Source organism: Coffea eugenioides, unplaced genomic scaffold, assembly GCF_003713205.1.
Source record: "Coffea eugenioides isolate CCC68of unplaced genomic scaffold, Ceug_1.0 ScVebR1_2024;HRSCAF=2977, whole genome shotgun sequence".
NCBI lineage: Eukaryota > Viridiplantae > Streptophyta > Magnoliopsida > Gentianales > Rubiaceae > Coffea > Coffea eugenioides.
Window position 1 is genome coordinate 1 of NW_020862474.1, and position 71,191 is coordinate 71,191.

The 71,191-nt window shown below is 37.5% G+C and overlaps 1 protein-coding gene across 1 annotated transcript; it reads left to right on the forward strand.

The window, feature by feature from the left end:
- The first annotated feature begins 1,007 nt into the window (after window positions 1-1,007).
- LOC113756162 (receptor kinase-like protein Xa21) lies at window positions 1,008-5,069 on the forward strand. The gene is made up of 4 exons (XM_027299931.1): window positions 1,008-1,599; window positions 2,429-2,500; window positions 2,606-4,597; window positions 4,723-5,069. Exons 1-4 carry the CDS (start codon window positions 1,008-1,010, stop codon window positions 5,067-5,069), a joined length of 3,003 nt encoding a protein of 1,000 aa, XP_027155732.1.
- Window positions 5,070-71,191: the final 66,122 nt, after the last annotated feature.

The following is a 71,191-nucleotide window of genomic DNA, read 5'->3' on the forward strand; positions in this document are numbered from 1 at the left end:
ATCTTATGTGAAGAGGCTTATCGTCTTAAAATTGTTGGTCCTAGACCAAATTAATCATATAAGTAACAGTAATTTCTCTAGTAGAATTTAACAAAGAAATTAACAAAATCTCATACCTCAATATTGCATTAATAAATGCAAATAATTTGTACCATCAAAAGTTATTTTGGTATGGGTTGATGTGCGAACTAGATCTTAAAATTATTGGATGAACAACTTCTGATCTTCAATCCGACCACCTTGGAATTGACAGCTACTAAAAAGTTCAGTAGGGTTGAGGCGCGTAGAACGCTCTCTTTAAGACGATACGCGCCCCTACGGTATTTTTTAAACTGATGCAGAAGGTCTAGCGCGCCGCCTCCAGGATACAACAGCCCAACTCTATAGTTGTTGCTTCCCTTTGATCTGCACAACCAAAAGAAGCATAAGCTTCCCAATATCTTACTTTGCCCAAAGAAAATAGAATGAGGGAGAAAGAAATGAGTGTGAGGAAAATAGTATTTAGAATGATCTTTTGTTAAGAGAAGTGCGTGTCACAAATTCTCCAAAGAATTTCACTATTTATAGGCTACAAAACCTTAAGAAAAAGGGGTTGAAAATGTGTAACGGTTTTTCCATATTAAATTGTAGTTAATTGGTAGAATTTGTAACCTAAAAAATTAATCACATTTGAATGGGTTATAAAGACTCAATTAATTCCTCATTTGAAACAAATAATTCATTTGTAACTCTAATTCAAATAATTGTATAATAACTCCATTCAAAATGCATTGTAACTCCCACAATTATAATTCCCATAACTCCCAAATAAATTATTATAACTCCTTGTAATGAAACTCCCACAATTATAATTCAAATAACTTCCAAATAAATTATTATAACTCCTTGTAATGATTTGGTCAAGGAAAAACTTAAGATTTTATTAAAATACACCAACAGTTTGTGACTGGATTGGAGTTACCTGTGGCTTTCATCATCGTAGAGTCACTGCCTTAGACATTTCGAACATGGGGCTTACCGGCATCTTACCGTCACAGTTGGGAAACCTGTCATTTCTCATTTCTCTTAACATGAGCATGAACAATTTCCATGGAGAATTGCCGAATGAACTTGCTTGGTTGCACCGATTAAAAGTACTTGATTTGGGTTTGAACGATCTTACCGGAGAAATTCCTGAGTGGAGTAGTTCATTTCCCAAACTTCAATACTTGTCCCTCAGAAACAACAGTTTCACTGGCCTAATCCCGCCTTCCATTTCTAACATGTCAGATCTGAGAAGTTTATACCTTTCAAACAACTCTCTTGAAGGTAACATTCCGGAAGAGATCTTCAACATTTCTTCACTGGAAATGATTTCGTTGGGAGGTAATCGCTTATCTGGAAGTCTTCCAATTTATATGTGTGGCAATCTTCCGAGACTAAGAGTCATTCGCCTATCAAAGAATGAATTGAGTGGTCCAATACCATCAAGCTTAGTCCAGTGTTCAGAACTTCAGGCTGTATCCTTTTCGTTCAACAAGTTTAGTGGAACCATACCAAAAGAAATTGGGAAGCTGAAGAAACTTGAGGTGATATACTTCTCCATGAACAAATTAGTAGGTAAGATATTAATTTATGGGTCTATGGAGCAAGTAGAGTTAGATGACTTGTCATCCTTCTACTTCTTCAAAATTTAGATGGTTAATTGCACCTCAGTTGCTAGGAGAGTTAGATGGTTGATTCCATGTCTTGTTCATGCATAGTCGTTATAGCTTTCACTGGTTGCATCTATTACCATAATAAGAAGGACAAAATACACTTTACCCTTGTGGTGTAGCTTATTTTCACATAATTTCTCTATAGCCCTCATAGTTTGGAGTAAAGTATCAAAATAACAAAAATAATTTAATTTTCCTAATGAAATCTAGGAAAATGTCGAAATTATCTTTTGTTTAAAAACTAAAATGGGTGAAGTGACTAAAATATATAAACATAATATGTATGATACTCTAACCCCATATGGTTTTATGTTTTATCATATAAGCCTTTATGGTTTAGTGCTTTATAACCATATAACCCCCTTATATTTTCAAAATATATGTATAACCCCTCTATGATTAATCAATAATTTTCAACTTTATATAGGGGTATTTTTGATATTTTAGTTGATTCCGTTATGGAATGCAAATTCCGTTACTATGATACTTTAATTTAAACCAAGAGGAGGTTATCTATAGCTTTTGAAACTATAGGGGTTATGCAAAACAACACTAAACCATAGGGGTAAAGTGTAATTTGCCCTAATATAAAACTAAAATTTTGAACTCCTGACCAGACCATTGACACCATTTTATTTTTTTTTTGGTCTCTCAATAAAGATATATCCCTTTCCAACTACCATCAAAGATGTAACGTGGATCTTCAAGTTTATAATTTTTACATTTTGCAGGTGAAATTCCAAAAGAGCTTGGAAATTCAACCATGCTCAAATTCTTGGACTTAGCTGATAACCACCTAACAGGTACAACAATAGCTAATTACACATAGATTACTGACTAAGACGATCTTGCCGTCTAATTCGAAGAACAAGGGTCATTCATGCATATGCTTATTACATTATTGGCAGGCGTAATACCGCGAGAGATCGGCAATTTATACAATCTGGAAACACTCAGCTTAGGGTGGAATAACTTGACTGGTTCCATACCAGTAGAGATCTTCAACCTCTCCAGGGTAACATTGATGTCACTCGCAGGAAATCAGCTTTCAGGAAATCTTCCATCAACAGTGTTTTATGGGCTTCCAAATTTAGAACAACTTTATCTCAACTCTAACCACATTGTTGGAGACCTACCCGAGTCAATTACAAATTCTTCTAAACTTCTTGTTGTAACCGTGTCTGACAACTTCTTCACAGGCCATATTCCCATTTCCCTCGGTAACCTAAGACTCCTCCAAGTGCTGGATCTAGGAAGCAATAAGTTAGTCACTGACTTTTCGCATCCAGAGACTAGCTTCATCTCTTCCTTGGCAAATTCCAAGAATCTGAGAACATTAGCTGTGAATGACAATCCACTGAATGGCATTCTTCCGGAGTCAGTTGGGAACCTTTCTAGCTCCCTTGAAAGACTTTATGCATACAGGTGCAATCTCCAGGGAAAAGTTCCTGATGGAATTGGAAATTTGAGCAGTTTGTTTATCTTAAGCCTGTACGGTAATCAGTTGACTGGACCGTTGCCCATTACAATACAACGTCTGCAAAATCTTCAAGCGATAGTTCTTTACATGAACAAACTAAACCAAGTCAGCCTGGATTACTTCTGTACTTTCACAAAGTTGGGTGCAATAATTCTGGGCCAAAATCAAATTTCAGGAGCAGTCCCAGGTTGCTTAGAAAATGTTACTTCTCTGAGATATCTTTACCTAAATTCCAACAGATTGAAGTCTAGTATTCCTAGAACTTTGTGGAACCTTACAGACCTCTTGTTGCTCGATCTTTCCTCAAATTCACTAACTGGCTCTCTACCTCTAGAAATGCAGAACTTGAAGGCTGCAACAGGCTTGATTTTATCACTGAATAACTTATCAGGTGGCATACCAAGCACAATAGGAGATATGCAGAGCCTGGATCATCTTTCTTTGGCACACAACCAACTGGAAGGTTCAATACCGAAGTCAATTGGTAGTATCTTAAGTTTGGAAACTGTGGATCTATCACATAACTTTTTCTCTGGTTCCATTCCAAAATCACTTGAGAATCTTAAGTATCTTACAAGCTTCAATGTCTCTTTTAACAATTTAAGTGGCGAAATTCCTCCGAATGGCCCTTTTGCAAACTTCACTAGTGAATCCTTTATTTCAAATAAAGCACTTTGTGGAGCTCCAAGGTTACACGTCCCACCATGTGTAAGTTTTTCAGCTAAAACATCGGGAAACAAAAAGAAGTTTGTAATCATTTTTAGTACAGCAGGGGTGATAACAGTTTTAGGTGCCATGTCCCTGGGATTTGTTTACCTAAGATATCGAAGGAAAGGTAAAAGTCCCATAGAAGCAGATATGTTTACACAAGAAAGAATTTCCTTCTACAAACTTTCACAGGCAACCGATAATTACGATGAAAGGAACTTTTTGGGAAAAGGAAGTTTTGGATCTGTTTACAAAGGTACCCTTGATGATGGGAGGGTTGTGGCTGTTAAGGTGTTTGATTTACAATCAGAAGGAGCATTGATGAGTTTTGGAGCAGAAAGTGAAGCATTGCGCAATCTTCGCCATCGAAACCTCACAAAAGTCATTAGCAGCTGCTCTAATCCTGACTTCAAAGCATTGGTTCTTGAATTCATGCCTAATGGAAATCTTGAGAAGTGGTTGTATTCCAGTGACTCATCTCTAGATATTATCAAGAGATTGGACATCTTGGTGGATGTTGCTTCTGCACTGCAGTATCTCCACTACGAGTGTGCAACACCAGTAGTGCACTGTGATTTGAAGCCTAGTAATGTCCTGCTAGATGAAGATATGGTTGCCCATGTAAGTGATTTCGGCCTTACAAAGCTGTTGGCTCCAGAGGAAAGCATTGTATACACCAAAACACTAGCCACATTTTGCTATCTTGCACCAGGTATGATTTCTGTTCTGGTTTCCCCCCCCCCCCCCCCCCACAACACAATTTTTTGAAATTCCAGAATTTCAAAAGCTCATTTACTTTAAATAACATATGGTGAAAAGTACTTGCCATTCTTGTAGAGTATGGATCCGAAGGAATAGTATCCCCCAAATGCGATGTTTATAGTTTTGGAATCATGGTGATGGAAGTGTTTACAAGAATGAACCCCAACAATGAGATGTTTGGTGAGACTTTGAGCCTCAGGAGTTGGGTTGTGGATTCTATGGCTAATACATTAGCTCGTATTGTAGATGCCAATTTGGTAAGCACAACTGATCATCACTATCTTGAGAGGCTGGAGTGCATTTCTTCCATCATGAAATTGGCTCTAAATTGCACGAAGAAGTCTCCGGCTGAGAGAAGCAATATTCGAGATGCTCTTGTGGCACTGAAAAAGATCAAAATTCAGCTTGTGCAATATGTGTAATATTTAAGCTTCAGTTTAGGTTGTACGCTACTGATTTTTTTGGTGATATTTATGGCTTTGGGAGTAAAATCATATATGGTTTGCTGCAACTAGGATCAAATCGTACCAACTTTAAGGGCTGGCCATCATAAATGCAGCATGTTCTTCCTATCTTGACACCAGAGTCTTTCAAGAAAATTTTCAGACTTATTAAATTACTGACAACGAGGTATAAACAACATTTTGTTCAATAAGTAGTTCATCTAGTCCTCTATCAGTTTGGACATGTTAGTATAGATAATGCATTTCATGAAATATTAGACTTGTATCAAGCCATAGTCAGAATTCAAAATATGTGGTCAACAAATCAAATCATGCATCAAAGTCTCATTTAGATTGATAAAAAAAAAAAAAAAAAGAAGCCATATTTAGATTTATCAAACGTTCATATCATTCATAAGTTTTAGTCTTTCTTAACTTTTTATTCACAACCTGAATATCTAATTGTGACTGTTCATCAAGTAAAGTAGGCCAAACGTTCCTAACTAATCCCCCGCTAGGCATAGAGATCATATCATAATAAGTTGGGAATCAAGAGCTTACATAAGTGTACAATTGCAATTGCATTTCAGAAACTTTCATATACGACCAACATTATCTTCATATAGCTAAGAAACACAAAGTACACCTATTAATGATGGATTTTCAAAAAGCTTTTGAAGCAACAAATCTAATAAAATGCATTTTTTAAACATAGAGGGCACATTAAGCAACTTACCTCGAAGGATGTGAGCTAACATCCATGTCAACTCCATTATCTCATAAATATATTAAAACGGATTAATCCTTCCTACACTGATAGTGTATATACTGTCAGTTTTGAATGAATGACAACTATATAAAATTTGAATTTGAAATCTAATTTTTATATATGTGTCATGAATCTAACAGTGATAATATATACATCATTAGTATATATAAAATTTACCCTATTAAAACATGCTTACTTATCATAGTTTTATGCGTGGACTAAATTACTAGTTTAATGAGGTCCAATAAAGCCAAACAAAAAAATCAGTAGTAAATCTTAAACGCGCGTGCCTAATAACACAAGAAAAAGGAAAACAGCAGCATCAGTTTTAAGGTTTTGTCAAAACATCATATCTTTGTAACTGAACACTATGATTCAATGAACAAAACATTCTGGAAAATGGAAGGCAATTTATGATTCTCTTCAAAAATTTGAAGCTATAATTGAGGAAAGGAGAAGTAATTCACAAATGTGCCCTGTACTTTGAGCAGAAATCCTTGAATTTGTACCCTTATATTGGATTGGACTTGTGTGTCCTGGTATAACCTAGATCCATGTACATATGACTCTTACAGCAAGCAAGAGTTTTGGAAAATGTCCATTAATATTAGGAAAGAAGTAGCAAAAACATGGGAGAAAAGCGCCTTAACAATTGTGAAAGATGCTACGTCTGACTTTAGAAATGGAAAATGCTTGGAATGTGAAAATTATATCATTAGACTTTAGCTACTTGTTTTCCCACATTTTCGTCATTCGTGTTACTTATCAACTTCCAATTGGAGTTTTGGAGTTCGCAGGGTGCATTATTATTCGTTAAAGAAGAACACAAAAAATAATGCAAAGAAATGAATGAAATTATCGCTTACGAGGCTATAACTCGATAATTGATGCAGCTAATTTTATGGCTGAAATGAATGTCCTGCCAAAAATAGAAACTGAAAATTGACATCAATTATTTCACTTTCTAGATAGAGAAAATTTAAGGGATTTCCTTGGAGCGACAAAAAAATAAAGAAATAAGCTTAAAAGTCATCAGAAACTCTGAACATTTTAAAGTTCTTTTTCCTTTTTGTAATTGTAATTTTCAGTTTTGCAAATAAATAGCTTTTAGGAAATGTCATGGTATATCCTTATTTATGGGTGCCGTTTGCTAGTCCTGAAAATCACTCAGCATTAACCAAAGTATGAAAGAGAATAATGCACCAGAAAGGAATTTATCTATTACTTCAAAAGAAGGGTAAATGACTCCAGTACCCTTAGAATTATCGATGATCCAATTTGGTCTCTTAATTAACCTTTAGAATTGTCTGTTAAGATAAATTTCTGAATTTGGTTTTAATTGATCTTTGGCCAATTTCATTTTTCCCAAATACATTTAGTTTGATCCAATTTATAAAGTAGTCAAATTTCTCCAATTTAGTGGTGTGGATACAATTGCTTACTAGTTTATTAACAAAAAAATGATAAAATATCTCTTTTAGAAAATTCTTTTTAAGCATATTGTGTTGTAATATATTGTTATGAATATTTTCATTTTATTTTGGCTTAGTCAATATATTTAATTCTAGTGACGAATTAATTGCAAAAGATTACCTCATGCAGAATTTACATAACTAAAAAAAATAAACAAAGAAGAAAAAAACACAAACCAGAGTATGGAAGTGCCTATTTATTTGTTATTTGGGTTATCTTTATTGTGGAAATTTATCATCATCTCAGTACTAATTTAACTTTAAGAAATTATTTTCCTATTATGTACCTGACTCCCCAAATTTTAGAATATGAAATTCAGGAGCCATTATTTTCATACATTTTACATTTTTCTCCTGAAAATTACAAAAATTTTATTTACAAATATAAAATTTTTACCAAAAAATTTGTTTTGGTATTTCATTTTTACCCTCGCTCTCTCTCCTCCCACCTGCCCACGCCAATCACACCAAATTGAATATCCTAGTTAAGAAATGATATTTATCTGTTAATAATATACTATATTTGTTATATACCAACTAATTAATGCACTCTATACTAAACTACTTACAAATAGTGTAATAACTTTTAACTTAGAAAAAGAAAATTAATAACTTATAACTTATCCTGCTATAAATTTAAATCCATCAAAGATGGATTTTATGTAGAATGGTATCCCATTCATGTATCATAAAAAATAGTATTAGAATATTAGATAATTTCTTGTATGGCAAATGGTTCGTAATCTTATTAATTAAAGATTAAGAATATATAACCTTGGAAACACATTATTAGGATATCAACCACTTCTATGATTATACATCACACCATACTTCACTAATCTACACTCGAAAACCCTATCTAAAACTCTGGATATTGCCAAATATCTTATTGAAATAAAATAAATAATTCCAAATTACCAAAATAAAGCATGGATGGCATTTGAATATAGGCTTCGTAGAAAAAAAAAAGTTTCTAGCAAATTTATGGCCCTGTTTGGAAGGTGAGTTTTTTGGGAGTTTGTTTAAAAATTTACTGTAGCTTATTGTAGAAGTTTTTTAAAATTTTTTTTAAATATATAGATTTTTGAATATTTTGGAGTGTATAATTTAAAAACTTTAAGAAATTTTTTGAGGTTACTGTAGTTAAAATTTTTAAAAAACTTGTAGCAGACAAACTTAGCAAAAAACTTGAGTTCCAGATTACGGGTCGATGCTCTAATATTTTTACCACCTATTTGGTTCTTACTCGGGAATGATAATGATAATCACTATCAAAAGCCTCCTCAATGACAATGGGTTTTTGGTATTCCTTTTCACTTGTTTGATTTGTCTCTTCAATGAGAATTTATTTTGGTTTTTCTTCTTTTTTCCCACTAATATTTCTTTTCTTTTCTTTTTCCTTTCACCACATTTTCTTCTTTCTCAATGTCTCAGCATCCCATCTGCAAATAATCTATGAAGAACCCAACACACCCAAAATCCCAATTTAAATTTCAACACATATTAGAAAACCCAACCTCCAATAAAAAAATCCAAGCCAAAATAAAGGACAATAGAATTATATCAAAACAACAAAAGGCAAAGAAAAACACATAACCCTAAACCCAAAAGAAACAAATTATTGACAAGCTTAGATAATTCTGAGAACTATAGGCTTACCACTGCAGTCGTGTGCTTGGAAGTCCATAAACAGTTAAAGAAAAACGAAGAGAAATTGAAAGTTTCAGTTTTCAAAGCAATTTTTTGCTCAACATGTTCCTGGCTATTGAATTTTTAATATAAGGAGTAAACTAGTCTTCTGGAGAATTTGACAAGAGGAGCTTTGGACTATGAGATTGGGTTTGAAAGTTTTGCAAGAAAGATGGAGGAACAAGAGAGAGACAACTGATGAGAGGTGAGAGAGAAGAGAGGTGGGAGAATGGAGAGACAAGAGAGAAAAGAAAAAGAAAAGATATTATTTTGGTTTTTTTTTTTTTTTTTTTTTTGGTGATAGTGAAGCAAAAGTGTCCAATTTGATCAGGAATGGGGAATACACACTATTAAGTCTTCCATTATCATAGATTGGTTGTCATAGTAGTGTATCAAACACTGATAATAACTATCATTAATGAGCATTCCCATTGAGAACCCCCTATTTTCCCCGCCAAAAGACTGATTATACTAGTTAAATCTTTTCAAGGCAAGTTACTTTGCACATTCAAAAGTAAAGCAATTATATACAAACTGCCAACACTCACATCAATCTGGTCATAGAAAGTTATATTAAATGATACACATCGTACATTAGCCCAAGATCATTAGAAAAACTTAACAATTTTGCACTTCTACACTCAGCAAGGAAACTGATATCCTTAAGATCTCAAAGTAGATTCAACATCATTTGTTCTGTACTGACTTTTCATATCAACTTTTAGTTTCACTGATCCACTTAATCGCTGCAGCTTGGTAATTGTTTTTGCGCCAGCTTTGCTTGTTTTTCTGCCAGGTTATCAAGTGCCATTTGTATCTCACGGCATCCAACAGAGCAGAACCCGCAGAAGTCTCTACACCACATTATCAACATTATATTCAAGATAACAAAAATACAAATTATCCTTATATAAACAACCTCAAATTTATTATTACATTATTAATAGTCTAAATTGTGAATGTATTATAGGTTGGCAAAAATAAAAACTTCCGCCTCTCCTATCCCATACCTCTTCCCGAAGAAGACAATAGGAAAAGAAAGAAACAATTTCAAGTTTTTGAACCTTTTCCTATAAATGCTTCACTCATTAGTTTTTAAACATCCCGAGAATATATTAGAAAACATTGGTCAATATCGTAGCAAACATCAATCAAACAAAAGCCCTGAAAATAATAGATCAGGAGTGAAGGGTTGAAATAATTTTAATTGGATGGAGAGAGAGAGAGAGAGACATACAACTAAGAGAGAAGAAATCATATTTTACTAGAAATCAACTCTGAAACAAGAATAACAAATCTATTAATGCAATTAAGAAAATATGAAATTAAGGTTATCAGCCAATGAAACTGCTCTATAAAAGTGAAATCACATATTACTGCAGAAAAAAGAAATTATATGTTGAACATCAAACAGCAGACTTGACACATTATTACTATAACCAGTCATGAGTAAAACATGCATTCTGAAATTCAATAACAAATGTTATGCCAATTAACATGAAAGTTATTAGATGTTTAAGATGATTAACAAGAAAGTACTGGTAATGGTAGTCAAGATTACCTATACATGTGGACTTTAACACCCACTGGCATATGCTTCTTGCAATAGTGGCAGTTGTCCAAAAAATGACCAAGTTTTGGTGGATCACTCTCCTTGGCTTTCACCTAAACATAATAATTTAACAAAAAAGAAAAGAAACAATAGAAAGCTAAATGATTGATTCTACAATGTTTGGCAAATGAGGTTTTTAAGTGTTTGTCTAAAACTTTACTGTAATTTACCGTAGAAATTGTAGAAAAAAATTTTTAAATGGAAAACTTTTTTTCTTTTCTTTTTCCCTTCCTCTTTCTTTTTCTTTTTATTTCTTTCTTTTTTTCTTTTCTTTCCTGTCTTCTTCTTCTCCCTTCCCCCTCCCCCTCGTCCTCTCCTGCCACCCCTCCCTCTGACGCCAGAAGAACTAGTAGCAAACATGGAAATTTTTTCTTTTTTTGCTTTTTCTCTCCCCCTCTTCTCCCTCTCCCTTTCCCCTCCCCCTGTCTCGCGCCTGCAAGACCAAATTAGGCAGAGAGGGAGGGGGAGGGTGGCGGCGGAGGGAGAGTGGGAAGAGGGGAGGAGGGGGAGAGAGAGAAGAAAAAGAAAAGAAAAAAAAAGAGATGGCCGGTGCCGGAAGAGGTTGCCGGTGCCGGAACCGACGGTGGCCGGTCTTGACTGGCATCGTAGGTGGTGGTGGGTTGAGGTGGAAAAAAAAAAGAGGAAGAGAAATTTTTTTGTGTGTTTCGGGTCTTTTAAAGTGTGTAGGTTAAAATTTTTGAAATTACTGTAGTTAAAGTTATTAAAAAATTGATATGAGACAAATTTGGGCAAAACTTATTTGCCAAATAGGCCGAAGAGATAAAAAATCTCATTACCCTAGCTTGATCCTCTGTTGGCTGTTTCTGTTGCTGTTGCTTGGTTGCAAACGATGCTGTCAACTCTTCTGTGGTGTCAACTCGGTTGCGCTTCATTGCCATTACAGAAAGAATAGCTGCAGGGAAAAAAAAAAGGAATGAAATGAGATAACAATTTATGGGGACACAAGTGGCTTAGTACTAGAAAAATTTTGAGGGGAGTGATTTTTGAGTCCGTACAATAGATGATTGAGTAGGTAGAATAAGAGCAGAAGAGAAAGGAGAGCAGAAATTGTAGAAGATTTACGAGTGAATGCAAACTCGCAGTTGGGGAGCGAATGTGCTAGACGGCAAGTATTTGACGGCTACAGTGACGCTATTGATCACTTTTCAACTAACTAATAGTAGTGGTCCTTTCCTTTTTTTGTTTTTCTTTTTTGATTCGGATAGTAATTTGGTGTGATCTATCACATTCAAGTTTCTTAAATTAAATCAATGACGCATAATAATTTCATTAGAAGTTACCATACCACTAATACTTTACTTGAAGTTAAATAAGGCATTATTTGCCTCAGGAATGATTTGAGGCAAAATTTTTATGGTAAGATAATTTTGAAAGAAAATTGTAAGATAAGGTAGAGCTATTTCCTGTTGTATTCCTTTTTTTTTTTTTTTCCTCTGAGCAAAGTGATTACTTTGAGATTAGTGTGAGTACTGTTGTAAGATAAGTAATAGAAAATTTTAATTGTTTATTTTCTTCAATTAGACGAAAATCATAGTGAAAAATAACGTCTTATGCAATTAAATTTGTATGACGTGTGAAATTACAACACCACCGACACTCGAAGTCAAAAGTTTGTGTACATGACGTTCGCAATTTTGTTTAATCCATTGTGTGCAAGTGAAACAGATGACTTGTGAAACTTTAATACTTCGAACGCATCAAAAATATTTTCTTCAATTAGATGAAAATCATAGTGAAAAATATAGTTTTTCATAATTCTAACATCTTATGCAATTAAGTTTGTATGACGTGTGAAATTACAACACCACCGATGCTCGAAGTCAAAAGTTTGTCCGCATGACATTCACACTTAAGTTTAATCCACTGTATGCAAGTGAAATAGATGACTTGTCAAACTTTAAGGATTAATCTTTCTTACAAGCGTTGGATGAATGACAAATATGTAAAATTTGAATTTAAAATTCAAATTTTGTAGATATGTCATAGATCCAACGATGATAGTGTATATAAAGTCAGTGTATATAAGATTTACTCAAACTTTAATACTTCTAACACACTAAAAAATGGAAAAGAGAATTAAATATGAAAAGAAGATCGATATGGATGTTGTTAAGAAAATATTAGTAGATTTATAATACTATTGAAAAACAATTTTTGCTTTTAAAATTCCCTAATTGAGGTATTGTTTTACTTAGAAAATTTTTTTTTTTAAAAAAAGTGCGATATTGGTATTGAATCTCCAGTTCAATAAGAGCTGAGATATGTTTTTTATCTGGCCAATTGCGACCAAGTAGTTGATGATACTTGCAATTCACTCTATACGTGCCAACTCATTAACAGACAGACATTAGTGTAATGGGATATTGTATGCAAAAAAAGTTTTGATACGCAAAGGCGAAGTTGCAATTTAGGAGCAAAAAAAATAGCTCATTAGATATTCAACCAAAATCTTGAAAAGTGTTATTTGGTTAGTCATTCTAATATCTAATGTTAAGGATCATAACTCATTGAAAGGAAATAGATTTAATGCAATAATCATCGTAATTTATCACCACCAATTAAAGATGTTCTCCAGCTTTGGAAAAATATAGAAATAAATACATAAATAGAAGAAGAAAACAAATGTAAAGATCTCATGTAAAACAAAAAAGCATTAGTATTATCATTTTTTTCTGCTTAGTTGAGAAGTGTTACACTCATATGCCAAAGCACTGTCACACCATTTTTTTTTTTTTTGTGCCCTCCTAAGACTTTCCAAAGTTTTATATATTATGAATTTTTACTCCAAGAACTTTTTTAATAAGTTTTTACCCCACCAAATTTGATATTCGGTCCTTACCTTCTCCCAAACTTGAGAATTAATGACTTCATTAGTTATATTTTTTTATCATTTTTACAAGTTAAAATTCTTTTTCTTGCAAGATTCCTATTGACTAATTTAGGCCTTCCTGTTCCCTCTTGTAATTTGGATTGTATGTAGAAAAAAAAATCACATAAAAACTTAATGACATCTACTTTGTGTTGCTTTGGAGCTTGTGACCCTTACACATAAATAGGATGGGAAAGTTCAGTGCTCTGAAGCAGTTTAAATAAATACTTCCCATATATTATACGCTTTTAATTTGTTTATTAGTAGCTATTATAAACTATGAAAGTTCAATCTTGTTAAGTAAGAAATGATTATTTAGGCATACTTTCCCATGCTTTTACTAAAATGGTTTAAAATATGAGAAAAAAAAAAAAAGCTTAAGTCATGCTCATATTTTTTCTGCTGGGCAAAGAACAACAGAATAATTTTTTTCTTTTCTTTTCTTTTGGAGCAGAGAATTACAGAATCTAAATAATGCAAGAACTAAAATTTCTAAGGAGAAATCCCTCCACAATTACTTGTAAAGCTAATTAATGTCTTGCTTGTGAGTTTGCAGCTGCAGAAAAGATACTAATACTCCTGTAATATGTTGTCTCTCGTAAATGCATCTTCTTCTGTTTCTTAAGAACAGCTTCAAAATGAGAACTATCTAAAAAAGACAATAATTTTTTCACGTCTGAAAAATGACCAGAAGTTGCATGATTACCACATGTAGCTGTCAATAAATGCAAAATCATGTATTCATGGATTCTTTTCTTGATTTTGTCAATCACTGTAAGTAGTATATAATTACTAACATTATTGTTTTTAGGGCAAATTACACTTTACCCCCTATGGTTTAGTTTTTTTATATAACCTCTCTATCGTTTCAAAAGCTATACATAACCCCTTCATGGTTTGGATTAAAGTGTCATAGTGACGGAAATGAGGTTGACTGATTTCTTCTTATACTTGTTGTAGGCATGCGTATACTGATGTAATATAGGCTTGTAGAAGGGTTGTGGTGGATTGGAATCAAGAAAATGAAGAGATTGCCCTTGAAATCCCAAAATTTCAGATTTCTGGAATTGTATGCTTCAGTTCTGTCCGGTTTCAGTGCCCTATGTTAGAGGCCGAATTAGGCTTGGAACGAACATAAAAGTTGTATAGAATGATATTTTATAGATTCCTGTAAAATTTCAGCTCAATCGGAGCAACGTAGCCTGTGAAAAGACCGAAATACCCCTGCTGCCCTGTTTCCATCCGAACATGCTAATCAGCTTTTGTAATTGGTTGTTTTGACCAGGAATACTACTGATTTGGTTGTCGATATCTTTTTAAGACTTATAGCCTTGTATCTTAGCTTTCAAATGGCTTTGGAATCACTTGAATTGGAGTTGTATGTGCTGAGATATGATTGAATGAATCAGTACTGCTAGTTGAACTGTGAACTGGAAAATCTGGGGATATTTTAGTAAATTTGACCTAGATACATTGCAAACTGGACTGAGTCGCCTTCTTCAACATTGTATCCCTTTCTCTTAGCTTCGAAACGGTGTACATTGCTCCTCAATATGACTAGTGTAGCTTCAATTGTGTTAGTTCCGCTAAGCAACAGCAAATTTGCCTTTTGTTTTCCAACCTAAACGTCATTTCCGCACATGTCCTAGCTTGATTTGGTAATTATATGACATTGAGCCTATTGAGTGGCTATTTATATTGTGTGTAATTGTGGATTGATTGAGGAAAATAATGAAGCCATAAATGGCTGGGAAATAGGTAAATACAAAGGGCGTGCTGCCCAAATTTTCGCTCGAGGGCTAAGTTTCTACTTGAACTTGTATATTTTCGTTTGGCACATACTATGACCGTTTTTCCATCTTAAAACATGATCCTTCTTCAATTGGAAACTCCAAATGTTTACTTACTCTTACCCAAATAAAAAGGAGTGGTTTAGGATTTTCTTGGGTATTTTGTCCTTCCTTTTACATGAATTTCATTAAGACATTTAGTCTATAATATCTACTTGAATATGAGATGATTTTGAACCACATAAACAATCCCGAAAACAATATTTCTTAGTCTATATAGTTGGATTCCGACATATCTTTGGTTCAAGTGTTTTCCGTTGGAAATTTTATACTCCTTGTGTTAAGACTCCAGAATAAGAATAAGTGACACAGTATTTTGAAGTATTGTCCCACTTGTGTTCCACTTTCTCGTCTATCTCATTTGAGAATAGCTAAGTTTAATTCCTCATGGGGGGATTGGAAATGAATGAACTTAAAAGTTATATGACTAGAGCTTCCATGAAGCCAGTCGTAATTAGAGTTGCCTGCCAAGCTATCATTGAGTAACTGAGCACTGGGATGGACGAAGGAAATAAGAATACTTGGAGAAAATTGAACTACGACACCGGAACATAGAATTGAAAAAGAAATATGAAAGGATTCCAGAAGGGGTACGCAATATGTTTGAATTAGTGCATCTGCCTAGTCGAATAGCATCTCAAGACATCCCTTGTCAAATTAGCCATTAGTGAGTGGTTGGGCAGTATTGGATCCTTGCCCATGAGTCTATTGCTATAATTTAGTCTTTAAATTAAGTGAAGATTTTCGTTTGTCATTCCAAAGGAATAAACTATTTAATGTATGGTGTATGGGTTTGAGAGCTAGCAAGAATAGTAGCCAAGTTTTAACTTTTTTTTATCAAGATTAAAGTTTGTGTCACATTCTTCACCTTGACTAAATCAAAAAGTTGACCAAATTGTTTTCATTTTCCTCTTGCTTGGCCGAACAAATGGAGAAGAAAAACCAAAGAGAGACCTTCAACTCTAACCTCAAATTTGTACTTGAATCTTGAGTTTCAACCAACTAATTTGCAAACTACACTGTAGAAATGATAACTAAGGTAGATTTCAAGCTGTTGGTGGGGTGATTTTGGAGGAAGAAGCTCTAAGTTTTCATCTTTCTTGAGGTTACAAGGTAACTTTGGCAATAAACTTTCCTCCACTTTAAATATATGCAAACTGGTGGTTTAGGGTTTCAATTTCGGTTGTTTTATGAGAAAATATCATGGTTTGAAGTTGTGTTGTGAAATTTTCAGTTTTATGGTACTTTTCTGTCCATACATGATACTTAAGTATTGGCCATGGTTTGGTAGCTTTGCTATGTGAAATATCTAGCTTTTATATGCTAGTTTGACTTGCCTAAAGAAACTTCCAGCTTGTGATTAGGAATTTCAGCTTAGGGTTTCATTTTCTAACTTGAATAGGTGACAATTATATGCTTGATGTAGTGAGTTGTTGGCTTGATATTTATATGCTTGAGTTGAAGCTATTTCATGGGAAGAATGAAACCTTGAATGGGCTGGAAAAAGTTAGTAAACACAAAGGAAGTGCCGCTGAAAATTTTTCCGCAGGGAACCTTGGAAAGTTTTACGAAATCTGTTATATCTTGATGTAGAAAAGTCAAAACTGAGTTTCGTTTATTATATTTGAAACTAGGTTCAGAGTATCAGTATTGTTCTCAATTCCCATGAATATCTACGATTTTTCACAGTTGACTGAAATTGTATACCTGTTCTGTCTGTTACTGGGTGAAGCAGCAATTTTAGGTTGGAATTTGACTGACTTGTGGATTGGATCTTACAATGGTACCTTCTAGAAAGTTGTAACAATTTGAATCTATATTCCGACGGTATAAAGTTTATAAATTTTGGACATAAGAATCTCGAGATATGATTTTCAAATGAGATCACGCAAAACTGAAAAATTTCTATTTTCCTAGGAATATTCCTCCTTACATTTCCAACTTTAGGATTGGAGTTAGTAAACTATTTTGAGGTTGGTTTATGAGTGGATTGAGGCTTAAATAAAAGGAAAATGAGTTCTTCAAATCATTTTAGGTCAGACAGTTTACAACTTTGCATTTTGAAGGTCTTTTCTACTTTCTCCAAACGTTTGGCTAAGTAATACTTTTCTGCTCTAAATGACTTTTCCAACATTGATTAGTAAGGACATGAGGATTATTCCTCGATTGGAACAAGCTAGTATTATATTTTGATAGGTTATACGAGTATGAAACTTGTAAATTGATACATGTTCTAAATAAAGATTTGGAGCCTCAATTCCTACATAATATGGCTTTGTATTGCTGGTCTTTTACTAAATCATGTGCTCACAGGACTCGAGAGAGTTAAAAAGGATATTCACCGAAAATATTTTGAACTACTCAGTAATCAAGCTGAGAATTTCGAGGGCGAAATTCTTTAAGGGGGAGAGAGTGTGAGAACCCTCATTTTTAAAATACAATTTCCCAAACTACATGCCTTGCACCAAGATTTAAACCACCTCTTATATGCCCTAGCATTATATTTTACAATGTGTTACAACAAATCCCTTGTAATTGACCCTCACCTTAAAGCACAATTTTCTTATTTACATATCTTATTATAAGATCTAGACCATTTAATATATGCCCTTACAATATATTTTCTATGTATTATAATAATTTCCATGCATTACATTTCATTTCATTTTACTGGAAAGTAAAACATTTTTCTTGAGTTGATTTTAATTCATGCACCACTTGCATTTGTCCAAGTGTTCTTTTATTAGTGGTAGAGACTTTATGTGAGAGATTAGGTGTGTTAAACAAGTATTGGTACAATTGGAAAGGTTAATATACCATTAGTCAAAGATTAATAAAGGATTGGACCAAGATGGAGCCAAGTGGCAAAACCCTAGCTATGGATTTTGTTTGACCATAAGTTAGAAGAATATTTAAGCTAGCTTTAGCCATTTTTTTCTCCCTCATAGCTAACTTTCTTGAAGCTTGGAGAAGAAGGGAGAAACTCCATTTTTACCTTGCTCTTAACCCTAGTAAATCTTGAGAGAAAAATCAAAGAGAAAGATCCTGAGTTAGGGTGAAACTTTCCTCCAACCCTAAGTGCTTGATCAAGCTTGAAGCTTCACTTTGGTGGATTGATTTGGTGGTTCATGCTCACTACAAGAGAGGTATATGTTCTTTAAATCTTGGTTTTATGATGATAGATCATGCACTTAAAGTGTTAATGGCAAAATACAAGTTGTTTGGTTGAGATTTGAGGTTGATCTCTTGAATTAAACAAGTAGTAGTTAAGCTTCTTAGTATGCACACCAAGTGTTTGATGAAATGCCTAGCCCTTGTTCATGTGTGTGTATGAGGTATTAACATGTTTTGAACCCCTTTTTAGTAGATCTAATACTTGTTATGTGATTGGAGTACAAATCATGAAAGGTTGAAAGTTAGAAAAGTTGGGGAGGTGCTGTCCGAAAATTTCAAGGGCTTGCTGCCCTGTTTTGCTTTGATAATTTCATGCTTAATTTGGCTACAAGTGTGAGGGATATACGTTGGGTTATGTGTGTGGAGGTTATCTACAAAAAATTAGCCATTTTGGTTGGATAAATCTTGAGTTATGAACAAAGAGGCAAAACTGGACTAGGTCCAGGAATTTTCTGACCAGTGATCTTGTGAAGGTCATAACGTTTTACTCAATAATCGGAATTGAGTGCCGTTTGTGGCATTTGAAAATAGACTCTTAGAGATTTAAAATGGTACTAAGTTCATTTTCTTGTTCGTCACGAGCGATTCGTGACGAGTCTTGAAAGTTGGCTGCCCGGTTGTTACTGTTCATCCGAGACTGTCCAGAAAATTCATTTGGATGCTTAATTTTGAACCACTTACATTTGGATTTTGGAAATGGTTTCTTCTACACAAATATAGCCTTGTGAACCTAGTTTCTAACGGAACCAACGGCACCTAATTCCAACTTTTTTACAGTGAGTTATGACCATTTTCCTAAGACTGCCAGGGCAAGACTGTTCAACCCGTGAAGAAACTCTTAAGCTTGAATGAAACTTTTCATTTGCCGAACTTTCATGCACTTATTAAACTTATTTTCTCATGAACTTTTACCATGGTATGGACCTCATTGCATGCCGGATTAAGTAGCCTAGACTACTTGTAACGCCCCGAGGCAGAAGAAAAGGAAAAAAAATTTCTGGTGAATAGAGTTTTGTGAGGAATCCGGCCCACATAAATCTGGAAGAAATTCGGTCCGCATAAACAGCTTAAAGAGCCAGCTCTTTAAGGCTGTCCGATAAGGCCCAATAAGTACTAAAATACCCTTTTATTTAAAAATTATTATTTATCAAAGCCCACTACCCAATTATTTCACATAAGTGTAAATAAACCTAGAAAATAGGGTTTTACACTTCGGTTTGAAGTTTGGAGCAAAGTTAGGGTTTTCGCGATTTTTCGCCGGATGAATTTTTGGTACAGAGTAAGGATTAAATTTGGAGATTAAAAGTGACTTTTAAGTGCGAAATAATATGTGACTAGTGGCAATGATATAAGGTTAGTGAATGGAAAGTAAAAACACTAGTACGTGAGTTTTTAAGAAAAACGGCGCGAACCGGCGGGTCCCGCGCACTACCTATTGAACGCACCTCTTGACCACCACTTTCTTGCCATACAAGTTTATTACTAATGGAGCAAAATATCTCCTCTCTCATGATGACATCTTGGCCGAAATTAAAGGGCTAAAATGCAAGGAAGGAAAGAGAAAAATTTTGTGGTGGAAATCAAGCCAAGTGTTGGCTAAACTTGTGGACACAATTTGTTCTAATCTTCTTGTCTTCTTATAAGACCAATTAAGCTTCATTCTTCCCCAATTTTCTGCTGTTGCTGGCCGTGAGAAGCAAGAAGAAAAACCCAAAGGAAAACATTCCATTTCATCTTCAAATCCAACAACTTAGTGAGAAAACAAACAAAGTAAACCGATTAAACTTGTTCTTGAATGATTAGCTAGTGGCTTGTGGTGTGATTTTTTGAGGAGAAAGCTTGGGCTACTTGTAGTAACCTCTAGTCAAGGTAAGAGAGCTTATCTCTCCAAGTTTTGCTTTCAATTTTGTTCAATTAAGCTTGGCAACTTGATCTTGTGGTGAGATTATGGATGATTATCCTGTTTTAGTAGTTTTCCCCAATTTATTTGATGAACTAGGGCTTGTGGAAATTCTGCCCAAATTGTTGTATGATGCTTATATGTTGCAATTGAGGTGTTATAAGGTGTTGTGGTAGTGATTAGACCAAGAAATTAAGGAAAGTTGCACTAGAAACTCAAAATTCCAAAATCTGGAAAATTTGCTCAACATTCTGTCCGAATTTGTATCTGTATGTTAGAGGCTGATTTGGCCTTAGGTCAAAGAAGGAAAGTTGTATATAATGGTATTTTATAGGTGCCTACAAAATTTCAGCTCAATTGGAGCAACGGTGGACGTGAAAAGTCCAAAATACCCTTACTGTTCTAAGTATTTCCCAGCAGTCCGTTTCACCAGTTAAGTCCAGTTTATCACATTGTTTGACCAGGATCCATTCTGATTTAGTTCTGGACCAAAACATGAAAGTTGTAGTGTTCTGAAGTAGCTTTAAAATGCCTCTAAGAATACCTGATTCGGACTTGTGTACTCTGAGTTATGACCATTACAGTGTTCTGCGTTTAAACAGCCGACGAATTGGTTTCTGGTTTAGTAATTTGAGAATTTGACCAAGTTACATTAGAAACTGGACTAAGCGACCTTCATGAACATTGTAGCCCTGAGTCTTAGCTTCGAAACGGCATAGGTTGCGTCTTACTCCGATAAGCGTAGCCTCGGATAAGTTATTTCCGCATTCATACGGCAAATCTGTCTTGTGCTAAATTGAATTTCTGCACTTGTGATTGTTGTGATTCTTGTTGTTACGATATTGTGAGCCTATGGAACGGCTCTTGACCTGAATTGCTTATATGTATGATGTTGGGTTGGTTGAGGAAAAATAATGAAGCCTAAATGGCTGGAAAATTAGGTAAACACAAAGGGCATGCTGCCCGAATTTTTACTCGAGAACTAGAAAACTATATTTGCAAGTTGAGCGAAGGTTAAGTGATTACCACTTGAATTAGCGAGAACTTTTGCTACTTTGTTATCGATGGTATACATTAAAAACCTAAACGAACTTGTACTCTTGAGGAAAAGATATAATGGCCAATGTAAACTTGTATTTCCTTGTACTTTCAACTCAAGTATTGTTTCCAAGTATATATGCTACAAAAACCTTACGATTTGAAAAGCGAGCAAGTGTTTCACGAATGTCTTTCAAATGAATTTCAATTGGTTGATTCTTAATAAACGGAACGTTTAAGTTTCAAATCTTACTCGTGTTTCAAAGTTCTCAAATTGGATTTCTATCGCAGATCTGGACTCCAAACCTGGAGTATAATTGAACGTGACTACTTGAAGCACTATAGTTTGAGTGAGTGATCTCTCCACTACTTCTCAAAGATTACTTTTGAAATGATTCTTGCATTGATTGCACAATTGCATATCATTGTGTTTGTGTGTGTGCCATGACATAATTTGGCTCCAATGAGTTCCTGGAAAGTCTTGTACTTAGAACCAATGTCTCCACTATTGTTTACACATTCTTTGGAGCACGATGGCTCCTTACTTTTGTTTCATGGTTACTTGATCTAAACGAGCATTGGGTATTTAAGTACAAGAACTTCACTGGCTCACATGAGCAATAAATGAACATTTGATTACTGCATCATGACATCATATCAATGCTTTATTGTGAAATATACTTGGCTGTTGATTTTACTGGTCACTCGCTGAGCTTCTAGCTCACCCCCTATTATCTTTTTCTCCCCACAGGGATCGAAGTAAAGGAAGAACTTGTTTTTGGATCTTTGTGTGGCTGGATGGCGTACATCTTGTATAGTTTAGTTTTGGTTTTGGTTTATGTATTTTTGGGCTTGTATAAATATTTGAAATTGAATCAGATGTAAATCTACATTTTACGTTTAGAACTAGTTTCCGCTTCGCTTATGATATGTAATTTTGGGAGAATTGGATGTATTATTTGAGTTGTACCTTGTAATTTATTTGAGGAATGTAGTAAGTGAGTGAGTCCCGGCAAGAGCTGGGCAGGCGGCCCGCTAAACCCTCTGGTACGCCTTAAGGGGAGGTGGGGTCGTTACAGATGGTATCAGAGCTTAGGCTTCAGATCTTTGTAGTGTATCCTAGGCTTAAAGTTTAGGATGCCGGATTGTGGGATTGGTTTGCACGTTCAGTGCTCTTTTGGAGCGTCAGTTGTGACTCTTGAAAATGGTACACGTAAGATATGACTTGATGAGCTTCGTTTAAGACCATATGGTCTGAGTCGTGAAGTTTTTTTTAGTTTGAATTCTTGTACTTGTGTACCCGATATTTTTCCTGAGGAAATGCTCGTGAATTTTAACGTACGATGATGTGAATAGAAATTATGATTGAGTTTGAGATAAGTTGTAATGGCACAGGTTAGAGCGCAGAAGATTTTGTCTTGTACTCAAGACTTAACTGAATGAGGAAATTGAAATAATGACTTGGACTTGTCCAATAAGTGTTGGCTTGGGTTTTGATACATTATGGTGGTGGTTGGATTGTTGAGAAAATTTTTGATTTTGCAACCTTCATCTAGTCTTCTTGTTTGATTAAGGATGGCACCACCCGATTTGTAAGTGTTGGGATTTGAACTACTTGAACTGCCTGAGACTGACTTTGAATTGTCGAAAATTGACTAGGCTGAGTTCACTTGAGACTTGAACATTGTTTAGGCAAATGTGCTTTTACGTACACTTAGTGGTCGTGATTTGACTGAATATATGGTATTTCATTTACGCATGAGCAAGTAGTTTGGTTTGTATACGACCTGCAAGTATACTTGAATTTGAATCGGCTAGTGTACCCTTACATACACTGGATAGACCTGACCTAACTAAAATAGGGTATCTCTTACTCTTGAGCAAGTATCTTGATTTATATATGATCTGTATGTGGATTTGAGTTTGATGACTGCTTGAGAGTGTGAATTACTGGGCATAAGCTAGGCGAGTGAGTTTCTACTCGTACCCGTGTTCCTTGAACCTGAAATAATTGACCTTGCTTTTGAACCGATATACTTGAACCCTGCTTTTGACTCTGTTTCTGAACATTTTCGTACTTGTTTGGTTATAGACTGGCTACTACTCTTCTGTAACGGTTGAACAGAACCTCTCTGGTGAGGCATTGCCTGTTGTGTTTTAAAGCACCGCCATTCTTCTGGCGAGGCATGCCTGTTGTGTTATAAAGCACCATCAGGGATGAAATTCTTGAACTGAACCTCTCTGATGAGGTATTGCCTGTTGTGTTTTAAAGCACCGTCATTCTTTTGGCGAGGCATACCTGTTGTGTTATAAAGCACCATCAGAGATGAAACTTTGACTTGAGGCTCTCTGGTGAAGTTTAGCCGTTGTGCTAGCTTGTTGTGTTATAAAGCACCACCAGGGCCAATCTCTTGAGCTAAGATCCTTTGGTGAAGTTTAGCCGTTGTGCTGGCTTGTTGTGTTATAAAGCACCACCAAGGATGAAATTTTGAACTGAGGTTCTTTGGCGAGGTATAGCCGTTGTGCTAACCTGTTGTGTTATAAAGCACCGCCATGGACAAAATCTTGCATCTGAGACTCTGGTGAAGTATAGCTGAGTGCTAGCTTGTTGTGTTATAAAGTACCACCAGGGGTAATTTCTGACCTGAGATATCGTTATGTCCTGAATTGTTTTTCCAAATATCAGGGACTTTAAGTCCGATTTCGAGCCCTTTTGTATATGTATCCAGTTACTCGTCTGACTATCTATTGGATCAAGATTATTTGATAAGTTGGATCGGAGTACTTTTAGTACTTGATTGTAATGAGTGATTCTTAGTATGTGATTGACCTTTGTGATATTTGATCTGATTAGTATTTGATCATGATAAGCGAGTTTGAAATGATTCTTAATACGTGATTGACTATCGAGAACTATTTTGATCTGATTAGTACAAGTTGGAATGTCGAGGACGACATTCTTTTAAGGAGGGGAGTTGTAACGCCCCGAGGCAGAAGAAAAGGAAAAAAAATTTCTGGTGAATAAAGTTTTGTGAGGAATCCGGCCCACATAAATCTGGAAGAAATTCGGTCCGCATAAACAGCTTAAAGAGCCAGCTCTTTAAGGCTTTCCGATAAGGCCCAATAAGTACTAAAATACCCTTTTATTTAAAAATTATTATTTATCAAAGCCCACTACCCAATTATTTCACATAAGTGTAAATAAACCTAGAAAATAGGGTTTTACACTTCGGTTTGAAGTTTGGAGCAAAGTTAGGGTTTTCGCGATTTTTCGCCGGATGAATTTTTGGTACAGAGTAAGGATTAAATTTGGAGATTAAAAGTGACTTTTAAGTGCGAAATAATATGTGACTAGTGGCAATGATATAAGGTTAGTGAATGGAAAGTAAAAACACTAGTACGTGAGTTTTTAAGAAAAACGGCGCGAACCGGCGGGTCCCGCGCACTACCGATTGAACGCACCTCTTGACCACCACTTTCTTGCCATACAAGTTTATTACTAATGGAGCAAAATATCTCCTCTCTCATGATGACATCTTGGCCGAAATTAAAGGGCTAAAATGCAAGGAAGGAAAGAGAAAAATTTTGTGGTGGAAATCAAGCCAAGTGTTGGCTAAACTTGTGGACACAATTTGTTCTAATCTTCTTGTCTTCTTATAAGACCAATTAAGCTTCATTCTTCCCCAATTTTCTGCTGTTGCTGGCCGTGAGAAGCAAGAAGAAAAACCCAAAGGAAAACATTCCATTTCATCTTCAAATCCAACAACTTAGTGAGAAAACAAACAAAGTAAACCGATTAAACTTGTTCTTGAGTGATTAGCTAGTGGCTTGTGGTGTGATTTTTTGAGGAGAAAGCTTGGGCTACTTGTAGTAACCTCTAGTCAAGGTAAGAGAGCTTATCTCTCCAAGTTTTGCTTTCAATTTTGTTCAATTAAGCTTGGCAACTTGATCTTGTGGTGAGATTATGGATGATTATCCTGTTTTAGTAGTTTTCCCCAATTTATTTGATGAACTAGGGCTTGTGGAAATTCTGCCCAAATTGTTGTATGATGCTTATATGTTGCAATTGAGGTGTTATAAGGTGTTGTGGTAGTGATTAGACCAAGAAATTAAGGAAAGTTGCACTAGAAACTCAAAATTCCAAAATCTGGAAAATTTGCTCAACATTCTGTCCGAATTTGTATCTGTATGTTAGAGGCTGATTTGGCCTTAGGTCAAAGAAGGAAAGTTGTATAGAATGGTATTTTATAGGTGCCTACAAAATTTCAGCTCAATTGGAGCAACGGTGGACGTGAAAAGTCCAAAATACCCTTACTGTTCTAAGTATTTCCCAGCAGTCCGTTTCACCAGTTAAGTCCAGTTTATCACATTGTTTGACCAGGATCCATTCTGATTTAGTTCTGGACCAAAACATGAAAGTTGTAGTGTTCTGAAGTAGCTTTAAAATGCCTCTAAGAATACCTGATTCGGACTTGTGTACTCTGAGTTATGACCATTACAGTGTTCTGCGTTTAAACAGCCGACGAATTGGTTTCTGGTTTAGTAATTTGAGAATTTGACCAAGTTACATTAGAAACTGGACTAAGCGACCTTCATGAACATTGTAGCCCTGAGTCTTAGCTTCGAAACGGCATAGGTTGCGTCTTACTCCGATAAGCGTAGCCTCGGATAAGTTATTTCCGCATTCATACGGCAAATCTGTCTTGTGCTAAATTGAATTTCTGCACTTGTGATTGTTGTGATTCTTGTTGTTACGATATTGTGAGCCTATGGAATGGCTCTTGACCTGAATTGCTTATATGTATGATGTTGGGTTGGTTGAGGAAAAATAATGAAGCCTAAATGGCTGGAAAATTAGGTAAACACAAAGGGCATGCTGCCCGAATTTTTACTCGAGAACTAGAAAACTATATTTGCAACTTGAGCGAAGGTTAAGTGATTACCACTTGAATTAGCGAGAACTTTTTCTACTTTGTTATCGATGGTATACATTAAAAACCTAAACGAACTTGTACTCTTGAGGAAAAGATATAATGGCCAATGTAAACTTGTATTTCCTTGTACTTTCAACTCAAGTATTGTTTCCAAGTATATATGCTACAAAAACCTTACGATTTGAAAAGCGAGCAAGTGTTTCACGAATGTCTTTCAAATGAATTTCAATTGGTTGATTCTTAATAAACGGAACGTTTAAGTTTCAAATCTTACTCGTGTTTCAAAGTTCTCAAATTGGATTTCTATCGCAGATCTGGACTCCAAACCTGGAGTATAATTGAACGTGACTACTTGAAGCACTATAGTTTGAGTGAGTGATCTCTCCACTACTTCTCAAAGATTACTTTTGAAATGATTCTTGCATTGATTGCACAATTGCATATCATTGTGTTTGTGTGTGTGCCATGACATAATTTGGCTCCAATGAGTTCCTGGAAAGTCTTGTACTTAGAACCAATGTCTCCACTATTGTTTACACATTCTTTGGAGCACGATGGCTCCTTACTTTTGTTTCATGGTTACTTGATCTAAACGAGCATTGGGTATTTAAGTACAAGAACTTCACTGGCTCACATGAGCAATAAATGAACATTTGATTACTGCATCATGACATTATATCAATGCTTTATTGTGAAATATACTTGGCTGTTGATTTTACTGGTCACTCGCTGAGCTTCTAGCTCACCCCCTATTATCTTTTTCTCCCCACAGGGATCGAAGTAAAGGAAGAACTTGTTTTTGGATCTTTGTGTGGCTGGATGGCGTACATCTTGTATAGTTTAGTTTTGGTTTTGGTTTATGTATTTTTGGGCTTGTATAAATATTTGAAATTGAATCAGATGTAAATCTACATTTTACGTTTAGAACTAGTTTCCGCTTCGCTTATGATATGTAATTTTGGGAGAATTGGATGTATTATTTGAGTTGTACCTTGTAATTTATTTGAGGAATGTAGTAAGTGAGTGAGTCCCGGCGAGAGCTGGGCAGGCGGCCCGCTAAACCCTCTGGTACGCCTTAGGGGGAGGTGGGGTCGTTACACTACTCACTTGGTTTCTTAATGAACCTATAATTTAGTGAGGAACGAATCTAATTGTTAACAATTTCACTCGTTGCCCTAGGTTTGGGGAAACGAAGGTGACTGTAACTGAGACGTTTGACGTTGATTACTACTTTTGCTTGAGAGGTGAGTGTTCCACTACCTGCTACCTGTTATCTGAATATTTGAAATACTTGATTTATGACTATTGGAGCCAAATACTGTTTTGATAAAATGGAGGCGAGCGTGTACTTTATCGCACTCGACCTCACTTGTTTTCCAATGAGGCTCTATATACTATTATTATGAGATGTGATTCCTCTATATATGACTGTGTTTAAGTTGTTTTGGTGATATCCCATCAACTACTGCTATTGTTTGGGTACCCAACCTCTTAGGTGAGTCGGTTGTATCGAGCCAGCAAGGGCTTGGTCGAGAAGGCCGATAAACCTTGGGGAATGATGTTTGGAGGTCCCTGGTGAAGTATAGCCGTTGTGCTTGCTTGTTATGTTGCCCAGCACCACCAGTGGTAAAATCCTCGACTGGATCCTGTTTCTTTGGAATCTTGAATTCCTGGTATACTCGAGTATTACCAAACTACTGTTTGTGGCGTGCGGGCCCGGTAGGGGGTTGATTGGTGGACGGAGATTGATGAAAGTGGTGTTCTACGGACCCTATATACTGTGCATACAAGTGTTGATGGAGTGTCAATAGGAGGCAATTATGATCAAGCTCAAATGGATCTTTGGCTTTTGAAAACCACCCGTATCCTTGAATTGAACTGTGATTAAACTGTTATTCTACTGTACGGTGTTTATTTGATTATTTTGTGACCTTATGTGACTATGTGTTTACTTGTTTTACTTGGAACCTCACTGGGTTTTAGCTCACCCCATTCCCTTTGTTTTCCTTAACAGATCGGGGATGAATTGATCAAGAGCTTTCTTAGCTTTATTTTGTTTTGAACTTGTATTTTGAGATTGTAACCTTTTGGTTAAGGAGACCTTACTTTTGACTTCCGTAAGTTTGAATCTATAAGTTCGACTTATGTTATGTAAGTTATGTGTGGGGTGATAAGTTGACATTTAATTATGTGTATGCTAAACTTTTAGATTGTTGGTGTAGTGTTTATGTTTAATTCGGGTTACACTCCCGTGAATGGAAGATATCTCATCTGCTTCATTTGAGTTATTAGTACTTTGATCGACTGAGCCCCGGCGAGAGTTGGGCAGGCAGTCCGCTGATACCCTAGGGTTCACCCTAGGAGAGATGGGGCTGTCACACATATGACCGAAATTTGTGGCCAAAAATGCTAGGGATAGAGAGAGAAATTTGCATGGCTTTGGTGGTGACAAGTGTCACCACCCTATGGCTCTTTGACTAATTTTTTTTTCTTTTCTTCTTGTTCATTTATCCTTCATTTCAGCTTATTTTCCTTCATTCTTTCTGTTTTGTTGGCCGAGCAAGGGAGAGAGAGAGAGCAAGAGAGAAACAACCTTCTTTCATCTTGATTTGCACCATTTGAGTGAAAGAAACAAGATTCTAAACCAATTAACTTGTGAGTTGTTAACTTGGGAAGCTAAGGGAACCAAAAATTTCAAGAGGAGGTGAAGTATTACTCTTGCAAGCCCTTTTGTTGAGGTACAAGGTGTGACGACCCCACTTCTCCAAGGCGAACCCAAGGGTATCGGCGGGCCGGCCCGCTTCCAGCTCGCGCCAGGACTCAAAACTTAAAGCAATAAAACTAGATAAATCGAAAGAGCACTATATACAATATATATACAATCCCAAAAGTTACATTTACATCCTCAAAAGTCTCGAGTCAAACCACTCTAATACACTATAACCACAACCAGCAGAAGATAGACCCTAAGAAGGGTCCTTATACAAACCACCAAAACTAAAACAAACATCCTAACTGTTTAACTAATACAAGCCAATCTATCTATACTAGTGTACGAACCAAAAGTCCCCGCGTCGGCCCCTGCTAAGGAAAACAAATGGAACGGGGTAAGCTATATGCTTAGTAAGTAAACAGGGGCGAAAGTATAAATTTCACGTAACAACAGTTACACAGTAAGAGTAAAGCAAAAGCAGAAAAGTAACATCACATAATAAGGATACAGGTGGCTCCAAAGCCAATTCATATGCCATGCGTGATCTCCTGCCGACACTCTGTCGACCACACTCAATGGTCCGTAGAACTTCACTTGTACACCCACCGACACCTTATCACCCTCACTGGCCAGTCACCTCACAAACTTGCCCGGGCGAACGAAATCACAAACTTGAGCTTGAGTCACAAGCTCGGGTCACAAACTTGGTGACCTTCTCGGTGAACCGATTCACAAAATTGGTTCATAACATGAACCTAGAAACTTGGTGACCTCAGACTAAGTTGGACTGATTTCGACCAAGCCCTAACCGGCTCGAATAGTCCATACAGGTCTTAGATCGGGCCCACGAACTCACAAACTTTGCAAACTTCACAAACTTTACTCGAAAGTCGCCCCGAGCCACAAGCTCAAGGGTTTTGGTTCCAAAAGGTTCATATACATATGCCAAGTACAATTATACATTCAAATTAGGGTTTAGGTCGAGTGCGATAAAGTACACCCTCGCCTAAGTACCCTTTTCACATATCTCAAACACATAGCAAAGAAAAACACACCAAACTGGCCTGAATACTTACCCAGAATCTGAAATAGCAAAAACACGAAGTCGGATCGAAATGAACAGCTAGTAGTGGGCCCCACCAGTTCCGCCCAGCTCACCACCGTCTGACATAGAAGATTGTGTCACATAATATCGCAAACGGCTACTATCGTGCCTAAAACAAGCAAAACGGCAAAAACGACACGCGCGCACGTAAATATGACGGACGGAAACGGAAACGGCCGTTAGCGGAAACGGCAGATTTGACACTCGTTTCTAGTTTACTCATAAGTTGAGCTACGAATATCGGATTAAGGCGTATGAGATTCCATATCGAAGCTTAAAGGATGAACAACAACTGTTATGAAGACATCCAGAACTGAAACTGGAGGCTTTAGTCCCAAATGAACCAAACACAATCACTTACGAAATCTGGCCAATGCACAAATGGTCAGTTTTGAGTGCAAACTGTTTTCTATGCTACACATGGTCAAAAGAGCTGAAAATTGGCAGTTAGATAGTTCATTCCAAATGGAACAACTTTCATGAAGGTCGGCAATCCAAATTCGGAACAGAAGTTGGTCGTCAGGACCAAAACAAATCTGACCAGAAAATGGTCATTTTCACGGGCAGGCCTTATTTGCTCGGCTATATCTCAGGTTCTATAAATCCGATTCATGAAATTCCAAGGGCGTTAGAAAGCTCTGATATAGAGCTATAAGTTTGGTGTTTTGGTCGCAAGCCCAAACAGCTTGTAACCTAGTCAAACATGAAGCCAAAGTTCCAGTCGTAAACTGTCCGGATATAAGAACAGAACAGAATTTGACGGTCAAAACAGGTCTGAGTATTTCGTTTAGAACTCAGGTTATACCACTCCGTTAATCCTGAAAATTTACAGGGATATCCAGGACTTAAGGGGCTACAACAATGTAGAAGGCCTCTCAATCCAAATCCTAGCACAACTAAGTCAAAATGCAGAAAACCAACCCAGAACCGTAATTGCAGGTTCCCAAATCACACAAAACTGTAATCAGTCCAAGTCAGTCTATACAGGTCCAAAAGCATTGATTCCAAAGGCATATGAAAGCTAAGACATCAAGATACATTTCATCAGAAGACACCAACAACAAAATCCAAACCAATTCCAGTCAAAACAGACAATTACTATCGCAGTTCGGACATTCTGTTCACCAAAAACAGCAACAGTAAAAACAGCATAACTCACTCTATACTACTCCAAATTCTCTGAAATTTTGTAGGCACTTCAACCTCATCAATACCTACAACTTTCATGTTTTGAGAAAAGTCCAATTCGGCCTCTATCTATGACCTAAAATTTCGGACAGAATGTTCAACCAAGAACCCTAATTTTCCAGAAATTCTTCCAAATCCAAAATTGAGTGCAATTATCAACTATTCACACCTACTAGAGTCATTTTAAACCATTACCATTCATCATACAAGGCCACAACATCCCATTCATATTAAACCAGCAAATTCATCATAAAATGGAAAACTTCACCAAAACTCTTCAAATCAAGAAATAAATCATATATTCCATCACTCAAGCTACTTCTAAGCCAAACATAAGCATCATTAGATGTAGTAGGGTGTTCAAGCACCACTTACCAATAAATCAAGAGAGATAGGGATTGTGGACACCTTAGCTCTTCAAATCAACTTCACTAATACACTTATTAGCACTAGAAGAAAGCTTTTTATGGAGTGAAATCTAGTCTAAGCTCTTGTTTGTGGAAGATTGAGTGAGATGGAAGCTTGAAATTTGATGAACTTTCTTCCTTCTTGCAAGAGAGAGGGCCGGCCAACACAAGGTAAGAAAATGGTGAATTTTGTGAATTTTTGGAGATATTAACTAATTTTGGTCAAAAGTCAAAAATGTGAATAGTAAACCATAAAGTCCAACCAATCATATTGTGACACTTGTCACACTCATTAATGCATTCTTATCTTTCTTTTTCCCTCTCACATCAATCACTTCACACATTCAACTTATCTCTTAACACCCGATAAATTTTACACAGTATCCGGAATTTAACCTGATTGGCCGAATTTTTCCGAACTTACCGCACTAGTGGGTCCCACGTCCAATATATATTCTTAATTTTCTAAAATTCTCCAATACTAGAAAAATCATCTAAAACTATAATTACTCATAAAATTATCCTGGAGATTTTTCTAATAAAGAAAATGCGGAAAAAGCGGCGATAACTAATCTCCACTGAAACTTTCTAATATTGCAACACTAGAGGTTTGCTAATCATTCAAACTTACTAACCTATGTCAAGGCACACACTAGATTACCGAATATAAATTATAGCTTGAACCGTATAATCATAATACGTAAACTAGGATTTCCAACTTAACCGAATTAGGGTTTCCTTCCTAGCCATAAAACCCTTTTTTTCCAAACCAAATATCAAATAACCCTAATATCGACTTACGATCGGACTGGGGCCTCACACAAGGCCTGACCCATGGCTTTGGTTCTTTTATTTTTGTTTAAGTTGTTATATAACTCATGTTTTGGTTAGATTAGTAGCTATACAAGTTGTTGTGATGATTTTGGGGTGATGTATGTAAGCTAGGGTTTGACTGATTTCCTTCTTATACTTGTTGTAGGAGTGGTATATGATGTATATAGGCTTGTATAAGAGGTTGTGGTAGTGATTGAATCAAGAAAATGAAGAAATTGCCCTTGAAATCCCAAATTTCAGATTTCTGGAATTGTATGCTTCAGTTCTGTCCGGTTTCAGTGCCCTATGTTAGAGGCCGAATTAGACTTCGAACAAAACATAAAAGTTGTATAGAATGATATTTTATAGATGTCTGCAAAATTTCAGCTCAATCGGAGCAACGTATCCTGTGAAAAGACCGAAATACCCCTGCTGACCTGTTTCCATCCGAACATGCTAATCAGCTTTTGTAATTGGGTGTTTTGACCAGGAATACTACTGATTTGGTTGTTGATGTATTTTTAAGACTTATATCCTTGTATCTTAGATTTCAAATGGCATTGGAATCACTTGAATTGGAGTTGCATGTACTGAGATATGATTGAATGAATCCGGACTGCTAGTTGAACTGCGAACTGGAAAATCTGGGGTTGTTTTAGTAAATTTGACCTAGATACATTGCAAACTGGACTGAGTGGCCTTCTTCAACATTTTAGCCCTTTCTCTTAGCTTCGAAAAGGTGTACATTACACCTTAATCCGACTAGCGTAGCTTCAGTTGTGTTAGTTCCGCTAAGCAACAGCAAATCTGCCTTTTGTTTTCCAACCTAAACGTCATTTCCGCACATGTCCTAGCTTGATTTGGTAATTATATGACATTGAGCCTATTGAGTGGCTATTTATATTGTGAGCAATGTTGGGATTGATTGTGTAAAATAATGAAGCCATAAATGGCTGGGAAATAGGTAAATACAAATGGCGTGCTGCCCAAATTTTCGCTCGAGGGCCAAGTTTCTACTTGAACTTGTATATTTTCGTTTGGCACATACTATGACCGTTTTTTCATCTTAAAACATGATCCTTCTTCAATTGGAAACTCCAAATGTTTACTTACTCTTACCCAAATAAAAAGGAGTGGTTTAGGGTTTTCTTGGGTATTTTGTCCTTCCTTTTACATGAATTTCATTAAGACATTTAGTCTATAATATCTACTTGAATATGAGATGATTTTGAACCACATAAACAATCCCGAAAACAATATTTCTTAGTCTATATAGTTGGATTCCGACATGTCTTTGGTTCAAGTGTTTTCCGTTGAAAATTTTATACCCCTTTTTGTTTGGTTTTGCGTTTAGTTTATGAAACCCTTGCTATTTCTGTCCACCGGTCCAAATGCCCTCGTTTCACTTTAAAGTCATTTCTATACGTTTTATTCATCAATTGTTGGGTTTCTTCGATTTCACCTAATTGTTTGTGCTAGATATGTTTGTGTTAGATAGACTGTAATATTCTTTCTCATTTACTCTTAGGTTTTCTCGGTGACTGAGGTAATATCCGAAAGGATATTTGCACGTTGTTTTGGGTAAATAGGTGAGTGTTCCTTGTTTCTATATTTTTTTTGACTTCATGACTTGTGTTCTTGTTTGATAATGTGTTAAGTGCTTTCAAGGATTTCCAAAACGAGTTTTCTAGGCGAGCGTGTACTTTACCGCGCTCGACCTAAATGAAACGTGAAATTTTCAATGATTTAATGATTGCTACATTAGTTGCGCATGATGTAAGCCTTTTGGCTGAACTGGGCCCTGCCCTTCGTTACCGATCGACTCGAGCCAGAAGCGGATTCAATCGGGCGATATGGTGACCCTGGGTGAATTTGGTATACTCGAGTATTACCTTGTAGTCTGGTGGAGCCTGGCCAATTTCCAGGAGGGGGTGAACGAAACGAAAGAACGAACGAGGGTTTTATTTACCAAAAATGCATTTTATTTAAATGACCAGAGGAATAAGGGGAATGACAGGAGAACGAACGAACGAACGAACGAATATATGGCTCCCTGTGAACCCGTATCCTTTTAATGTGTGACGCCCCGAAAAAAAAGAGTTTGAGAACCCGGAAATTTTCTAATTTTCTAGGGTTTATTGTGTTTAAAACAAAACCCGCCTTTTCTACATTTTCTTGATTAGAAAAAAATCCCAGATAAAGTTTATGAGCAAAAATAGTTTTAAAATGATTTTTCTAGTATCGGTTAGTTTTTGAGAAATTAAAAGCGTATTTTGGATGTGGGACCCACTAGTGCGAAAAGTTCGGAAACATTCGGCCAATTAGGTTAAGTTCCGGATACTGTGTAAATTTATCGGGTGTTAAGAGATAAGTAGAGGAGTGTGAGGTGATTGATGTGAGAGGTGACCAAAGGATTGAATTGCATTAATTGAGGTGACAAGTGTCACCATTTCATTGGGTATGGCTTATGACAACTATTCATGGTTTTTGACTTTGGACCAAATTGGTTAAATATCTAAAAAATGAACCAAAAATCTCTTATTCTTGTCTTCCTCTTGGCCGACTTTCTTGAGCTTCAAAAGAGAGAAAAACTCTTCAAGTTTTGGCTTTCATCTTGCTTCAATCAAACCATCCAACCTTCTAAACTTGTTTCTACTCCATAAAATTCTTCCATTTGGTGCTAGTGAGTTGCTTAGTGAAGTGTTTTGGAGGAGCTAAGGTGGTCTACCACTTCCTCTCTCTTGTTTACTTGGTAAGTAGTGATTGACTATCCTCTTACACCTAATGATGTTGAATTTATGCCTAATGGTGGCTATAGTGTTGGAAATTGTGGGTTATTTCTTGGTTTGGAATGAATTGGTGAAGTTTTTATTTTTTTGAGGAATTTTCTGATTTAATGTGATCATGGTCTTGTGGATGTTTATGATGGTTGGTAATAAGGGGCTATGACTCTAGTGAATGTAGATGATAGGAAATTGCAACCAATTTTGGGTTTGGAAGAAATTCTGGAAAATTAGGGTTCTTGAAGCTACATTCTGTCCGAAATTTTAGGTCATAGATGAAGGCCGAATTGGCCTTAGCTCAAAACATGAAAGTTGTAGGTATTGATGAGTTTGAAGTGCCTACAAAATTTCAGGTCATTTTGAGTAGTGTAGAGTGAGTTATGCCGTTTTTACTGTTGCTGTTCTGGGTGATCAGAATGTACGAACTGTGATTGTAATCGTCTGTTTTGACTGGAATTGGTTTGGATTTTGTTGTTGGTGTCTTCTGATGAAATGTAGCTTGATGTCTTAGCTATCATATGCCTTTGGAATCAATGCATTTGGACCTGTATAGACTGACTTGGACTGATTACAGTTTTGTGTGATATGGGAACCTGCAATTTCGATTCTGGTTTGGTATTTGGCATATATGACTTAGTTGTGCTGGGATTTGGACTGAGTGGCCTTCTACATTGTTGTAGCCCTGGTTCTTAGCTTCGAAACGGTGGGTCTTGTACCTTCATCCGACCATCGTAGTGCTTTTGGCACCATTACCGCAAAAGGACGTCAAAACTGTTTTCTGGTTTTGAGCAATTGTGGTTAATTTCTATGTGATTGGGTTTGATTGTAGGATGGAAAGGATGAATTTATGGGGAAATGCTGTCCGATTTTTAATAGCGTTGGTTACCTTAAGTTTCATGTGAAAGGCTTGGACTTGAATGATGGAATTGGCTATATTGGACGAGGATTGTGAGCCGTGGAGGTGAGTGACCTCAAACTACTTCTAAAGTTATTTATGAACCGTTTCGTACATTATTTACTTTTGAACTGTTTCCAAAGTTACTTTTGAAATGTTTTCTTGCATATCATGCGTGCTGGCATGTGAGTGTGCCTTGTTTGCTATATTTCTTGACTTCATGACTTGTATTTTGAGTTGATAACGTGTTAAGCGCTTATAATGATTTCCAAAACGAGTTTTCGAGGCGAGTGTGTACTTTATCGCACTTGACCTCGATAAATGTGAAATGTTCGATTGAAATGTTACTTGCGCATGAATGTAAGCCCTTTTGGGCTGAACTGGCCATTGCCCCTTGTTACCGGTCGTCTTGAGCCAGAAGCGGACTCGGTCAGGCGATTAGGAACTTGGGTGAACGTTTGGTATACTCGAGTATTACCTATGTAGGTTGGTGGAGCCTGGCCAAAAGCCAGGGACGGGGTGAATGAAATGAAATGAATGACCAAATGAGCGAGGAAATGTCAGGAGAATGAATGTATCCTTTCATGAATGTTACTATCGCTTTCCATTGTAAATGTTTCTTGAATTATTGATAATCCATATTTACTGTTTTGCAAATGATGTAGTTGTTTCCGGATTTACCATTTAATTTATGACATCATTGCTATATGACATCATTGAAATGAACTATGGTTAAACCGATTTGATTAATGATTTTCTGGTTACTCGCCGAGCTTTTAGCTCACCCTAAAACATTTTTTTTCCCCTCCACAGGGCTCAAGGTGAACGAAGGACTTGTAGTGCTTATTCACGTGAATGGATGGCCTATATTTTGTACAATTTGGATTTGGAATCATTTTATGTATAGTTGGAAATTGTTTTAGCTTCGCTTTTGACATGTAATTATTGGAGACTTGGATGTTTATTTGTGGACCATGTGATGTATATTTGAGATTTATATTGTAATATATTTGAGGATTGTAGTGATCGACTGAGTCCCGGCGAGAGCCGGGCAGGCGGCCCTCCGAACCCTCTGGTTCGCCTTAGGGGGAGGTGGGGTCGTCACATAATGAATGTGTTTATCGCTTTATTTTGTATTTGTATCTTCAATTATTGGTTATATGTAATGAATGCATTGAACTTCTTGTTACCTATGTGTTTGGAACCTCACTGAGCTTTTAGCTCATTCCTTTAGTTTTGTTTTCCTTAACAGGGAAAGCGAGCAAGGACGAGAGCTGTGAATCGACTAGCCTAGTCTAGTTTCTTTTGGGATGGTTATCGCCCTAGTGCTCGGCACGGGCTGGATGTATGGTGAATCGAGAACCGTTGTATATTCGATGTTTGTACTCCCTTTTTAGAATGTATATAAGTTTTGCTTTAAGTTTTGGATCCTTGTTATGTTTAGTCTTGTGGGTTTATTCTGGTTTCGATTGAGGATTGACGTGAACGACTGAGTCCCGGCGAGAGCTGGGCAGGCGGTCCGCCGAACCCTTTGGTACGCCTTAGGGGGAGGTGGGGCTGTCACAGGTGGTATCAGAGCCTGCTTCGCGTGGTCTCTGCGCGGAGTGAGCATAGGCTAAGTGGTGAATAAGTATGAAGGACTAAGTGCTCGTTCGAGCATAAGCTATGAACCCTGAAGTGTTATAGGTCTTAAATCTTTATCATGGTATCTAAGGACCATAGATAGGTTTATCGGGTAGGAATTTCGATTTGTAGATGGTTACTCTTGGGACTGGCCAGCTCGAGATGTGAATCGTCTTATTTCGGATTCTTGTACCCGAGTACTCTAGAGATTTATATTTTGGGAACATGAACAGGCTTTGTTTGGCTAGAATGAGTACAAGAGGTCAATGGATGTGGATAGTATGGATAGAAAATGACGTGAGAGACCGGACGGGGTTTTTAACTGAGACCGGGATGATATCGCCTTTTCTTTTGATTTGCCTTATATCGTTATGGCCCTTTCATTTGGAAATTATTCATTTATTATGAACAGACTTTGTTTGGCCAGAATGAGTACAAGAGGTCAATGGATGTGGATAGTGTGGATAGAAAATGACGTGAGAGACCGGACGGAGTTTTTAACTGAGATCGGGACGATATCGCCTTTTCTTTTGATTTGCCTTATATCGTTATGGCCCTTTCATTTGGAAATTATTCATTTATTATGGACCTAATACCCAATCATTCCTCAATAGGTGCAAATGAACCTAGGAAGTAGGGTTTCACTTTTCGTTTCCAAGTTAAGAGCGAATTAGGGTTTCACGTTTTCCCGTAGTATGATTTTTCGGTACGGAGTGAGAATCAAATTTGATAGGTAAAAGTGAATTTTGGATGAGGGAATACTATATGACTAGAAGTGATAATAATAAGTTAGTGATTATAAGCTAAAAATCCTAGTATACGCGATTTAGCTAAAAATCCTAGCTAAAAATCCTAATAATAAGTTAGTCATTCTTTCTGTTTTTTGGCCGAGCAAGGGAGAGAGAGAGAGCAGGAGAGAAACAACCTTCTTTCATCTTGATTTGCACCATTTGAGTGAAAGAAACAAGATTCTAAACCGATTAACTTGTGAGTTGTGAACTTGGGAAGCCGAGGGAACCAAAAATTTCAAGAGGAGGTGATGTATTACTCTTGCAAGCCCTTTTGTTGAGGTATAAGGTCTGACCCATGGCTTTGGTTCTTTTATTTTTGTTTAAGTTGTTATATAACTCATGTTTTGGTTAGATTAGTAGCTATACAAGTTGTTGTGACGATTTTGGGGTGATGTATGTAAGCTAGGGTTTGACTGATTTCCTTCTTATACTTGTTGTAGCAGTGGTATATGATGTATATAGGCTTGTATAAGAGGTTGTGGTAGTGATTGAATCAAGAAAATGAAGAGATTGCCCTTGAAATCCCAAAATTTCAGATTTCTGGAATTGTATGCTTCAGTTCTGTCCGGTTTCAGTGCCCTATGTTAAAGGCCGAATTAGGCTTGGAACAAACATAAAAGTTGTATAGAATGATATTTTATAGATGCTTGCAAAATTTTAGCTCAATCGGAGCAACGTAGCCTGTGAAAAGACCGAAATACCCCTATTGCCCTGTTTCCATCGGAACATGCTAATCAGCTTTTGTAATTGGTTGTTTTGACTAGGAATACTACTGATTTGGTTGTTGATATCTTTATAATACTTATAGCCTTGTATCTTAGCTTTCAAATGGCTTTGGAATCACTTGAATTGGAGTTGTATGTGCTGAAATATGATTGAATGAATCCGGACTGCTAGTTGAACTGCAAACTAGAAAATCTGGGGATATTTTAGTAAATTTGACATAGATACATTGCAAACTGGACTGAGTCGCCTTCTTCAACATTGTAGCCCTTTCTCCTAGCTTCGAAACGGTCTACATTGAACCTCAATCTGACTAGTGTAGCTTCAGTTGTGTTAGTTCCGCTAAGCAACAGCAAATCTGCCTTTTGTTTTCCAACCTAAACGTCATTTCCACACATGTCCTAGCTTGATTTGGTAATTATATGACATTGAGCCTATTGAGTGGCTATTTATATTGTGTGTAATGTTGGGATTGATTGAGGAAAATAATGAAGCCATAAATGGCTCGGAAATAGGTAAATACAAAGAGCGTGCTGCCCAAATTTTCGCTCGAGGGCTAAGTTTCTACTTGAACTTGTATATTTTCGTTTGGCACATACTATGACCGTTTTTCCATCTTAAAACATGATCCTTCTTCAATTGGAAACTCCAAATGTTTACTTACTCTTACCCAAATAAAAAGGAGTGGTTTAGGATTTTCTTGGGTATTTTGTCCTTCCTTTTACATGAATTTCATTAAGACATTTAGTCTATAATATCTACTTGAATATGAGATGATTTTGAACCACATAAACAATCCCGAAAACAATATTTCTTAGTCTATATAGTTGGATTCCGACATATCTTTGGTTCAAGTGTTTTCCGTTGGAAATTTTATACTCCTTGTGTTAAGACTCCAGAATAAGAATAAGTGACACAGTATTTTGAAGTATTGTCCCACTTGTGTTCCACTTTCTCGTCTATCTCATTTGAGAATAGCTAAGTTTAATTCCTCATGGGGGGATTGGAAATGAATGAACTTAAAAGTTATATGACTAGAGCTTCCATGAAGCCAGTCGTAATTAGAGTTGCCTGCCAAGCTATCATTGAGTAACTGAGCACTGGGATGGACGAAGGAAATAAGAATACTTTGGGTGAATTTGGTATACTCGAGTATTTGGTATACTCAAGTATTACCTTGTAGTCTGGTGGAGCCTGGCCAATTTCCAGGAGGGGGTGAACGAAATGAAAGAACGAACGAGGGTTTTATTTACCAAAAATGCATTTTATTTAAATGACCGGAGGAATAAGGGGAATGACAGGAGAACGAACGAACGAACGAATATATGGCTCCCTGTGAGCCCGTATCCTTTTAATGAATGTGTTTATTGCTTTATTTTGTATTTGTATCTTCAATTATTGGTTATATGTAATGAATGCATTGAACTTCTTGTTGCCTATGTGTTCGGAACCTCACTGAGTTTTTAGCTCATTCCTTTAGTTTTGTTTTCCTTAACAGGGGAAAGCGAGCAAGGACGAGAGCTGTGAATCGACTAGCCTAGTCTAATTTCTTTCGGGATGGTTCTCGCCCTAGTGCTCGGCACGGGCTGGATGTATGGTGAATCGAGAACCGTTGTATATTCGATGTTTGTACTCCCTTTTTAGATAGCATTGTATATAAGTTTTGTTTTAAGTTTTGGATCGTTGTTATGTTTAGTCTTGTGGGTTTATTCTGGTTTCGATTGAGGATTGACGTGAACGACTGAGTCCCGGCGAGAGCTGGGCAGGCGGTCCGCCGAACCCTTTGGTACGCCTTAGGGGGAGGTGGGGCTGTCACACAAAGTCCAACTACCTTTTTGATTAGCCAATCAAAATTGAGCTTAGGAATCTCATGGACCCTTTAGGAAGTCTAGCAACTTGTGATTAACCAAAAGTCACACTATGGCCCAATTAAATTCATAATCCCACCAATTTACTCCACAATTTACATACTTGATATATTCCAAAAACCTAATTACACCTCAATTACTCCACTAATCACCGAATCACTATAATTACCTATAATAAAATATGCATTATCATATATAAACTCAATTACATAATAACCTTTTAGTCACACGTAAAACTAAGGTTTTGATTTAAATTTAAAGTGTCCAATAAAAAAAATTATGTTTTTAAAACAAAACAAAAGAAATAAATCAAAATTTTAAAAGAACGAGGGAAAAACATTGTCCTAAAATTCGGGGTATCACAATCTCCCCTCCTTCAAAGAATTTCGTCCTCAAAATTGCAATCAACAAGTTAAGGTTTGGAATACTCAAATACCTCATTAACGAATTCCTCAGTAGTGGTAAAGATTATCTCAAGAATTGGTCACTCTATGTATTTCAATCCAAGAACCAACCGTGTAGTCCTTACCTCAAAGTCTCAATGGTCTTTATTCTTAATGAACTTCAAATGTCTCGTAGATCGGCCTTAATGGTAGTAATCTTTTAAAACGAATAGACGAAACCGCAATATTATGGAAGATAGGGGGTACCTTCGATGATTGCCAATGGGTCTGTCACCTCTGGATGTCCCATTGCATAGGTCCTTGCCGGCACTTTCAGTCGATTACCCGTGGCATTGGTCGACTTAGACGTGTTCCCTTCTGCCCTTGGCACATTTCCTTCTTTTGGCAGGTGAGGGCACTGAGCAATCAGGTACTCAGCACTACCACATCGGTAGCATTTCCGAACTTGTCCTTTCTTCCAACAATTATCTTCCATGTGGTTAGCAACCCCATAAAATCCACATGCCATTCTAGGCCCTGATGTCGGACCTCCTCGTGAGGTATGCTTTTGGGTCTCTCTCCCTACCGGACTTTTCTCAACATTTTCTTGATTTGGGATCCCTGTGGATCGTGGACCACTTATTCCTCGGCTCATCTTAGATGGTGGCTCGCTCCTCGAGCTTTGTCCATCAATATAACTACTTGTATCCGGTTGTCTTCTTTTCTTATCATGAAAGGCCTTTACTTGACTCTTAGTACTTTCAATTCTTTATGCCTTTTCAATCGCTTGACTATAAGTCTCCAATTGAGCAGCTGCCAGTGCCTCTTGAATCTCCACGTTCAAATCCTAGACAAACCGACGAATTCTCCTTTGGTCTGTCAGCACTAACTCTGGAGCAAAACGAGAGAGTTTGGTAAATTGCGTCTCTTACTCCGCCACACTCATAGTCCCTTGACGTAGGCGTATGAACTCATCCTCTCGCCTTTCTTGAACAAGTGGCGGTAAGTACTTCTCATTAAACTCACGAGTGAAATTCACCCATGTCTATGGGGTTTGCTCTCTATCCCATTTGGCTCGAATTACATTCCACCAGGCACGAGCCGCTCCCTCAAATTGAAAAATGGTCAAAGCTATCTGCCGTTCCTCCGGGTATCCTAACGCCGCAAAAATGTCTAACATTCGCTCCAACCAACTCTCCGCTATATCAGGGCTAGGTCCATACTTAACAAGTCAATCCCCACAGTCCGAGAACCCTCTTCCGGCATGAGCTCAATAGGAGCTCTGATACCATCTGTGACGGCCCCACCTTCCCCTGGGCGTACCTTAGGGTTTAGCGGACTGCCTACCCAGCTCTCGCCAGGACTCACTCACTCGTATCAATTAAAATAAGGTGCAACCTCAATAATAAACGAAATAACGGTTCCCAAGTTTGGAACATACGAATACATTCATTTCTATCTCAACCATCCATACAGTCCCAAATACATCAAAAGATTTAAGTTCTCAGTACATTCAACCATAATCGAGCGATTAGTGCGAGTACAATTAGAAAATTCAAAACAACTAGACTACGCTAGTCTGTACACGTCTCACGCCTCGCTCGTACCCCTGTAAGGAAAACAAATGGCATGGAATGAGCTAAAAATCCAGTGAGGTTCCAAATAGCAAATTTACCATTATTTATAAGTACAATTTTTCGATATAGCAAAGTAACGAGCATAAAGTGTTCATAAAAATGAGCGATAACAAGTCAAGTAGCAATCTCAAAATGAGCGAGTGTAAAAGTTTTCAAAAGAAACAATAATCCAATAAACAATAATCACTCCAAAGTATAAGGATACGGATGGCTCTCAGGAGCCAAATTCCCATTGCATCACCAGAGCTTGATCAAGTAATAGTTGACACTCCGTCAACCTTCAAATAAGTAACCAATCCAGTAGAGCACCACTTACACTACTCTCCGTCCACCATTCACACCCCCTACTGGGCCCAAAATCCTGAATAAATATTGGTGGTAATACTCGAGTATACCGATTAGTGTGAGGATGTGAGGACTCGCAAATTTCTTATATTTTTCTCAAAAATGCCTTTTTATTTAGAAATTATTCATTTATTATAGCCCTACTACCCAATCATTCCCCAATAAGTGCAAATGAACCTAGAAAGTAGGGTTTCACTTTTCGTTTTCAGTTGGAGCAAGTTAGGGTTTTCGCGATTTTCCGAAGGATGATTTTTCGGTACGGAGCAAGGATTCAAATTTGGTGATTAAGAGTGACTTTTAGGTGAGAAATAATATGTGATTAGGAGCCATGATAAAAAGTTAGTGATTGGGAAGAAAAAACCCTAGTACATGTGATTTAAGGAAAAACGGTGCGAACCGACGTGTACCGTGCACTACCGATTGAACGCACCACTTGACCACCACTTTCTTACCACATGATCTCATTGATACTTGAGCAAAATATCTTCTCATTTGCCAGCTAGCTTGACCAAAACTTAGGGTTGGAAATAGCAAGGAAAAGAAAGAGAAAAATGAGAGGAGGTAGTGGCGCCAAGTGTCACCACCTAAGGGTTTCTTGACCAAGAGATGGTCTTCCTTCTTATCCCCAATTTTTGCTCCTTTTCCTTCATTATTTCTGCTGCTTGGCCAAACAAGAGAGGAGAGAAAGAGAGAGCAAGAAACAACTTCCTTCTTCTTGATTTTAGTCATCCAAGTGAGAAATTAAACTTCTAAACCGATTAAAGTGTTAGTTGTGGGCTTGAGAAGCTAGGGGAAACAAGAATTCCAAGAGGAGGTGGAGTATTACTCTTGCAAGCTTCATTTGTTGAGGTATAAGGCTAAACCATGGCTTTGGTTCTTTTATTGTGGTTTAAGTTGTTGCTTCATGCTTGGCTTTGGTTCTTTTATTGTGGTTTAAGTTGTTGCATCATGCACTTGATATTAGCTTAATTTTGTTCTTGTATTGTTTTGAGCCTATGGAATGGCTATTGAACTGAAATTGTGTTATGGATAACCTTGGGTTTGATTGAGTAAAAGGATGAAGCCATAAATGGCTGGAAAATAGGAAAATACAAAGGGCATGCTGCCCAAATTTTCGCTCAAGGACTAAGTTTCTATTTGAACTGGTATACTTACGTTTGGTCTATGAAACCCTAGTTATTTTTGTCCACGGGTCCAAATGTCCTCGTTTCACTTTAAAATATTTTTGTACGTTCTACTCAATAATTGTCGAGTTTCTTTGATTGCACCTAATTGTTGTGCTAGATGATCTGTAATATTCTTTCTCGTTTAATTTAGGTTTTCTCGGTGACTGAGGATAATATCCGGAAGGATATTTTACCCGTTGTTTTGCGTACGTAGGTGAGTGTTCCTTGTTTGTTATATTCTCCATGACTTCATGACTTGTTGTTGTTGTTTGATGATATGTTAAGTGTTTTCAATGATTTCCAAAACGAATTTTCTAGGCGAGCGTGTACTTTATCGCACTCGACCTAAATGAAACGTGAAATTTTCAATGATTTAACGATTGAAACATTAGTTGAGCATGATGTAAGCCTTTTGGCTGAATTGGGCCCTGCCCTTCGTTACCGATCGACTCGAGCCAGAAGCGGATTCGGTCGGGCGATACGGTGACCCTGGGTGAATTTGGTGTACTCGAGTATTACCTTGTAGTCTGGCCACGTCCGGATGGGTGGAGTCCGGTCAACGTCCGGAAGGGGATGAATGAACGAACGAAGGCACGAGGGTTTTACTTCTCAAAAAGGAAATTTTCAAATTATTGATGGAATAAGGGGAAATGTCAGGGGAACGAACGAACGAACGAATAGCTCCATGTGAGCCCGTATCCAATTTGATGAAGATCACTTAGTCCAATTTCCAGTGTAACCCAGTCAAATTCCCAATTCACAGAACCAAACTTCTACTAATAGACCAGTTAACCGTACTACATTCAAATGGCCATATCTCAAGCTACCAAAGTCCGTTTAAGACGTTCTTGGAGGCATTGAAACGCTAAGACAAAGTAATAAAACTTTCATGTTTTGGATAAAAGCTAGTTCATTACGTATCCAGGTGAACAAATGCAACCAACTTAGTGTACTGTCAAAACTGTCCGCTGATTTTACTCCTAGGGCAGTCAGGGTATTTTCATCTTTTTACAGGCTACGTTGCTCCTATTGAGCTGAAATTTTTTATACAACCATAGAATATTATTCTCTACAACTTTCATGTTTTGTATTAAGCCTAATTAGGCTTCTAACATGATGATATGGAATCGGGCAGAACTAAAGCTACAATTTCCAGAAATCTGGAATTTTGCTATATTCAAGCTATAATTCACATTTTTACCTTGAAACTACCACTACCATCTCCTTTACAAGATTATATACCACATATATACATCATATAACTCCTAACCCACAAGAAATCCTAACTCAAAAGTCATCCATCTAATCATCAAAATCACTTGAAACAAGCATCACAAGCACAATACTACCATTAATACCCAACTTAATCATGATTAATGGGGAAAGTGTGAGAACCCGTAAATTTTCTCATTTTCTAGGTTTTATTCTATTTAAGTGCATGCTTTTCTGTATTTTCTTTATTAGAAAAATTTTCTAGATAATTTTTATGAGTAAATATAGTTTTTAAATGATTTTTCTAGTATCGGTTAGTTTTTGAGAAATTAAGAGCGTATACCGGACATGGGACCCGCTAGTGCGGAAAGTTTGGTAAAATTCAGCCAGTTAGGTTAAGTTTTGTATACCGGGATTATTTTAGCAGGTGTTAAGAGATAATTGGAGGTTACCCAATGGATGAGAGTTGGAGAGACAAAAGGATAGCCATGCATTAATGAGAGTGACAAGTGTCACTTGGTGATTCAATCTAGCTTTTGACCACTATTCATCACTTTACCAATTTACCAAAAATTGACCAAGAAATCTTCATTTTTCTTCACTCCTTAGCCGGCCCTCTCAACAAGAAAAGAAAAGAAAGCTCTCAACTTGTTTCTTCCATTTCTTGCACAAATCTAGCAAATCAACCGTTTAAACATTCAATTTCTCCATAAAAACCCTTCTCTAGGTAGGATTAAGGTTGTTGGTGAAGTGGTTTGAAAGAAAGAGGTGCTAAGTTGCTTGTTTGCATGAGGTTACAAGGTGAGTTGTTGAGAACTTTTCCCTTTAGCCTTGGTAATGTTCAATTGATGGCTTTAGTGGCTTAATATAATGACATATGGTGTGATTATGGTTGGAAGTGAAGTTATGATGGATTTTGATTTATTATTGTTAATTTTCTATTTTGTATGATAAGCATGGTTTGGTCATGGATTGAGGGCTTATTATAGTGTAATTTGGAGCTAATATATATTGGATACGATTGGTTGCGGAAATTTCTGGTTAGCACAGAAAATGACAGTTTAGGGTAGTAAATTTCCCCTGTTCTGCCCGGTACAGTTAGACCTAGTTAGAGGCTGAATTAGCCTTAGGTTAAAACATGAAAGTTCTAGGAAATAATGGTTTATAGTTTCCTGTAAAATTTCAGCCCAATCCAAGTTCGGTAGCCTGAGAAAGATGAAAATACCCAGACTGCCCTAGGTAGGAGTTCGGCGGTCAGGGTTGGCAGTTCACCCAAACTGATCGCGACCGTTCACCCTGATGTGTACTGAGTTTGATTTTGGCCAAAACATGAGAGTTGTATTACTGTGTCTTAGCTGTCTAACGGCCCTGGAAACACCTTAATTGGACTTCGGTAGCCTGAGTTATGGTCATTTAACCAGAATGCGGTTAGCTAACCTGTTTGTGCGATTCTGGTTTGGTACATTGAAATTTTGACCTAGTTACACTACAAACTGGACTGAGTGACCTTCTTCAACATTGAATCCCTTTCTCTTAGCTTTGAAATGGTGTATATTTCACCTCAATCCGACAAAGGTAGCTTCAGTTGTGTTAATTCCGCTAAGCAACAGCAAATCTGCCTTTTGTTTTCCAATCTAAACTTCGTTTCCGCACATGTCCTAGTTTGATTTTGCACTTATACGTTCCATTTGATTTTACTCTAGTAGTATGTGGATTCGGTTTATGACTCGTATTCGAGTCTCATTGTGCTTGTTTGAATATTTTAGGGCGTGACGGTGATTCAAGACGCTCTTTGGGCGGAAGTGTATGAAATTTCATTTGCTTGCTTGGTGAGTGTACCACTCACCTGCTTGTTACTATGTGGCTTTGTTACACTTGAAATTGATGCTTTGAATGCTTATTTGCACCGTTGAAATTGGTTCAAGCGAGGGTGTACTTGATCACTCTCACCCTTTATGTCTTACATATGACTATTTACTGTGTTACTTGAATGGTATATGAATATATTGGAATTGGTGTCGTTTGGACGAGTATCCAACGGCCATTACTGTTATCACTGAACTCAACCCCATTGGTGGTCAATTGAATCGAGCCGGCAAGGGCTTGGTCGTGAAAATTGACGAGCCATGGGGACTGTTATATGGAATCTTGTAGTATAAGACTCTCGATTCCGGTATACTCGAGTATTACCAATTTTCCACTGTTTGGAGTTCGAGCCCGGTAGGGGTATGTTGGGTGGAAGGAATGGAAGTAAAGTGGAGTCTACGGTATTGGTTACTCCTTAAGCGTTGACGGAGGGTCAACGAGGCGAGATCAAGTACGGCAAGCGAGGGATAAGGGCTCTTGAGAGCCGCCCGTATCCTTTTACCATTGTTATTGATATGTGACTTTATTTAGCTTCCTTATTGAATGATTTGGGATTGATCGACTCCATGCATAATTGAACTTCCTTGCTTGAGTGAAAGTATCTCACTGGGCGTAAGCTCACCCTATTACTTTTGTTTTCCTTACAGGGGTTTGAAACTTTTATGAGACTAGGACCTTTGGTTGCCGAGTTGAGCTTGAGTAAATACATTTTGAATAGCTCCTTATTGGGCAAAACCTTAAGTGCAATTTGATCCAACCTTTGCGTTTGAGTTGTAATTTGCAAACCGGACTTGTATAAACTTGTTGGATAACTTTTGTATGCTATTCTGACGTGTCCGGCACTGTTCATGTCGGTTCCGATTTTTGTTTCTTTTATTTCGTGATTTTGACTTGTTTGAGCGCGCTTTTATTTTCCCTGAATGTTTTAGATCGTGTTTAACTGCACTGTTAGTCCTGGCGAAAGTTGGGCAGGCAGTCCGCTAACCTCTTTGGTTCGCCTTAGGGGAAGGTGGGGCTGTCACAGAAAGAAAGGTTGATCAGCCATTATACCTCAAGACAAGAGCTTGCAAGAATGATCCTCCACCTTTCCTTGAAATTTTTTGTTCCTTAAGCTTCCCAAGCTTCCAAGCTAGTGATTGATCGATTTAGTTTTTCTTGTTTGTACTAAAAAGGTTGGATTCAAGGTTGAAGATGGAAAACTCTCTTCACTCTCCTCCCTCTCCTTACTCTCGGCTGACCAGAAAAAAAATGAGGAAGAATGAGCTCAAATGGAAGATAAGAAGGCAAGACAAGAGGTTGGTCAAGGAACCATTGATGGTTGACACTTGTCACCACCAAAGCCATCCAAGTTTTGCTTTCTTTTTCCTTGCATTTTGGCCACAATTTTCGGCCATATGACTGAGGATGAGGGGGGATATTTTGTAAAAATATCAAGGGTATGTGGTGGTCAAGTGGTGGGTTCAATCGGTAGTGATCGATACCCGTCGGTTCGAGCCGGTTTTTCTTAAATCACGTATACTAGGGTTTTTACCTTCTAATCACTAACTTATTATTATCACTTCAAATCATATAATATTTACTCATCCAAAAGTCACTCTTACCTACCAAATTTGGTCCTCACTCCGTACCGAATAGTCACACTACGGAAAAACGTGAAAACCCTAATTCGCTCTAACTTGAAAACGAAAAGTGAAACCTTACTTTCTAGGTTCATTTACACTTATTGTGGGGTGATTGAGTAGTAGGGCTATTAGAAAGTAATAATTTCCAAATAAAATGAATTTTAAGAAAAATGTGCGGGATTTTACAATTTCATTGATTACAATTAGGGTTCCGATTAAAAATGAGAAATTTAAGAAAATCGGTTAGTCACAAGTAAACTAGGTTTTTTTTTTCTTTTGATTAGAATTTAGGGTTTAAAGAAGTCGAGGTATCACAGATAAAGGTACCCCACCTCCTAAAAAGGAAAAAGGAACGGGAGGAGTAGAGACATCTAGTACACCAAAAAGGACTCAATCAAGAGGAGGCCACAATAGACGAGGGCAACCAAGGGAGACACCTCCAAGTGGTCAGGCTGTAGTTCCTCAAATTATTTGTGGTTATTGTCGTAAGCCTAACCATACAGAGAATGAGTGCTGAAAGAAATCGGAAAAGTGTTTCTATTGTGGCAGCACTGAACATCAGATCGCGAACTGTCCGAGTATACCAAAGGAAGGAGGTAGTACCCAACGGCCAGACAAGTCGGTATCTAAACTATTTAGTGCTGGAGGCAGTCGACCTAAAGCGCCGGCTAGGATTTATACATTAGGCTATCAACAGGTTTCCGACCCCGCTAAGGTCATTGAAGGTATAATTCTTACTTTTCATTGTTTATCTAAGGTTTAGTACGACACACTCTTTTGCAAAACCCTAGATTCATGACATAGAATCAAAGTTTGACTACTAATTGGGTGAATAGAAATTGTGGGATATGGGTTGGAGAGTGTAAGTTATTGATTGATCTGATAAGCATGACTATTAAGGGGTACAATATTATCATAAGTCTGAATTTCGAGAACGAAATTCCTTTTAAGGAGGGAAGGATGTGAGGACCCGAAAAATTTTCTTATTTTTATCTTATTTACTGGCGTATTTAAATATTTATTCACTCATTTTCTCTGAATTATTTATTTCAACCATTTTAAACTCATTTATATGTATTTATGTCTCCTTTATATTTTTAAGACGTTTCGTTAGAAAAACTTATTTTTCGGAAGCTCGTTTGGTAAGGAATAACGAGTTTACATTTTTCGAGGCAATATTCGATCCGAGAGTGCAATGGTCTTGAAGATTTGAGGACTCATATTTCATTCTTAAAATAGTTATTTTTAAGATTAGGTACCCTAGTATTAGTTAGTTATATTATCGTTACATGAATTCCTTTTAATTTTCACCTTATCGCGCGCAAATCGGAACTTCGCGTTTTCGCGTCAAATCGACCCAATGGAGATTTAAGAAATTTATTCTAGACTACTAAGAGTAAATAATTATAATGTTAAGGGAAGTACATTAGAATTTTAGTGCACAAGTGAAACAAACCCGAGAGAAAACGGACACGAAACCCTCGCGCGCGAGTGCTATTCATAGTTGACTTTTGTGCAAATTTTAACCACAAATCACCTAAGCTTCTCCAAGAAGCTTCATTCATCAGCACACTCTCTCTCCCCTCCCCTCAAGCTGGCCGAAAATCTTCAAGGAGAAGAAGAAGAAAAGCTCTTCACCACTTCACTTCAAATCTTGCTCCAAATCCTTCACAAATCACCATCCAACCTCAAAATCACTTGGGAATTCACTTAAGCTAGAAGAAAGACTTCACCTTGGCGGTTTTCTTGGAGTTTTAGTGATAAAAAAATTCTGGTTTCTCTTAAAGCTAGGAGGTAACCATCCAACACCATCCAATCTTTCATTCTTGGCTTTAATGGGTTTTACTCTTAGCTTTGAAGCTTGTAGCTTCATTATTGTTGTTGTTACTTGGGTTGGAATGGTTGATGTGGGCTCTATGAATTTTCACCTTGGTCGTATAGGCTGATATGATGATATAATACTTGATTTGGGTTGTTTAAGCGTTGGTTAAGATGATTATGGATATAGAATTGAAGGAAAGTTGAAGGAAAACTTGGCATGGTTGCTAACCGAAATCTGTCCTGTTTGTGCCGTGCATTTAGTTCCAATTTTTTATGCTCAAATGACTTTGAAACTGATATATATGTTGTATATGGTGTGTAGAAAGTTTCTATGAAAAATCATTTGAATTGGTTGAGCAAAATATGAAATTTTGAAATTTAATCAAATCTGGAAACTGTGTTCGGACAGCTTGAACAGTGTCCCTTTGATCGCACATATCTTTTTGTATAGACATCAAAATCGAGTGCCGTTTATGGCATTTGAAACTAGATAGTTGTAACTTTTCGAACTAAGTGAACCGTAGTAGTTCACCAAAATTTCCTGTTCTGTTCTGCGGTTCTGTTCGAATGACAGTGGTAAGCTGCGTCTTGTCGCTTGAATTCGAGCTAATTTTCGAAACAACTTCTCCGATGAAATGTAGCCTTTTCAATCTAGTTTTCAATGCCACCGACCATTCTCAATTCCAAGTTGTATTAAGTGAGATATGGTATAATTTGTAAACTGCAGTAGAGCTGGAAAAACCTTACTTTTTGCTGGCTAACTGATTTGGTTGTTTGTTAGATGCTTTGCTTTGAAAATTTTGATGTCAACCAGATATCAATTGTTTTTGAAATGTTTCTTGGACTTTGGTTTCACAAATGAACCAAAATGGGACTGAATTCATGGTGCAAAGTGTTTGAAAAGGAAAAGAAAGCAAGAAGACAGATTTGTCTTAGAAATTGCTTAAACTTTGGTAGTTTTGTTAACTACCTTCCCGTACGATTTTTTACATGAAATTTGGTAGAGGAGTAGCCCTCATATGGAAGTTAAAATGTACCAAATTTGGTGTCATTCTAAGACCATTTCGATACCCAACTGAAATCCCAAAATTTGTTTTCAAATCTGGAAAATTTACTGAACTGTCTTCAATTTTGGCCAACTTTGAGCTGCTACATCTTGATGCTCAAAACTCCAAATCTAGTTCCGTTTGTTGTTTTTAAAATCTTGATTGGAATTCTTGTTGTGTTATGAATTTTAGAGGCTAGTTCACTTTCTTTGAATTTTACCGAATTTTCAAAGTTTACCGAAAAACATGATCGAAATTGTCTTGTTTACTAGATCAGCTACTTTGAGATGAAAAATGATTGTCTTCAGTTTAGAATCTTTGAAAAGTGCCTTCTAGGAACTAGTACTTTGAACCAAGATTCCAACGGTATAAAGTTTTTCAATTTTGGACCTACTGATGCAAGTTCTGACTTTTCTAAGTTGGACGTGCAAAAACTGAATTTTTCTGACTCGATGGGAAATGAGTTTTTGGAAACTCTTCCCTATCCTTTGATAATGATTGATCGTTTTAAACTTGATTTCATGAAGGAAATCAGTTTTTCTTGTGTTAATAAAACCTCACTTTTGAACCTTTATTTTGAGTAGCTAAGGTTCTTTGTTTGAGGTATTGATTAGTCTAAATGAGTGTAACTTCTTCATTGATAAATACATGATTGTGAGTGAGAAATACTTGTTAATTGGTCAGGCGCTCAAGGAGATTTCGAAGGGAATCTCGGTGCGGATACTTAAAGCTTTGTTTGCTTACTTATTTTGAATCGGTGAGTGTCAAGTGCATGTTAAATACTTATGTGATTGAAATGTGAATTGTACAAGTGTTATACATGATACGTAAACTTGTCGAGACGTGTGTGTATTTTATCGCACTCTTTCTCCTTTATTTGACTTATACGTGTATTATACGTGAACATGACTTGTATGTCGATCGGAGTGAATCTCGTGGCCTATTATACGTGTACTCGTGGGGGATGCCCAAATCTTATTGGCCAATCTTGCGACTCAAGCCGGCATGGGCTTGGTCGAGAAGCTTAATGAACCATGAGAATATTACAAAACAAAACTTGACCTTTTGAGATCTTGTTCGGCATACTCGTGGAGTATCGCCCTTTTCGTGCGTGTTTGGTTACGGATCCGAGAGGGTGGAATGGTGGATGGAGGAAGTAGTAAGTGAAGTTTCTATGGACTTAATACCTACCTGGATGACGGAGTATCATCACGAGGGGGTATCGGATCGAGCCTTGGCGAAACAAGTGGAAATTAGCTCCTGAGAGCTCTCATGTCCTTAACAAGTGTGTTATATTATAAATTGTGAATTACTTGACCTTTCTGGCTTTAATTCTTGTACATATGTTATTGTTACTCGTCACTTGAACTACGTGTTCGCATGTGCATGTGCTTGTTTTTTTCTTGGCCTCACGAGCATCCGCTCACCCCGTTAAATTTGTTTTCCTTAACAGGAGCTGAAATGGAAAGAATCATGGAGAAGCCTACTTGATGGCTCTTTTGACTAGAATTTTGGGAATGTACTTGACTAGACATCTTATGAAAGTTGTATATTTTGGAAAGTGGATGTATTTTGAACTTGTGGCGTAAGATTGGATATTTATATACGGAAGCGACTTCTCTTTCTCACTTCGTCTTGTCTTATTAGTTAGTATGATATTAAGTTTGAACAGAAATTATACCGAGTCCTAGCGAGAGTTGGGCAGGCGTTCCGCGGATATCCTTGGGTTCGCCCGTGGGAGAAGTAGGGGCGTCACAGTTGCTATCAGAGCCTAGGTTTCAGATATTTGTAGTGTATCTTAGGCTAAAAGTTTAGGATACCGGACCATGGGATTCACTTGACTATTAACCTATTGTATTCAGGTGGTTAAAAAGAATTAGTACTTGAGAGTTTCTTAAATGGCATTTGGTGGCAAAGAGCCTAGGTTAGAGATTTATTTGGGGAGATATCTTAGAGGCTTTACACTTGAGAATCGGGATTAGATAATTTAGTTACACCTTAAGTCATGTTTGTGAGAGCCCGTAATTTGTTTTTAAGTACTAGGTTTTATTTTTTCTTTTAATTGCACGTTTTTCCACATTTTATTTATTTGAAAAATTGGGAAAATAATGTTTATGAGTAAATATAGTTTTTAGATGATTTTTCTAGTATCGAATAGTTTTTGAGAAATTAAGAGCATATACCGGACGTGGGACCCACTAGTGCGAAAAGTTCGGAAATATTCGGTCAACTAGGTTAAGTGTTGGATACTGGAATTAATTTACCGGGTGTTAAGAGATAAGTAGAGGATGCTAAGTGGATTGGTATGAGGGAGACAAAAGTTAGGCAAGCATTAAATGAGGTGACAAGTGTCACCATTTGATTGGAGTGACTTGTAAGACTACTATTCCTTTTCTTACCATTGACCAAATAAATCACAAAATTAACCAAAAATTCCCATTTTCTTCTCTTCAAGTGGCCGGCTCTCTCTCTCCAAAAGAAAGAAAGAAACTCTTCAAGGTTTGCTTCCATTTAGCTCAAATCCATCCAACCAACCATTGAAACTTGCAATTTCTCCATAAAACCTCTTCAATTAGTGTTAGTGAGTTGATTTGTGGAGTTATTTGGAAAGCTAAGAGGACCTATTGCTCTCTCTCTCTTGTTTCTAAGGTGAGTTGTGAAGAACCACCCTCCTCTCTTAATTGATGCTTCAATCATGATTAGTGGTAGTATGAGATGCAAGTTTATGGATTATTTCTTGATTTGTGGTTGAAGTGATGATGTTTTATTATTTTTGGGGATTTTTCTGTTTTAATATGAGCATGATTGTGTGGCTATCTATGATGATTGGAAATGGTATGTAATGACTCTAGAAGGTGGAAAAAGTGGATAATTGCAACTAATTTCTGTTTGGAAGAAAAATTGAAAGTTAGGGTTTTCTTGGAAGTGCATTCTGCCCGAATTTATAGCTCCTAGTTAGAGGGCGAAGTGGCCTTGGATTAAAACATGAAAGTTGTAGGTAATGATATTTTAGAGGTGCCTACAAAATTTTAGGTCAATCGGAGTAGTGTAGAATGAGAAAAGTCGAAATTACCCTTGCTGTCCTGGTTTTACCCGAATGTAAGAATTGCGCCTGTAATTGGTTGTTTTGGCTGGAATTTCTTCCGAATTGGTTGTTGAGGCCTTCTGATGAAATTTATCCCTGTTTCTTAGATTTCATCTGGTTTTGGAATTTCTGGATTTGGACTTGGATAGCCTGATTTATGATGTTTCCGCTAGAATGCGTTCTGTGAATCTGTTTTGGTGATTCTGGTGTAGTATCTTGCATTTTTGACCTGGTTACACTCGAAACTGGGTTAAGTTACCTTCTTCAATATTGTAGCCCTATCTTTTAGCTTCGAAACGGTGGGTCTTGTACCTTCATCCGATAATCGTAGTACCTTTGGTGCCATTACCGCAAAATGAGGTCAAAAACTATTTTTTTCAGGGTTAAAGCTAAATCATTTCCGGATTTTTCTGGTTTCCTATAATGCTTATGTATACTTATGGAACCCTATTTTGGTAGTATTTGACATTGGTTTATGACTTGTATTCGAGTCTTATTGTGTTTATTGGAATCTAGTCATTTTCCTAGCTAAATTGTGTACTTGAATGACTTTAAGCCTAGTGAACGGCTTTTGGAAATGAGATTATTTTGTGTGAGACGTTGGGACTGATTTGAGGAAATAATGAAGCCATTAATGGCTGGAAAATAGGTAAACACAAGGGATTTGTTGCCGAAATTTTACTTGAAGGCTAGTTTTGGTCCAAGTGCTTTTTGCCGCAAAATTTTATAACCCTTTTTAGTTTAGTTTTGCGTTTGGTTTATGAAACCCTAGATATTTCCGACCATCAGTCCAAATGCCCCGTTTCGCTTTAAAGTCATTTTTATGCGTTTTACTCATCATTTATTGGGTTTCTTCGATTTCACCTAATTGGTTGTGCTATATTCTTTCTCGTTCAATCCTAGATTTTCTCGGTGATTAAGGATACTATCCAGAAGGATATTTTGCACGTTATTTTGCATAGTTAGGTGAGTGTTCCTTGTTTGTTAAATGCTCCTTGACTTCATAACTTGTATTCTTGAGTGATAACGTGTTAAGTGCTTTTAATGATTTCCAATTTCCAAAACGAGCTTTATAGGCGAGTGTGTACTTTATCACACTCGACTTAAATAACTGTGCAATTTTCAAGGATTTAATGATTGAAATACTAGTTGCGCATGAATGTAAGCCTTTTTGGCTGAACTGGCCATTGCCCCTTGTTACCGATCGACTCGAGCCAGAAGCGGACTCGGTCGGGCGATTAGGTGACCTGGGTGAACGTTTTGGTATACTCGAGTATTACCTTGAAGTCTGGTGGAGCCCGGCCAATGGCTGGGAAGGGGGTGAATGAAATGAATGACTAAACGAGCGCGGGTTTTATTTACAAAAAGAAAAAAAAATGCATTTTCAAAAGATTGAAGGAAGGAGGAAATGTCAGGAGAACGAGCGAGCGCGGGAATATTTGGCTCCTTGTGAGCCCGTATCCTTTTAATGTATGTGTTCTTATTGTTTTCCATGCTAAATATTTCTTGAATTATTGATTATTGATGGTTTATGTATTGGCGTTGTTGTTTACTTACCTGTTCGGAACCTCACTGAGCTTTTAGCTCATCCCTTTAGTTTTGTTTTCCTTAACAGGGGAAGGCGAGCAAGGACGAGAGCTCTGTATAGACTAGCTGGTCTAGCTTTTGATTTTTCTTGTAATGGTTCTCGCCCTAGTGCTTGGCACGGGCTGGTTGTATGGTGGATTTGGAACCTTTGTATATTCGATGGTTGTACTTCTTTTGAGATGGTAATGTATATAAGTCGTTTAAGTTTTTGGATCATTGCCATATTTTTCGTACGGGCTGGATCTGGTTTTTGCTCGAGGATGGAAGTGATCGACTGAGTCCCGGCGAGAGCTGGGCAGGCGGTCCGCCGAACCCTTTGGTTCGCCTTAGGGGGAGGTGGGGCTGTCACAATGTTTAAGGGAGTTAGTAACTTTAAGTTTCTAACCTGGGAATTGTGGTTGTTTTTGCAGGGATGGATAATAGAAATTGACATGCCGCTAATGGTCACGGTCATGCCAATGGCCATGTAGAGCTCCTTAGGCCTATTTTCTACTGAGCTCTTGGTGGAGGAGCTCGTGTGCGTTACTCACCTTCTACTAGTTATCCTCGATGTATCTGTAGGGCGACATACGCTTATCCGAATGATCTCATATTTGCTCTTGATGATGAGCGTCGCTAGTTGGTGAATACCAACAGATCTTTACTTCAGGAGATTGAGGAGTTGAGCGCCATGATGGATGCTCAGGTGATACGATCACAGAGCTGGAGGGGACTATGGTAGACGAGGTGGCTAGGACTGAGGCCGCACGTGACGAGGTTCAGAGGGTTAGAGTTCGACTCACTAGGATAGTCGAGGAGGTCTGGGATCGGGCTTCCGGGATTCTAACCGACACCTCTATGCTGATTGATGAGGTGATGGATACTGTACAGAGTCCGCCTCCTGAGGGTACTCCTGAGGAGGAGAATCCTGAGGAGGAGGTTCCACCTGATAGCCCTACTGTGGACTAGACCTAGAGTGACAGACTTTTGACTTTTGTGGCTAGAAATAGCTGAGGTGATGCTAGTGCCAAGACCATTGTATTTTGCTTGACTGTGTGGCCTACTTTTGAGGCACTTGGCTCTACTTTTGACGTGCTTGACTGATTGCACTTTTGTGGCACCTGTGTGCTATATATTTTTGTAATACTCCATGGTTTGGTAATTGTATGGATCTTGAAGTGTAAATATATGTTAATTATTGTTATTTCCAATTTTTTCATGATTGGCTCTTATTTTAAGCATTTTCTCGCGTAATTACTTTTATTTCCTGTACTAGGCATAACACGGATTATGGACGGACGTAGGAGTGGTCGAGGTCGTGGGTGAGGGACTAGGCAAAACCAACCTCAAGGGGATGAACAAGGATCGGCAATTGGACCGACCCAAGGACAAGAAAATGTAGAGGGTAACCAAGTAGCTACTGCCATTAATAGGATGACTGATATCCTTGAACGGTTAGCTGAGAGACAAGGTCCAGGGCCACTTAACCAACCCGGGGCCCAAGATAGAGGGGAAGATAGAGTCTTGGAGCGATTTTTGAAATTTAATCCGCCTAAGTTTATTGGAGGACCTGACCCCGTATTAGCGAAGAATTGGCTAGAGATAATGGTCAACATTTTCGCCGCCCTAGATTATACAGAGGAGAGACGAGTGACTTTTGTTGTCTTTCTGTTTGAGGGTGCAGCACGCGCTTAGTGGGATGTGATAAGGGGAAAATGGGAAAGAGCACAAACCCCTTGGACCTGGGAAAACCTTTTAAGAGAGTTTAATGAGAAGTTTCTCCCACCCTTGGTTCAAGAGAAACGGGAGGACGAATTCATAAAAGTGAAGCAGGGGACGTCTAACGTGGTTGAGTATGAGGGGAAATTCACTAAACTTTCTAGGTACGCCCCAGAATTGGTAGGCACTAAGAGGAGAAGGATAGGGCGATTTATACAGGGACTTAACGTGGAGATTCAAGAGGGGTTAGCAGCAACCCAAATCTCTACTTTCACCGAAGCCCTAGAGAAGGCGTCGAGAGTCGAAAGTGCAAGGCTGCAAGTTAAGGATTTTCATGCCAAGAAAAGGGGCACCCCTAGTCATCCTCCTGGACAAGCAGATAAGGGTACCCCACCTTCTAAAAAGGAAAAAGGAACGGAAAGAGTAGAGACATCTAGTACACCAAAAAGGACTCAATCAAGAGGAGGCCACAATGGACGAGGGCAACCGAGGGAGACACCTCCAAGTGGTCAGGCTGTAGTTCCTCAAGTTATTTGTGGTTATTGTCGTAAGCCTAACCACACAGAGAATGAGTGCTGAAAAAAATTGGGAAAGTGTTTGTATTGTGGCAACACTGAACATCAGATCGCAAACTGTCCGAGTATACCGAAGGAGGGAGGTAGTACCAAACGACCAGAAAAGTCGGTATCTAAACAATCTAGTGCTGGAGGCAGTCGACCAAAAGTGCCGGCTAGGATTTATACATTAGGCTATCAACAGGTTTCCGACCCCTCTAAGGTCATTGAAGGTATAATTCTTGCTTTTCATTATTTATCTAAGGTTCTAAGTGACCCTAGTACAACACACTCTTTTACAAAATCCTAGATTCATGAGATAGAGTCAAAGTTTGACTGCTAATTGGGTGAATAGAAATTGTGAGATATGGGTTGGAGAGTGTAAGTTATTGATTGATCTGATAAGCATGACTATTAAGTGTGACGCCCCGAAAAAAATGAGTTTGAGAACCCGGAAATTTTCTAATTTTCTAGGGTTTATTTTGTTTAAAACAAAACCCGCCTTTTCTACATTTTCTTGATTAGAAAAAAATCCCAGATAAAGTTTATGAGCAAAAATAGTTTTAAAATGATTTTTCTAGTATCGGTTAGTTTTTGAGAAATTAAAAGCGTATTTTGGATGTGGGACCCACTAGTGCGAAAAATTCGGAAAAATTCGGCCAATAAGGTTAAGTTTCGGATACTGTGTAAAATTTATCGGGTGTTAAGAGATAAGTAGAGGAGGTGAAGTGATTGATGTGAGAGAGAAAAGAAAGGATAGAAATGCATTTAAAGAGGTGCCAAGTGTGACGACCCCACTTCTCCCAAGGGCGAACCCGAGGGTATCGGCGGGCCGCCTGCCCAGCTCTCGCCGGGAGTCAGTCGCTCACTACAGTCTTCAACCCAATTACAATATAAAACTCAAAATTTCATCAAATTCTCCAATGATTACATATTTCAAATGCAGCGGAAACTGATTCCAATCGTGGAACGTATACTTACATCCATATCAATTTCAAATATTTATACAAGACCAACTCGTACACAAAATAGATCCAAACTTAAACTGTACACGATATAAGCCATCCAGTCACGTGAATAAGCACTCCCAGCTTTTCTTCGCCTTGAGCCCTGTGGGGGGGAAATAAAACATTTTTGGGGTGAGCTAAAAGCTCAGCGAGTAACCATTAAAATCAGTAATCAAATCGATTTCACAATAGTTCATTTCAATGATGTCATATATCAAATGATAAATCCAGAAACAACTACAACATTTGCAAAACAGTAAATATGGATTATCAATAATTCAAGAAACATTTACAATGGAAAGCGATAGTAACATTCATGAAAGGATACATTCATTCTCCTGACATTTCCTCGCTCATTTGATCATTTATTTCATTTCATTCACCCCGTCCCTGGCTTTTGGCCAGGCTCCACCAACCTACATAGGTAATACTCGAGTATACCAAACGTTCACCCAAGTTCCTAATCGCCTGACCGAGTCCGCTTCTGGCTCAAGACGACCGGTAACAAGGGGCAATGGCCAGTTCAGCCCAAAAGGCTTACATTCATGCGCAAGTAACATTTCAATCGAAAATTTCACATTTATCGAGGTCGAGTGCGATAAAGTACACACTCGCCCCGAAAACTCGTTTTGGAAATCATTATAAGCGCTTAACACGTTATCAACCAAAATACAAGTCATGAAGTCAAGAAATATAGCAAACAAGGCACACTCACATGCCAGCACGCATGATATGCAAGAAAACATTTCAAAAGTAACTTTGGAAACAGTTCAAGAGTAAATAATGTAAGAAACGGTTCATAAATAACTTTAGAAATAGTTTGAGGTCACTCACCTCCACGGCTTCCATCATTCAAGTCCAAGCCTTTCACATGAAACTTAAGGTAACCAACGCTATTAAAAATCGGACAGCATTTCCCCATAAATTCATCCTTTCCATCCTACAATCAAACCCAAGCACAAAGCAATTAACCACAATTGCTCAAAACCAGAAAACAGTTTTGACGTCCTTTTGCGGTAATGGCACCAAAGGTATTACGAGTATCGGATGGAGGTCCAAGACCCACCGTTTCGAAGCTAAGAACCAGGGCTACAACAATGTAGAAGGCCACTAAGTCCAAATCCTAGCACAACTAGGTCAAAAATGCAGAAAACCCAGCCAGAACCGCAATTGCAGGTTCCCAAATCACACAAAACTGTAATACGTCTATCTCAGCCTACACAGGTCCAATTTCATTGATTCCAAAGGAAAATGAAAGCTAAGACATCAATATACATTTCATCAGAAGACCTGAACACCCAAATCCAAAACAATTCCAGTCAAAACAACCCATTTCAGACGCAGTTCTTACATCCTGATGAACCCAGAACAGCAACAGTAAATTCGGCTTATCTCATTCGACACTACTCCAATTGACCTGAAATTTTGTAGGCACCTCTAAAATGTCATTCCCTACAACTTTCATGTTTTGAGCTAAGGCCAATTCGGTCTCTATCTATGACCTAAAATTTCGGACAGAATGTAGCTTCAAGAACCCTAATTTTCCAGAATTTCTTCCATACCCAAAATTGGTTGCTATTATCACCAATTCACACCCACATGAGTCATTTCCACTCATTAACAGCCATCATAGATGACCACAACATCTCATTCATATTAAACCAGAAAATTCCTCATAAATATAAAAACTTCACCAAATCACTTCAAATCAAGAATTAATTCACATAATCCATCACTTTAGCTACTATTAAGCATCACTTAAGCATCATTAGGTGTGTAGGATGTTCAACCATCACTTACCTAGGAAACAAGAGAAAAGGAGTTATAGACCACCTTAGCTCTTCCAAAAACTTCACCAAACTCACCACTAACACAAAAAGGCAAGATTGTATGGAGTAAAAACTAATTTATGTGATTGATTTTGGAAGATTAAGCTAGTTGGAAGCTTGAAATGTTGAAGAAACTTTCTTCCTTCTTGAGCTAAGAGGGCCGGCCATCCAAGGGTAAGAAATGGTGAATTTTTAGTGATATTTGAAGATATTTAACTCAAATGGGTCAAAAGTCAAAAAAAGTGAATAGTAACTCTTAAGCTATTTCCAATACAATGGTGACACTTGTCACCTTTAGGTTTAAAACTTATCTTTTTGTCTCTCCAAGACAAATATCTTAACACATTGTAAACTAATATCACTTAATACAAAATTCCAACAAGTTGTCAAAAATATAATGCATTTACCGCACTAGCGGGTCCCACGTCCAAAATACGCTTTTAATTTCTCAAAAACTAACCGATATTAGAAAAATCATTTGAAAACTATATTTGCTCATAAACTTGATCTGGGGAATTTTTCAAAGGCAGGCGTTTAAAAAAAATAAACCCTAGAAAATTAGAAAATTTCCGGGTTCTCAAACTCATTTTTTTTCGGGACGTCACAATCTCCCCTCCTTAAAAGAATGTCGTCCTCGACATTCCATCTTGTACCAATCAAGTCGAGACATCCCGCAACAATCTCGCAAGAGTCAAATCAAACCCACGGTCCGGCATCCTAAACTTCAAGCCTAGGATACACTACAGAGATCTGAAGCCTAAGCTCTGATACCAACTGTGACGACCCCACTTCTCACAAGGGCGAACCCGAGGGTATCGGCGGGCCGCCTGCCCAGCTCTCGCCGGGAGTCAGTCGCTCACTACAGTCCTCAACCCAATTACAATATAAAACTCAAAATTTCATCAAATTCTCCAATGATTACATATTTCAAATGCAGCGGAAACTGATTCCAATCGTGGAACGTATACTTACATCCATATCAATTTCAAATATTTATACAAGACCAACTCGTACACAAAATAGATCCAAACTTAAACTGTACACGATATAAGCCATCCAGTCACGTGAATAAGCACTCCCAGCTTTTCTTCGCCTTGAGCCCTGTGGGGGGGAATAAAACATTTTTGGGGTGAGCTAAAAGCTCAGCGAGTAACCATTAAAATCAGTAATCAAATCGGTTTCACAATAGTTCATTTCAATGATGTCATATATCAAATGATAAATCCAGAAACAACTACATCATTTGCAAAACAGTAAATATGGATTATCAATAATTCAAGAAACATTTACAATGGAAAGCGATAGTAACATTCATGAAAGGATACATTCATTCTCCTGATATTTCCTCGCTCATTTGGTCATTCATTTCATTTCATTCACCCCGTCCCTGGCTTTTGGCCAGGCTCCACCAACCTACATAGGTAATACTCGAGTATACCAAACGTTCACCCAAGTTCCTAATCGCCTGACCGAGTCCGCTTCTGGCTCAAGACGACCGGTAACAAGGGGCAATGGCCAGTTCAGCCCAAAAGGCTTACATTCATGCGCAAGTAACATTTCAATCGAAAATTTCACATTTATCGAGGTCGAGTGCGATAAAGTACACACTCGCCCCGAAAACTCGTTTTGGAAATCATTATAAGCGCTTAACACGTTATCAACCAAAATACAAGTCATGAAGTCAAGAAATATAGCAAACAAGGCACACTCACATGCCAGCACGCATGATATGCAAGAAAACATTTCAAAAGTAACTTTGGAAACAGTTCAAGAGTAAATAATGTAAGAAACGGTTCATAAATAACTTTAGAAATAGTTTGAGGTCACTCACCTCCACGGCTTCCATCATTCAAGTCCAAGCCTTTCACATGAAACTTAAGGTAACCAACGCTATTAAAAATCGGACAGCATTTCCCCATAAATTCATCCTTTCCATCCTACAATCAAACCCAAGCACAAAGCAATTAACCACAATTGCTCAAAACCAGAAAACAGTTTTGACGTCCTTTTGCGGTAATGGCACCAAAGGTATTACGAGTATCGGATGGAGGTCCAAGACCCACCGTTTCGAAGCTAAGAACCAGGGCTACAACAATGTAGAAGGCCACTAAGTCCAAATCCTAGCACAACTAGGTCAAAAATGCAGAAAACCCAGCCAGAACCGCAATTGCAGGTTCCCAAATCACACAAAACTGTAATACGTCTATCTCAGCCTACACAGGTCCAATTTCATTGATTCCAAAGGAAAATGAAAGCTAAGACATCAATATACATTTCATCAGAAGACCTGAACACCCAAATCCAAAACAATTCCAGTCAAAACAACCCATTTCAGACGCAGTTCTTACATCCTGATGAACCCAGAACAGCAACAGTAAATTCGGCTTATCTCATTCGACACTACTCCAATTGACCTGAAATTTTGTAGGCACCTCTAAAATGTCATTCCCTACAACTTTCATGTTTTGAGATAAGGCCAATTCGGTCTCTATCTATGACCTAAAATTTCGGACAGAATGTAGCTTCAAGAACCCTAATTTTCCAGAATTTCTTCCATACCCAAAATTGGTTGCTATTATCACCAATTCACACCCACATGAGTCATTTCCACTCATTAACAGCCATCATAGATGACCACAACATCTCATTCATATTAAACCAGAAAATTCCTCATAAATATAAAAACTTCACCAAATCACTTCAAATCAAGAATTAATTCACATAATCCATCACTTTAGCTACTATTAAGCATCACTTAAGCATCATTAGGTGTAGTAGGATGTTCAACCATCACTTACCTAGGAAACAAGAGAAAAGGAGTTATAGACCACCTTAGCTCTTCCAAAAACTTCACCAAACTCACCACTAACACAAAAAGGCAAGATTGTATGGAGTAAAAACTAATTTATGTGATTGATTTTGGAAGATTAAGCTAGTTGGAAGCTTGAAATGTTGAAGAAACTTTCTTCCTTCTTGAGCTAAGAGGGCCGGCCATCCAAGGGTAAGAAATGGTGAATTTTTAGTGATATTTGAAGATATTTAACTCAAATGGGTCAAAAGTCAAAAAAAGTGAATAGTAACTCTTAAGCTATTTCCAATACAATGGTGACACTTGTCACCTTTAGGTTTAAAACTTATCTTTTTGTCTCTCCAAGACAAATATCTTAACACATTGTAAACTAATATCACTTAATACAAAATTCCAACAAGTTGTCAAAAATATAATGCATTTACCGCACTAGCGGGTCCCACGTCCAAAATACGCTTTTAATTTCTCAAAAACTAACCGATATTAGAAAAATCATTTGAAAACTATATTTGCTCATAAACTTGATCTGGGGAATTTTTCAAAGGCAGGCGTTTAAAAAAAATAAACCCTAGAAAATTAGAAAATTTCCGGGTTCTCAAACTCATTTTTTTTCGGGACGTCACAATCTCCCCTCCTTAAAAGAATGTCGTCCTCGACATTCCATCTTGTACCAATCAAGTCGAGACATCCCGCAACAATCTCGCAAGAGTCAAATCAAACCCACGGTCCGGCATCCTAAACTTCAAGCCTAGGATACACTACAGAGATCTGAAGCCTAAGCTCTGATACCAACTGTGACGACCCCACTTCTCACAAGGGCGAACCCGAGGGTATCGGCGGGCCGCCTGCCCAGCTCTCGCCGGGAGTCAGTCGCTCACTACAGTCCTCAACCCAATTACAATATAAAACTCAAAATTTCATCAAATTCTCCAATGATTACATATTTCAAATGCAGCGGAAACTGATTCCAATCGTGGAACGTATACTTACATCCATATCAATTTCAAATATTTATACAAGACCAACTCGTACACAAAATAGATCCAAACTTAAACTGTACACGATATAAGCCATCCAGTCACGTGAATAAGCACTCCCAGCTTTTCTTCGCCTTGAGCCCTGTGGGGGGGGAAATAAAACATTTTTGGGGTGAGCTAAAAGCTCAGCGAGTAACCATTAAAATCAGTAATCAAATCGATTTCACAATAGTTCATTTCAATGATGTCATATATCAAATGATAAATCCAGAAACAACTACAACATTTGCAAAACAGTAAATATGGATTATCAATAATTCAAGAAACATTTACAATGGAAAGCGATAGTAACATTCATGAAAGGATACATTCATTCTCCTGACATTTCCTCGCTCATTTGATCATTTATTTCATTTCATTCACCCCGTCCCTGGCTTTTGGCCAGGCTCCACCAACCTACATAGGTAATACTCGAGTATACCAAACGTTCACCCAAGTTCCTAATCGCCTGACCGAGTCCGCTTCTGGCTCAAGACGACCGGTAACAAGGGGCAATGGCCAGTTCAGCCCAAAAGGCTTACATTCATGCGCAAGTAACATTTCAATCGAAAATTTCACATTTATCGAGGTCGAGTGCGATAAAGTACACACTCGCCCCGAAAACTCGTTTTGGAAATCATTATAAGCGCTTAACACGTTATCAACCAAAATACAAGTCATGAAGTCAAGAAATATAGCAAACAAGGCACACTCACATGCCAGCACGCATGATATGCAAGAAAACATTTCAAAAGTAACTTTGGAAACAGTTCAAGAGTAAATAATGTAAGAAACGGTTCATAAATAACTTTAGAAATAGTTTGAGGTCACTCACCTCCACGGCTTCCATCATTCAAGTCCAAGCCTTTCACATGAAACTTAAGGTAACCAACGCTATTAAAAATCGGACAGCATTTCCCCATAAATTCATCCTTTCCATCCTACAATCAAACCCAAGCACAAAGCAATTAACCACAATTGCTCAAAACCAGAAAACAGTTTTGACGTCCTTTTGCGGTAATGGCACCAAAGGTATTACGAGTATCGGATGGAGGTCCAAGACCCACCGTTTCGAAGCTAAGAACCAGGGCTACAACAATGTAGAAGGCCACTAAGTCCAAATCCTAGCACAACTAGGTCAAAAATGCAGAAAACCCAGCCAGAACCGCAATTGCAGGTTCCCAAATCACACAAAACTGTAATACGTCTATCTCAGCCTACACATGTCCAATTTCATTGATTCCAAAGGCAAATGAAAGCTAAGACATCAATATACATTTCATCAGAAGACCTGAACACCCAAATCCAAAACAATTCCAGTCAAAACAACCCATTTCAGACGCAGTTCTTACATCCTGATGAACCCAGAACAGCAACAGTAAATTCGGCTTATCTCATTCGACACTACTCCAATTGACCTGAAATTTTGTAGGCACCTCTAAAATGTCATTCCCTACAACTTTCATGTTTTGAGATAAGGCCAATTCGGTCTCTATCTATGACCTAAAATTTCGGACAGAATGTAGCTTCAAGAACCCTAATTTTCCAGAATTTCTTCCATACCCAAAATTGGTTGCTATTATCACCAATTCACACCCACATGAGTCATTTCCACTCATTAACAGCCATCATAGATGACCACAACATCTCATTCATATTAAACCAGAAAATTCCTCATAAATATAAAAACTTCACCAAATCACTTCAAATCAAGAATTAATTCACATAATCCATCACTTTAGCTACTATTAAGCATCACTTAAGCATCATTAGGTGTGTAGGATGTTCAACCATCACTTACCTAGGAAACAAGAGAAAAGGAGTTATAGACCACCTTAGCTCTTCCAAAAACTTCACCAAACTCACCACTAACACAAAAAGGCAAGATTGTATGGAGTAAAAACTAATTTATGTGATTGATTTTGGAAGATTAAGCTAGTTGGAAGCTTGAAATGTTGAAGAAACTTTCTTCCTTCTTGAGCTAAGAGGGCCGGCCATCCAAGGGTAAGAAATGGTGAATTTTTAGTGATATTTGAAGATATTTAACTCAAATGGGTCAAAAGTCAAAAAAAGTGAATAGTAACTCTTAAGCTATTTCCAATACAATGGTGACACTTGTCACCTTTAGGTTTAAAACTTATCTTTTTGTCTCTCCAAGACAAATATCTTAACACATTGTAAACTAATATCACTTAATACAAAATTCCAACAAGTTGTCAAAAATATAATGCATTTACCGCACTAGCGGGTCCCACGTCCAAAATACGCTTTTAATTTCTCAAAAACTAACCGATATTAGAAAAATCATTTGAAAACTATATTTGCTCATAAACTTGATCTGGGGAATTTTTCAAAGGCAGGCGTTTAAAAAAAATAAACCCTAGAAAATTAGAAAATTTCCGGGTTCTCAAACTCATTTTTTTTCGGGGCGTCACACCAAGTGTCACAATATCATTGGGTGGACTTTATGGAATACTATTCATGTTTTTGACTTTTGACCTATTGGTTAAATGTCTCACAAATTAACCAAAAATTCATTCTTTTCTTACCTCCTTGTGGCCGACTCTCTCCCTAGCAAAGAAGGAAGAAAAACCTCTTCAAAGTTTGGCAATTCTCTAGCTCAAATCAACCAAACCACTTGCCTAAACTAGTTTCTACTCCATAAAAGCTTTCCATTTGGTGCTAGTGAGTGATTTGGTGAAGTTTTTTGGAGAAGCTAAGGTGTCCTACAACTCTCCCTCTCTTGTTTACTAGGTGAGTAGTATATGAACTTGCCCCTACACTTAATGAAGCTTGAGTTGTGCTTAGTGGAAGCTAAAGTGTTGAATTTTGTGATTTAATTCTTGTTTTTGGATGAAATGGTGAAGTTTACAATTTATTGGTGATTTTTCTGGTTTCATATGATCATGATGTTGTGGCCTTGTATGATGATTGGCAATGGCCTATAATGACTCTAGTAGGTGTGAATGATTGATAATTGCAAGTAAATTCTGTTTTGGGAAGAAATCTGGAAAATTAGGGTTCTTGGTTCTTCATTCTGTCCGAAATTTTTGGTCCTAGATAGAGGCCGAATTGGCCTTGACTCAAAACATAAAAGTTGTAGGTATTGATGTTTTAAGGGTGACTGTAAAATTTCAGGTCAATTGGAGTAGTGTAGAATGAGATAAGCCCAAATTACTATTGCTGTTCTGGGTTCATCAGGATGTTAGAACTGCGTCTGAAATGGGTTGTTTTGACTGGAATTGTTTTGGATTTGGGTGTTGGTGTCTTCTGATGAAATGTAGCTTGATGCCTTAGCTATCATATGCCTTTCGAATCAATGCATTTGGACCTGTGTAGACTGAGTTGGATGAATTACAGCATTGTGTGATTTGGGAACCTGCAATTACGATTCTGGTTTGGTATTCTGCATATTTGACCTAGTTGTGCTTGGATTTGGACTGAGTGACCTTCTACATTGTTGTAGCCCTGGTTCTTAGCTTCGAAACGGTGGGTCTTGGACCTCCATCCGATACTCGTAATACCTTTGGTGCCATTACCGCAAAAGGACGTCAAAACTGTTTTCTGGTTTTGAGCAATTGTGGTTAATTGCTTTGTGATTGGGTTTGATTGTAGGATGGAAAGGATGAATTTATGGGGAAATGCTGTCCGATTTTTAATAGCGTTGGTTACCTTAAGTTTCATGTGAAAGGCTTGGACTTGAATGATGGAATTGGCTATATTGGACGAGGATTGTGAGCCGTGGAGGTGAGTGACCTTAAACTACTTGCAACGTTACTTTAAAATGTTTCTTGCATCGTTTCTTTGATTGCATATCCTGTGTGCCGGCATATAAGTTCTTGACATGTTTTGGCTCAAATGAGTACTTGGAATTCGTGTGCTAGACTCCGACGTCTCCTCCACCGTTTAATGTTCCTGTAGAGCACCAATGGGCTCAATGTTCAATGTTCAATGTTAAAATGTTAAATGATTGTTTGGAGCGTTGGACGTCTAAGTACCATGATTTCACTGGCTCATGAGAGAAGTGAAAGTGCATTGATTGTTGAAGCATGACATTATTGAAATGAACGATTGTGAAACTGATTTGATAACTGAATTTCTTGGTTACTCGCTGAGCTTCTAGCTCACCCCAAAATGTTTTATTCCCCTCCACAGGGCTCAAGGCGAAGGAAGGGCTTGTAGTGTTTATCATGGATTATCTCATGTATGGATTGATGGATTGAACTTGGATTTACTTTTGTGTAATCGTTCATATTGGGATTGTATTGAACGTTTAGAATTGATTGGATGTGTAATAGTCTAGCTTTGGACTTCCTCCTGTATAATAGTTGGTATCAAGGATCAGAGTGGCGCAGTGGAAGCGTGGACACTTCGCTTTTGATATGTAAAGTTTGGGAACCTTTGATGTATATTTGATATATATATCTTGAAATTCAATTGAGGATTGTAGTGAACGACTGAGTCCCGGCGAGAGCTGGGCAGGCGGCCCGCCGAACCCTCTGGTTCGCCTTAGGGGGAGGTGGGGTCGTGACATTAAGGGGTACGATATTATGTGACGCCCCGAAAAAAAATGAGTTTGAGAACCCGGAAATTTTCTAATTTTCTAGGGTTTATTTTTTTTAAACGCCTGCCTTTTCTACATTTTCTTGATTAAAAAAATTCCCCAGATCAAGTTTATGAGCAAATATAGTTTTCAAATGATTTTTCTAGTATCGGTTAGTTTTTGAGAAATTAAAAGCGTATTTTGGACGTGGGACCCGCAAGTGCGGTAAATGCATTATATTTTTGACCAACTTGTTGGAATTTTGTATTAAGTGATATTAGTTTACAATGTGTTAAGATATTTGTATTGGAGAGACAAAAGATAAGTTTTAAACCTAAAGGTGACAAGTGTCACCCATTGTATTGCGAAATGCTTATGGACTTTTACTATTCATTTTCTTGACTTTTGACCAAATTGCTTAAAATATCTCAAAAATCACACAAAAATATCATTCTTGTCTTCAACCTTCCTTGGCCGATTCTCTCTCTTAGCAAAGAAGCGTAAGAAAAACCTCTTCAAAAGTTTGGCAATTATCTTAGCTCAAATCCTCCAAAAACACTTGCCTTGATCTTAGTTCTACTCCATAAAATCCCTCCATTTGGTGCTAGTGAGTGCATTTGTGAAGTTTTTTGGAAAAG

Excerpts from the sequence above, each read along its gene's own strand:
- LOC113756162 (XM_027299931.1), top strand. The coding sequence starts at position 1,008 with ATGGGGCTTACCGGCATCTTACCGTCACAGTTGGGAAACCTGTCATTT. Across the intron at positions 1,600-2,428 it reads CTCCATGAACAAATTAGTAG|GTGAAATTCCAAAAGAGCTT; the intron begins GTAAGATATTAA and ends TACATTTTGCAG. Across the intron at positions 2,501-2,605 it reads AGCTGATAACCACCTAACAG|GCGTAATACCGCGAGAGATC; the intron begins GTACAACAATAG and ends CATTATTGGCAG.